At 41.7% G+C, this 70574-nt stretch overlaps 5 protein-coding genes and 1 pseudogene across 12 annotated transcripts in view; 3 read left to right on the top strand and 3 right to left on the bottom strand.

Moving 5' to 3' along the window:
- The window catches only part of LOC123474703, a 2066-nt gene extending 1524 nt beyond the window's left edge, over nucleotides 1-542 (top strand). The window contains exons 6-7 of the mRNA XM_045177174.1: nucleotides 1-190; nucleotides 248-542. The exon at nucleotides 1-190 is cut by the window's left edge and continues 24 nt beyond it. Coding sequence (XP_045033109.1) covers nucleotides 1-190; nucleotides 248-378 — 321 coding nt within the window. The 3' untranslated portion in view covers nucleotides 379-542. The remainder of the gene's footprint in view (nucleotides 191-247) is intronic.
- A 9679-nt stretch (nucleotides 543-10221) lies between these two features.
- On the top strand, nucleotides 10222-11822 carry LOC123474497. The gene is made up of 2 exons (XM_045176710.1): nucleotides 10222-10993; nucleotides 11074-11822. The coding sequence occupies exons 1-2, from the start codon at nucleotides 10222-10224 to the stop codon at nucleotides 11820-11822; spliced, it is 1521 nt and encodes a 506-aa protein (XP_045032645.1).
- A 9230-nt stretch (nucleotides 11823-21052) lies between these two features.
- Nucleotides 21053-23452, bottom strand: LOC123474702. Its single transcript, XM_045177173.1, has 2 exons — nucleotides 23206-23452; nucleotides 21053-23146 (listed from the first exon to the last, which is right to left on the bottom strand). The coding sequence occupies exons 1-2, from the start codon at nucleotides 23300-23302 to the stop codon at nucleotides 22257-22259; spliced, it is 987 nt and encodes a 328-aa protein (XP_045033108.1). The 5' UTR covers nucleotides 23303-23452; the 3' UTR covers nucleotides 21053-22256.
- An 18880-nt stretch (nucleotides 23453-42332) lies between these two features.
- Nucleotides 42333-50576, bottom strand: LOC116926973 (ATP-binding cassette subfamily C member 4). 8 transcript variants are annotated; one of them, XM_045177163.1, is made up of 26 exons: nucleotides 50459-50576; nucleotides 49121-49398; nucleotides 48590-48700; nucleotides 47929-48078; nucleotides 47595-47802; nucleotides 47420-47536; nucleotides 47257-47362; nucleotides 47020-47176; nucleotides 46811-46949; nucleotides 46630-46740; nucleotides 46354-46557; nucleotides 46044-46222; nucleotides 45688-45979; nucleotides 45404-45622; nucleotides 45176-45342; nucleotides 44780-45114; nucleotides 44622-44701; nucleotides 44404-44554; nucleotides 44107-44337; nucleotides 43933-44008; nucleotides 43745-43839; nucleotides 43545-43672; nucleotides 43071-43489; nucleotides 42873-43002; nucleotides 42692-42802; nucleotides 42333-42620 (listed from the first exon to the last, which is right to left on the bottom strand). In XM_045177163.1, the coding sequence occupies exons 2-26, from the start codon at nucleotides 49195-49197 to the stop codon at nucleotides 42432-42434; spliced, it is 4182 nt and encodes a 1393-aa protein (XP_045033098.1). In that variant the 5' UTR covers nucleotides 49198-49398; nucleotides 50459-50576; the 3' UTR covers nucleotides 42333-42431. The 8 variants fall into 8 exon arrangements, with proteins under 8 accessions (XP_045033098.1, XP_045033100.1, XP_045033099.1 ...); XM_045177165.1 differs by having other exon boundaries at nucleotides 49121-49251; nucleotides 50459-50562; XM_045177164.1 differs by having other exon boundaries at nucleotides 49121-49428; nucleotides 50459-50476.
- A 2779-nt stretch (nucleotides 50577-53355) lies between these two features.
- On the top strand, nucleotides 53356-55925 carry LOC123466538. Its single transcript, XM_045177172.1, has 6 exons — nucleotides 53356-53492; nucleotides 53614-54141; nucleotides 54720-54859; nucleotides 54919-55048; nucleotides 55113-55219; nucleotides 55304-55925. Exons 1-6 carry the CDS (start codon nucleotides 53390-53392, stop codon nucleotides 55622-55624), a joined length of 1329 nt encoding a protein of 442 aa, XP_045033107.1. The 5' UTR covers nucleotides 53356-53389; the 3' UTR covers nucleotides 55625-55925.
- A 4723-nt stretch (nucleotides 55926-60648) lies between these two features.
- Nucleotides 60649-68520, bottom strand: LOC116926959 (annotated as a pseudogene).
- Between the last annotated feature and the right edge of the window lie 2054 nt (nucleotides 68521-70574).

Here is a 70574-nt window from a genome sequence, read left to right as displayed (position 1 = left end):
CTCATTTCAATGAAAGTTGTGGAAAAGCTAAGCAAGGATGCCAAGATAAATTTATTTATCACGAGGCTACTGGACTATCTCTATACGGAAGAATTTATGGCTAAGACTACAGCTACGAGCAAACGAAACAAGTCATCCAGCCCATCTGAGAAAGGCCAGTTAGACGAGAAAGAATTACGTGAAATAATAGGTGATGGTTTTTATTTCAATGTTTTGACTTAAATGATTAACAACCTTTTATTTCTAGACGTCACAAACAAGCGGTTCCCGCCAAGCGACGTAGATGCACAGGAAAAACTCATTCGTACAACAGTTAGGGTGAAGTTCAACAATGTTGCAGCCAAGTTAAAGAAGCAGCTGCTTCTCTCTGATGGCTGACCAAATTGTTGAATTGCCGAAAAGGAGCTGCTTCCTGCAATTGCCAGGCTTTCCAAAAATCATTGTTGATTTCAATTGTTTCGTTTTCGTTTTTTCATTAATTGTTGAATGTAGAATTGAATCTGCTAAACCTAGAAAAAAAATACAATTTCTTAATCGACCAATTCTGGTGTATTTATTGGGAAATTAATTGGATGTTGTATAGCAATTAATATCTTGAAATTAATTTATATATAAAATTAATTTGTTGATTCAAATTAATTTAATTGGCTGAAATTACAACTAATAAATTAAAAATTAAATTTGAAATTTATTAAACAATTAATTAAGATAATTTTGACCTGGGTCGTACTGGAAATCATTGTTATTGCGTGTTGTTGCTGTCATCAAATTTCTGTGTGAAAGAGACCTTCCACTTCGTGAAGATAACGAACTAATAGGATCGCCAAAAAACGGCAACTTTCTTGGTATTCTTGAATTGATGAGTCAGTTTGATCCGTTCATTTGTAACCATTTAAAAGAATACGGCAACAAAGGAAAGGGCCGATCTTCTTATATATCTTCGACCATCTACGAAGAGTTAATTACAATTATTGGTGTGAAAGTGCTTTCTCTAATTATTTCTGAAATCCAAGGAACAAAATTTTTTTCTGTGTCCATTGATTCTACACCAGACTTGACACACGTTGACCAGCTCTCCATGATTATCAGATATGTTTCTGTAACGTCTTACGAAGCTACCGAAAGTTTTTTGTCCTTTATTCCTATTGAAAGCCATACTGGTGAATATCTGGCAAACATTATTCTTAAATTTTTCGAGGACCAAAAAATTGACATTAACAATGCACGAGGGCAGTCGTACGATAATGCTGTGAATATGTCAGGAAGGTACAATGGCGTGCAAGCTAAAATAATTGAAAAAAATCCCCTTGCTTTTTACATTCACTGTACTGCCCATTCACTAAACCTTGCTTGGGTTGGTGCAGCTGAAAGCTGTCTTGACGCCACTCGCTTTTTCGGAATTGTCCAACAACTTTTTTCTTTTTTTTTCTGGATCAACTCATCGTTGGTCAGTGCTAATAAAAAACATTGGCCCAAAAAATTTAGTTGTCAAGCGCCTTTCGGACACTAGATGGTCTGCACGAGCTGATGCTGTCAAAGCTCTTTTGTTTGGCTATACCGAAATTAAAGATGCGCTTGAAGAATTGTTGAAGTATTTACAACAAACGCCTGATACAAGGAATCAAGCCAAATCTTTATTTGACCACGTGCTATTTCGTGAGACTGCCATAATGACAAGACTTTAGAATTCAGTCATGGAGAGATTTAATATAGTAAGCAAAACTTTGCAATCCGAAACTTTGGACTTGGGCAGCGCTGTGTTGATGATGAAATCCTTAACAGATTTCGTAGCTAATCAGCGAGAAAGATTTGATGACTTTGAAAACGAAGCCTTAAAGCTGATTCCAAACGGAAAATATAGAGATGCAGATAAAATACCAAGAAGGCGTCGACAGCAAGTTAATGATGGTCCAAGCGAAGATGTCGTTCTGTCAGGTCAAACTCGCTTTCGAGCGGATGGATTTCTTCCGATATTGGACTCTTTGTCGCAAGCTCTAATTTCCCGGACAAACGCTTACAGTAAAATTTCTGGCTTATTCGGATTTCTCAATAATTGTTGGAGATTGGATTTTTATATTTTGATCGAAAAGGCCACTATTTTGCAAACCCAGTACAGGTCTGACTTAGAGAAATCGTTTCCCGATGAGTTGACACATTTCAGCCTATACATTAAGCAGTACCTTGAGACAGAAAGCTCAGATGTCGAAAAGTCATTTACTGTGAATATGATGTATAAAACTCTATTCACACAGAAAGTGCAGTTAACTTTCCGAAATGTTGAAATTGCCCTTCGCATTTATCTATCTCTAATGGTAAGTGTAGCTTCGGGGAAGAGATCTTTTTCGAAGCTTAAGTTGATAAAAAACGAAAAAAGGACAACTATGGGCCAAAAAAGACTAAACTTTCTCTCTCTTATGTTGATTGAAAATGAATTTATAAAATGTCTCTCTTTCGACGATGTCGTAGAGCAATTTGTGAAAGAAAAAATTCGAAAAGTGCAAATTTAAAACAAGTGTCGCGTGTCAAAGTAAGTGTCAAAATGTGTAATTTGTGGAAAGAGCTAGCCTGTTTCTTGTCAATACAAAATTGTAAAGCAAAAATTTGTTTCTTAATCATTTTTAAAAATAAATGGGCGCAAATTAGTCAAAAGCCCAAGGGCGAAAAAAATCTTAATCCGGCACTGGATTTTTAGGAAAAAGCAAACCCGTAAAAAAAATAGTTCTCCCAAAAGTTTGCTTGGCCACCCCTCAATGCAAATCCGAAAGGAAATCTTTTTCCGGATTTGATTGGCCGAGTTATTCGCAATCTAGTAAAGGGCTCATTTGGCCAGTTTCCCACCCAGCCTAGCAGCCATTTTTTTCACCCCTTCGTCGCGCTCCTGTCGGTCGCAGTTATCGATTTCTATCATATTTGAAGCCCGAGGTGCAGAGAGAGCGTAGCTTCGGCAGTCATCCGCCAGGAGCGCGAGAAAGGGGTGAAAAAAAGGGCTGCTAGGCTAGGCTAACAAAATAAATGTTAAAAACAAAAATAAATATAGTTGTGATCCCGGGGAGCGTATGGTAGATTTAAGATTGGGTTTCTACGAAACTCTTAAATTTCTACGTTTACTCCGATAAACTGTTACTGTTATTAGTTTGTTTTGTTTTTTCTCTAGCCAGCTTGGCTAATCGTATATTATGCAACCAAAAGTCAGGAAAAAAAATACAATGAAAACGAAAAATGAGCCGACAAACACAAGCTATTCAACCGTTGAATATTATTGTTCTTCTTAAAATTGCTGATTTGCTTACATCTCTTGGTTAGCTCAAAATATTATGCATTCCTTGGAATAAGGAAAAAAAAGAAGCTTTTTAGGCAAGCGTCTGAACAGGCATCGGCACATCATCACTGCACTAAAATACTACTACTGATGTAGGGTATTTTCAACAGTTATTATCACTAGCCCTCTCCGTAAAGTCACTTCCCGCTACTTTCGCAAAAACAAAACCAAAAAAAGGAGGTATTGAAATAATTTGCTGCCGGAGAAGGTAATCAATTCAAGAGTTACTACGACATGGCGACTGGCCTATATACTGCATACACAAATTAAACGAACCGCCTTTCTGGGATTGATCATTGATCGCAAACTAAATTCTAGAGGGGCTGCTCGATTGTTGCTTGGAAATTCAGTTCGACAATCCCTGTTAGCTATGCACGAGAACACAGAGAAACAAAACACTAGAGAAAGAAAGAAAAAAAAAGCAATTTACGTAGCTTGAAACTGGAGTCTCGTTAATAGCCACTATTTTTATCACGAAAGAGAAGGTTGGCTAATGTTGAAATTCGAACGAATCCCGAAAGAGAAGCCGGACAAGAAAATGCGATAGGAACAAGACAGTAAACGATACAATAAGTTACAAGAAAAATTACGCAATGATTTGTATCATTTTTGTTTTTTTGCGGAAATATCGAGGCACATGCGATTAAGAAGATTTCATTTTAGGTGGAAACTGAATCTATAAGGTCACGGGAATGTTCGTTGTTGTTACCGAAAACTTAAAAGTTATTTTTGCTCATTCAATGTTCTGTATATGTACTACAACCGACTAGGTCAATGTAGGGATGGGAAAAAGAAAATTACGATAAACAATTCTTTACTGGTCGGCCGGAAGCCAATGGTAGAAAACGATGGCTGTCAAAAGTACGAGCAACAACGCGGAATGTGAAAGCCATAACTCAGTCAACGACACTCTAACCTGCTGAACGAATTGTATGTTCATCAATAATTCGGGAGAGATCACTGTCACTGCTGCACCAGTATCAATCACTGCCGTTGCATTCTACTCACCACAAAACACAGGTTCTTTAATCAAGTTGGTTCCATCGAAGTTTAACAGGTGTTTTTCCTCCTGTACGTTAGGAGCTTGGGTTGTCAGATTTACTGCTGCAGTCACCGTTGACGTCGTAGCTGGTGCTGCATCCCGTGTCGGAGCTTTATAATTTGGAGATTCTGGATTTTTGAAACAGTACCGGGCGACGTGTGCGGGTTTCTTGCAATGGAAACAGTATGGTTTACCGTCAGTAGTACGTCCTTTTGGCTTGAAGGGCCCTTTTGTTTTCTCTTGCTCGTTTTTCTCCTTCGCCATTAATTTCTCACAGGTGTCTTGCATTAACTCAAGCATTGACTTCATAAATTCTACTTGTTGGTCTGGATAGACAATGAAAAGATTTGGTGACTGCTCATGAGGTTTCTGCGGTTCCATTGCCGCATCCTTCCTTCTTCTTGCTTCTAACATGAGCGACGCTTCCGCATAAGCTTTTGCCAGTGTCAAAAACTCTTCACATGTTCTAGGTTTCAACGCATAAATTTTTCTAAGAAGAGCTGGTCGAGGGCCTCAAAAAAGATGCTCCAATATGTGTGCTTCCGACATATTCGGGTCGACCAGTCTGCAATGGTTGAGGATTTCATAATAGTACCTGACAGTTGGCTCATCCATTCCTTGTGTTCTACTCCTTAGTTTTGTCTCTTGAAAAAGACCGTAGTTGTCCGGTTGAAACTCTTTTAAAAACATCGAACGTAAACCAGTAACTGCAGGTGTGGCAGCGTTTCCTCCTGCAGCAGGTTGGGCCGTCGTATCTTCCCAGACATTCGGGATTCTTGCACACAGGAACTAGTTTCTTGCAGTATAGTCCAAGTACATATTGAAACGATCTGCCGACTAAATCAAATTCAAACAGTAAAATTTAACATGTTGCTTTTATTGCCCGTATCTCTTAGTCGTTGCCCTATTTTTTACCACAAGTTTGTTTCCCCGGATGACCCACTTTTAACTTTTATTACTCTAACAGTAAAGCCAGCCGTCTTCCGCCTGACCTTATATTTTTTGACACGCTTGACCTCATTTGACTTTCAATTCGTCTCTTTGTTCCGCCGTATAAAAAACGAAAAAACTCCACTAGAAGGCAGTCGGCAGTCAGTGGGAGACCAGTCTGTCAGTCTTCTCCCGAATCTTTTCTCAGTAATTGTTAACGACAGAAGTCGTTAGTAATAAATGTAAATTTAATTGTTGGTTTTGTATGTCTGTATGTACGTGTGTGTGTATGTGTGTGTGTTCGTGTCATTGCCGAAGGGCAGACAAGTCTGAACTTGTCTGACCTTGGCTAAACTAATACCCTTGGGTTTTGCTATAGGTTATCCTCCCTTACACTTCCGCCACCCCATTTACACCTAAAGCTAATTGTTCGCGTTAGCGCCCTTCTTTTGTTTTACCCCTTTTTCGGCATTTCCGCCGTAGTCGAAGACGGAGGGAGATACGGCACCGAGGTCATTCTCATTCGTTTCAGTCTTGGCTGCAGTCGCAACCTGTTGTTCCCGTTTTCGCCGTTGTAACCTCGTGTTCGTGTTAAATACATCGCAGCGTGGCCCTTTTGGCCACTGAGTTAACCACATTTTCGTCACGCTTATTTCGGTGGTTAACATTTTGGTGCATCGACCGGGAAATTCATCGTTCGTGTTTATCTTCGACATCACCTATCCGTTCACGTGGCCATTCATCCCTGGGTATCCCGGCTCATCATTTGAACACTTCAACCAGGACGTAAGCATTGTTAGCTGGCATAGTTTTTCCGACCTATGGTGGTTGGTCAATTCTTGTCAGTATTTGCTTATCTCGTCCTATTTATCATCGTCGATACCTTTTCAGGGCCGTTGATTGGTAATTTTCGGTGTCCAACACACATTTGCAATCGTCGATACCTTTACAGGGCCGTCGATTGTTTATTTCGTTTTCATCTGTGCACATTTCAATCGTCGATACCTTTTCAGGGCCGTCGATTGATCCTTTCGTTTTCGTCTGTGCATATTTCAATCGTCGATACCTTTACAGGGCCGTCGATTGATCTTTTCGTTTTTCGTCTAAACACCTTTACAATCGTCGATACCTTTACAGGGCCGTCGATTGTTCATTTCGTTTTCGCCCGTCTTTAATATTTTCCATCGTCGATACCTTTACAGGGCCGTCGATTGTTAATTCCGTTTTTGCTCGTCCGTCACATTTACAATCGTCGATACCTTTACAGGGCCGTCGATTGTTCGTTCCGTTTTTCGCCCGTTTCTCTAATTTTCAATCGTCGATACCTGTACAGGGCCGTCGATTGTCAATTTATTCTTCGTCCGTCTCTCTCATTTTCAATCGTCGATACCTTTACAGGGCCGTCGATTGTTAATTACCTTTTCGTCCGTCTCGTATCGTCGATACCTTTACAGGGCCGTCGATTGTTACTTATTGACTCTCTATTTGTTTACAATCAGTAATACAGCTTCATCATTCCGCGAAAGAAGAACACTCCGGCAGCTAAGCTGAGGAGAACGCTGATCCGTAAAGGTTTTCGGCAGGAACAATACCGTTTCCAGCATACCAAGGATTTGGAACCTGCATATCGAGAGACTGCAAGCGAGACAACTGCAAGACTCAACGCTCAACGGAGACCAACAGAAGACATGCAAGCTGTTATTCTTCCTGCTCCGCGTAACTAAACTTTAAGGTTTATTTATATACAGTTATCCTGGCAACTTTATTTGTTTAGAGTTGTCCACACCGGAGCTGCTTCCTCGGATTTAAACTGCACAGAAACTAGCGGAATTTATTCCAAACTTACCGTCAGCTTCAGACAGCGAGCCCAGTCAATTACGTCCACCGCTGGAGCCGATCTCACAGCCACAAGCTGCTGATCCTACTCCACGTCGCATACGGCTGGATTATTTTCGTTCCTCAGGTGGAAGAGATACTGACACACCACCACAACCACCGGAGGCTTTGAGAGGTACTTTAGTTAAATCTACTCAGTCACGCCGGAAGACAGGACCACGGCTAGCGAATTTTGTTTCTCCGCCGTCGCCAAGGAAACCTCTTTTCTATCGGCCATACAGTCCGCGACCAGTCGAGCAACTTCCGGATCCACCTACTCCTCCAGGAGTTCCAGAATCTGAGCCGGACGATTTCGTCCCTAATCTTGCCGATTGTGAAGTAAGGAGCGAAGTTGGCGAAACTGAGGTTGAACCTGCGCATGTTGAACCAGAACAACCTGCTAAGAGTTGGAGAATCCAAAACACAAGGACCCAGATCGTACGCATGGTAACCTCAAGTCAGCTTTTCCGGAATTCGGACCAACAGCCTCGAAGGAAATAATTCATTTGAATATTGTATGTTAATTCCCGTGTCGGTTTAACAATATAAAAGTGAAATTGAATTCCATCGCTTCAACTTTTCTTATTATAACGAATAGAGCGAAATCGTCAAGTAGAAAAATCTTGTAAAAGTTTACATTAAGCTTATTTACCTAGCAAAATGTCTCAACCACGGACACGTGACGGCAGCACAACTAGTATGCCAGATATTGGTATTCCGGTTCATCGTAACAGAAATGATACTGGAGTTGGCAGTCAAAGTGGATCATCAGATTCCAGAAGTCAAACGTCCCGTACACCAGAAGAAAGAATTCAAGCAATCGCAGTGGCACGTGTCGAACGAGACACATTAGTCGTTATCCTTGAGCAACAGTGTCGTGAGATAGAGCAGCTGATTAGTAACCATGGTCGCCGTTCCATCTTAAACCATCTTAAGACACAGATCCATATTCGTTTGGATCAAGTGCGAGATGCCCATTTCTTGTACAATCAAAGCTTATGGGAAGCCAAGAAGCCGATGACAGATTTTTATAATTATATTATAGGTATCGAGATTCGAGTCCGAGGAGTATCACAACAGGTAGATCATTACCTTGATGATCGACGTAACTCGCCAGCTTCTAATGCCAGTCGTGCTACACGGAGCCAAGCTGATGAAGAATCTTTCTTCACCATGGATGAATATCGTTACAGTTCACGGCCGCAAACGCCTGATCCGACGTTAAGGCAATCAATGGACAGAACGAACGATCGATATAGATTCGATACCTCTCGACCTGTATCAACGATTGGGAGCCCGCCCACGTCTGAGTACAATCCTAGACCATTACAGCAATCGGGGAGAGGTGGTCCACCACCTCCTTTAATGCCATCGTTCAGCAGCGATGATTGGATTAACAGGCGTACACCTCCACTAAGGGGAGCTTCAGCGGGTTTCAGCCCAAATTGGCTAATGAATGCGTTACCACAGATAAAGATCACGCCATTCAATGGTGATCCAAAGGAATGGCCAACCTTTATCTATTCGTTTAGGGACATGATCCATAATGTGGTACCATCGGACGCTCAACGCCATGCTTTCTTAAAGCAGTTGCTCACAACAGAAGTTCGTTCCTACATAGCCGAATACTTGGACAATCCGTCCACTTATTATGATGCCTTAGTAGAACTGAAAAAGCTATATGGTCAACCACAAGTGGTTGCTCGAGCCATTTGATGGCTCTTATGAATCTTCCATCGATCCGAGATGATGATTCAGAGGCACTAGCCAAGCTCAATCGAACTCTTCATGGAGCCATGCATGCCCTGAGGACCAGCGGATATGAGCAAGACTTGGAATCGGGAATGACTCTGGAACACGTCGTCTCCCGTTTACCTCCGCGAATCAGAAGTAGCTGGGGCGTGAAAGTGTATCGGATGACTCCAACACGAGCTATTCTCAAGGATCTAGCAAAGTGGATAGACGAGATAGTGATGGGTGAATTGATGACCAGGCCGTCTACTCATAGATAACCAGCTCCACAGAAGGAAAAGAAAGCGGGAAGTGCGAAGCCTTCCACCAAACCAACTCCTCTCTTTGGTAAAGGTCCTGTTGTTTTTCACACCTCCACATCTCCACCAGTCAAGAAACCGCAGCAATGTCCTTCCTCTGGGAGTAATTCGTCATCGCTAAAGAAAGGCGTTATTAAGAAGTGCATTTATTGTGATAATGCCCATTCGATAAAAACCTGTTCCACATTCAAAGATCTAGATGTTGCAGCGAGAGTGGAGTGGGTAAAAGAGAAACGATTATGTTTTAGGTGTCTGGTAGGAACACATCGGGGAACTGAGTGTCCCACTGAAATCGTCTGTAACATTGAGAACTGTGGTCAACGGCACCACCCTCTATTGCACGGAGTGCCTCGATTTTATCTCCCGAATGTTTCAACAACTAAAAATGCAGGTCAGCCATCAGCAAAATCGTCTGATGGTCGCACAATGACCATTAAAAACAGGGATACGGCTATCAACACTTTCCTAGCTATCGTTCCTGTGTTACTTCAAGCTAACGGGGTGGAAATAGAAACTTTCGCTTTTCTATATCCAGGAGCGACCGTTAACTTAATTCGAGAAGATGTAGCTAAACAGCTCAAATGCAAAAGGAATGCAAGGAATGTATCCTTTGAATCGTTTCACGGCCAAGACCCACAGTTTCAATCAACTACGGTAAGTCTGACTGTGAAGGATCGTGATAGATCTTTCGAATCGGATTTAAAGCAGGTTCTACTGTGCCGACTCAGTACCTAAAGTTACCATGCCCACCGAAGGAGTTAATGGAGATTAGAAGTCGTTACCCTCATCTCAAAGACGTAAAATTGGTTGATGTTGGAGAACCAACCATCCTTATTGGAGCGGGAAACCAATGGCTGCACTAACGTCTCGATGAAAGACTACCTCCTGTTGGAACCGACGCTCCCTTTGGTTTATTGACGCCATTTGGTTGGATTTGCGTTGGCGATCTAACATTAGGGACGCAGCAGCATGATTCAACGGTTTGTCGTTCAAACAAACCACTGATGACGGTGCAAAAACTCTGCTACCTTGTACAAGAATCACCGACGGAAGCACTACTTTTACGTCAAGTCGAGAAATTGTGGGAAACGGAAAGCTTTCCAATTGTAATTCCGGCTCAACCGCTAGAATCAACCGAGGATAAACTAGCGAGGAAGAAACTCGATGCAACTATTCAATTCGACGGAACCAGGTATGAAGTAGGTCTACCATGGGTTTCAGATGCTATCGCATTACCCGACAATTACAATAGTGCATTGCGTCGACTTTTCTCTATCGAAAACAAATTCATTCACAATTCTAATTTTGCTGAGAGATACAAAGCCGTAATCGATGACTATGTGGCAAAGGGATTCGCGCGGCCTCTCAAAGAAAGTGAATTGAAGGGCACCTTTGGGAGAAATTGGTACCTTCCCCATCATGGAGTCGTAAATCCTCGAAAACCCGAAAAAGTTAGGGTGGTCTTCTACGCTTCGGCAAACTTTCAAGGACTTGCACTCAACGAAGTATTGTTAAAGGGTCCCAATCTCATCAATGACATAGGTGCTACCCTTCTACTCTTCAGAGAAAAGTCTGTTTCCCTATCTGGGGATATTCAACAAATGTTTCTTCAAGTTGGCGTGAAGAAAGATGACCATCCCGCCCTACGATTTCTATGGCGTCCACCTGGTTCTCGAAAAAAACCCACCGTATATGAGATGCAGCGACAAATCTTTGGATCGGTCTCATCCCCTTTCATCTGCTCTCAAGTGCTCCGACATATTGCTGACATACATCGTGAAGAATTTCCTGAAGCTGCTGAACGAGTCTACAAGAACTTCTATGCAGATAACCTTCTGGATTTTTTTACACCGAAGAGGAGGCTAGTCGAGCGGTCAAAGATTCTACAGCATTGCTAAAAAAGGGAGGATTCCATCTGAACCAATGGTTCTCTTCATCTCGACGGGTATTGTCACGTGTAGAAGGTGATTGTAATCAGCCTCGCCTGAATTTGGATCAAGAGGATTTGCCCACGAAGAGAACCTTAGGTGTTTTATATGACAGCGAAAGTGACAGCTTCATCTTTGATGTTAAAACCGACGTCGAAGCGAGTACTAAGCGTCGGATCTTGAGTGCTGTGTCCACCTTGTATGACCCACTGGGGTTTTTATCACCAGTGATCCTTAGCGCCAAAAGAATTCTACAAGAATTGTGGCTTGTTGGTGTTGACTGGGATTACCAAGTTCCCGAAGAAATTCAACACCAGTGGAACAAGTGGACTACTAATCTTAGCCAGCTCGAGGCGTTCAAGATCCCGCGAGCTCTAACTTCGTCTAGTGACATCCAAGACATTCAGCTGCATGCCTTTTGCGATGCATCCACCGTTTGGATAGGCTCTGTGGTATATCTACGAGTAACCTATCGCAACAATATCGTCGCCGTAAATTTCGTTACGTCAAAGCCCCGCGTGGCACCCCTTCGTCCGCTGACCGTTCCAAAATTAGAACTCCAAGGAGCAGTTGTGGCACTACGCCTTGTGAAGTTCGTCCAATCGACCCTTCGTATTCCCATCACTCAAATCATCTATTGGTCTGACTCTAAAACTGTTCTTCAGTGGATAGCCTAAAAGACATATCGCTTTCAGACGTTCGTCGCAAATCGAATATCCGATATCTGAGAGCATTCCCAACCAACTGAATGGAGACATGTCCCAGGTATCAAAAATCCAGCTGATGAGTGCAGCAGAGGACTTTTCCCTGATGAGATGATGGAGAATTACCGTTGGGTTAATGGCCCAGACTTCTTGCAGCAAGAAGAAAATGCCTGGCCGATAACCATTAAACTTCCCGAACCTTCTGTCGAAGATCCAGAGGTATCAACCACCAACAGGATTGGGCTTGTTTACGGCCCCGCTGAAGAAAATAGGCTCCGCTCACTTTTGGAACGAAATTCCAACTATGACGTGGTGATACGAATTGTTGCATGGATCCTTTGTTTCATTTCCAACTCGAAATTGAAATTGTTGGATCGTGACAAATCACGCATTGGTGTCAAATGCATTCAGCACGCTGCTAATCATTGCATCAAATCTGTGCAATTGGAGAAATATTCCGAAGAAATAGAGGCTTTAAAGAATAAAAGGCCTTTAAAATTGAGTTCGACATCAAGCATCCCAAAATCCTGCCTCACGATCATCCACTTACGCGTTTAATCGTCATGAGAGAGCATGATCTCCTGTTTCATCCATCTCCAGAAAGACTGCTCAGCTCAAAAAGGTCTCAGTATTTGATCATTAAAGGACGAGTGGCTATCAAAAGGTATCTGCACAAGTGGTTTACTTGCAAACGCCATAGAGCTACTCCCTGCATTCTTTTAATGGCCCCGCTTCCGCGTCATCGTCTTATTCCGTTCCAACGTCAATTCACTCATGTGGGTTTGGACTATTTCGGCCCTTGCAACATCACCATTTATCGTCGCAAAGTAAAATGATATGTTTTACTGATAACTTGTCTCAACACTAGAGCGGTACACTTGGAAGTTGCAGCCTCACTCGACTTTTCGTCTTTTTTTATCGCCTTTGCTTCCTTCACTCCCGAAGAGGTCGTCCGTCAGTCGTGTAAAGCGACAATGGAACTCAAATTGTTGCTGGGGACAAGGCAATCCAACAAGGCATCGAGCGTCTCAAGGAGCAAAACATCTTTGGTCAAATGGTGAAACAAGAAATCGAATGGCATTTTTCACCACCATTAGCACCACATTTCGGAGGCGTTTGGGAAAGTCTCGTAAAATCAGCAAAGGTGGCTCTGGAAGCCATTGTGGAATCACGTCCGCTTACCGAAGAGCTTTTACGTGGTTTCGTGATTCAGGCCGAATCGTTGTTGAATGGACGTCCACTGACCTATGTCAGTGTGGACCCTCGAGATCCCGAACCACTTACCCCTAATCATTTTTTGTTAGTCCAGAGCTCGCCCAACACCGAAGACGACGTCATCGAGGACGAGAAATTGTATTCTCGAAAACATTGGGAAGCTATGCAAGTCATGACGACACACTTTGGGCGCCGATGGCTTCAAGAATATCTCCCCACACTCACTGACCGTCGAAAATGACTTTTCGATAAGAAGAATTTGGCTGTGGACGATACCGTGCTTGTGGTGGCCCCAAACTCTCCTAGAGGACATTGGCCTATTGGTCGAGTAACTCGGATCATCCCCAGTCCAGATGGAATCGTCAGGTCGGTGTTCGTCAAGACCTCTACTGGAAAATACCACCGCCCGGTGTCCAAATTATGCCTATTAGAATCTGAATGTATCTGATGTTACTGATGTATAATTGTGTCTCTCTTTAATCAGTAACAGGCTCCGCTGTTAACGACAGAAGTCGTTAGTAATAAATGTAAATTTAATTGTTGGTTTTGTATGTCTGTATGTACGCGTGTGTGTGTGTGTGTTCGTGTCATTGCCGAGGGGCAGACAAGTCTGAACTTGTCTGACCTTGGCTAAACTAATACCCTTTGGATTTGCTATAGGTTACCCTCCCTTACACTTCCGCCACCCCATTTACACCTCAAGCTAATTGTTCGTGTTAGCGCCCTTCTTTTGTTTTACCCCTTTTTCGGCATTTCCGCCGTAGTCGAAGACGGAGGGAGATGCGGCAACGAGGTCATTCTCATTCATTTTAGTCTTGGCTGCAGTCGCAACCTGTTGTTCCCGTTTTCGCCGTTGTAACCTCGTGTTCGTGTTAAATACGAAAAAGCGTGGCCCTTTTGGCCACTGAGTTAACCACATTTTCGTCACGCTTATTTCGGTGGTTAAAAGTATTTTACCTTTTTCTCTTTTTGCAACTGTTTTTTAACGTGTTGATGCCAAATTTAAATAAACCCGAAACGATAAACAATTTTTCCCCAATTGTTTCATCTTGGGGCAGCAAGGACGAACCCGCCGACCGAAGCCTTGGCCGTTACAAACGCGTTACCAAAAGCCCTACCGCAGCAGCTCTCCGCCGAAGATGGCACACATCGAAGAAAAATATTCTGTCGCTAACATAAAACAAAAACCATTAAAGAAGAAAATAAAAGCATTGTGGTTGGAAAAATTCAAGAAACTGAAAAAATATGTAAGTGAAACATTGAAAATTAAAATATCTTGACCTGTTTTTTCGGCTGCTATTGTCGCAAGCGAAGTTACCATGGACAAACCCTCTTCCCACCCGGAAACACCCAAAGAAAAGAAAAATCACCGATGTGAAAACAGCATATTTACGGATGAATCTGTCACATCAGCATCAGTGTCGGAAAATCAAACGACCGTAAGTTGGATTTTTGACAACCCTCGTCCTGAACAAATTAACCAAAAAGCGGCTGTTACCACGTAGACAAGTAAGGAAACAAAGGAACAAAAAATCGAAGTGACTTCCGACCACATCGGTGACCGCGACGACCATCCCGGTCAAAACATCTGGACTAAGTGGAACCCTTATACTCAATTCTATACGAGAGAGTGAACGAGACCCACATTAAGCCAGGCGACGATCAACGCGCTTCAAACGCTGTACACCAAGCCGAAAAATTCAGAGACTCCGATCGCCCGCGGCCGACGGCCAAAAATTAAGAAACGAAGCAGTCTACGCTGCACGAAAGGGTCGTTGCTTTTTGCGCAAAAACGGTTCGGGCTTGTCTGTCCAGCCGCCTAAGGCCCCATCACCTAGACCACGTGAATACCTGATAAAACCGACATTGGAAATTCAAAATTACAATTTGAAACCGATCCAACTTATTTCACAACTATCATAGTCCCCCGTAATCTTATATAACTTTTCCACCTAAAACTAATTCCCCTTTGAACTTGACACCTCCAGATTTATGTAGACCACGGCAAAAAATCAACTTCACTTCTATTCCCCCCTCTATCCCTCCACTTAACCAAATAGGACATTCTAATGCAAACCATTCTTCATCTTTATTATTTTGGAACAGCTGAAGTTTTATTGAGGTTATAATCTCGCTTCTTCTCTTTTTGACATATCTGTTCCCGAAGCTGTGTTCTATGTTTAGGTACATCTCTTTCAGAGGCAATTGTATATGTACTGAGCTCCGGGCTCGAGGGCGTCATGCATTTCCTTCGACGGAACACGTCACGTTGAGCTCCGCGCTCTCAGACGTCCTCGTCACTACAAATTTTTTTCCATATTCATTATTTTGCTGTTTTGAATCTGATTCGTAAAGATCGTCTAGGTTTAGACACTTTTGCTTCAGATTTGTTTTATCGAGCTCCACGATCGAAGGCGTAAAAATTCCTTCGATGGAATGCGCCACACCGAGCTCCGCGCTCTTAGACGTCTGCGTAACCACCCTTTTTTCCTATTCTTTGTATTGCTGTTTTAAATCTGATTGGAAAAGACCATCTAGGCTCAGACACTTTATTTCAGATTTGTTTATCAAGCTCCCTGCTCGAAGGCGTACGTATTTCTTTTAACGGAACACGCCACACTAAGCTCTGCGCTTCTAGACGTCCTCGTCACTACTCGTTTAATCTTGTATCTTTTCTCCTTCACCGTATTTCGTTCCAAGTAAAAAGAAAAAATTCCCGATTCCATCGGAGAAAGTGCCCAACGCGATGAAGCTCCTCGAATATTCCTGTTTTTTTTTCTTCTCTTTAACTGCAGGTTTTACTGTCTTGAGAAAAGAGATAGCGAGACGCAATCTATTTTGACGGGTAGCCATGTAACGATCCACCGTCTAAATCAAATTCAAACGGTAAAATTTAACATGTTGCTTTTATTGTCCGTATCTCTTAGCCGTTGTCCTGTTTTTGACCCCAAGTTTGTTGCCCAGAATGACCCACTTTCAACTTGTATTATTCTATCGGTAAAGCCAGCCGTCTTCCGCCTGACTTTATATTTTTGGACACGCCTGACCTCATTTGACTTTAAATGACGAATCGACTCTTTGTTTCGCCGTATAAAAAACGAAAAAACTTCACTAGAAGGCGGTCTGCATTCGGCAGTCAGTGGGAGACCAGTCTGTCAGTCCCAAATCTTTTCTCAGTCTTTGACCTTTTTCCCTTTTTGCCGCTGTTTTTGTAACGAGCTTGTACCAAAGTTAAATAAACCCGAAACAATAAATTTTTTTCCTCCAATTGTTTCAATATTGAAATTATTACGTTTTTCGGCGTTACCCTATCCATTATGGGAAGCAATTCTCTCATGACGCTCCATTCATTGCACGCATCTTTATCCGGACTACCTCGAAAGATAGGCGGGCTAAAATATTTTTCGACAGCTGCCATAGCTTGTCTTTGTGGCTGCACAATATGCCCTGATGGCACAACAAATTCACAGCAGCGACTGAATACTTAATTAAGGGTCTTTCAGTAGGAAAAAGCTACTGAAAAAATTAAGTATCCTTAAATGATACCTGATTTTGAAAAAAGATACTTAAAATTTTGATTCCCCTACTGAAACCCAATTTCATACCTATCCTATCAATTTTAAGCATTGAAAAATTTTTTTAAGTATGACAAAATGCTTTTTAAGTATTTAAAATATTAAAGTATCCTGGGTAGCATACTGAATTACTGATGTATATATGCTTATTAGGATTAACTAACAATCTTTAAATTAGGATTAATAAATATTTTAAAATGATATTATACAATAATATTAGGACTTTGGCTATTAATACTTATTATTACAATAATTTGGCAAACTGATGTCACCTTGGTTTAACAACTGGCAAATCTTTGAAAGTGCCCAATCGGTCAAGTTTTGATATCAAGTCAACATATACATTATACAATCAGTCATTTTAATCATATGAAATGCATCGACTGCACTGTTAAATAATGGTCTCTATTGTTAGGTAGACTAGGTCTAATATGCAATGAAAATTTTACAAAAACCCTATATTTGGTAACATCACCTTTTCACAAGTATCGGTGACTAAAACTTCTTCGTTCTCAAAACCATGTGTTAATCTTAAGGAACCAAACTTAAATTTAGCAATAAGGCTAACAATTTTTTGGCAAACACAAGCCCATCTCATGACAGGTTGCCTGAACTAAGTTACTAGTTATAACTACAAATCAGTTATTTAATCTAAGGGATTTCTGGGTTTTTGAACCACGCTTAAAATTTATTTATGTTAATTTTCTTTAATTTCTGAAATATATGCCACTTAAATTTTATGAAATACATTTTGTATGATCATTACTTTTCAATGTATTAAAAACTTTAGCTGGTTAGCTGCAAAATCACATGTTTGTAAATGTATCAAAAAATTTTCCGAAAATTTTCAATCACTTCTTCAATCTTATGACGATTTTTTGCTAAATTAGTAGTATAATTAATAACTGATGTGGCGCAGCGGTAGAGTATAAGACAGCGAATCCAAAGGTCAATGGTTCAAATCCTGGCACAGCTAACTCTTTTTTCCAAAAATTTAACTCAAGTTACTGAATTTTTCAGTAGCCTATTAGAATTAAGTATCTTATAGAAATTAAGTACGAAAAAAAATCTAGTAGGCTGGCCTTTTTTAAGTATCAAAAATTAAGTATTTTGTCGCCGCTGTGTTGTTGTCCGCCGACTGAACAACTGGACTTGCAGCTCTCAAAACGACCTCGGTTTCTGGATCCATGTCTGAATCTCTTGCAGTCTCGACTGATTCAACCTCACTGTCAGCTTCCTCGACCAAGCGGTCTCTTGAAATAGGACCTTCAAAATTTTGGGCTTCACCAACAACGGAAGTTCCACTATCCAACGATGAGTTTTGGGGTAGGCGTTGTTTCTACTGGAACGCTTGACAGATGTCACAGCGGATGTAATCGTAAGCTGAGATCTCTTGGGCAACTAGGTAGCCGTGGTTTTTTTCTCTTCTGGATCGGCTAACAACGACTGCAGCACGACCTAGTTTACTCTCAGGCAACGAGCTGCGTCTTCAAAAATCGCCACACTGCAGAACAAATTCGTTACTTATGGGTAACGAGCTGTCTCTCAAAAATTAAAACTCTGCAGCACTAATTCGTCACTTACGGGTAACGAGCTGCGTCTCCACCAATTGTCAATCGAGTTTTATTTGATCAAACACTAATGAATACAACAAGTGAGGACTTAAATCTAAACAATCCCCTTTTACTTAAACAAAAAAGAGATAACCATTTACCAAAAGTTGGAGAAGCGTCTGAAGACCTCTAGGGAAACCAGGGAACTCATCTTTAACTAAATTTTACACTCGTATTTTTACTGCTATACTAATTACGCCCCTTCCGGAGCGCATGTCTCCGTATCTACTTCTACTCTGATTATTTGCGATGATTCATTCCCACGGTCGCAGCGTAGTTCAATGAGCGGGTTTCATCTCTGTGAAGAGATAAACATTTCCCCTTTTTCACCCACGACAATATTTGCCTGCTTCTTGGAACAAGGAACATAGGATGTCTTTATGTCAACCAAGGGCCATTGGAAAGATTATAAAAAGATGTTTAAGGTATTTGACAAATGTGTAATCATGTTAATAACGTGACTTTTTGGTATTCTTAAATTAGAACGAAAAACATAAAGTTTGAGGAAGATACATTTGTTTCTCGTTACTAGTTTTGTAAAACAAATGGTAAATTGGTAAAATGAAACAAAATGTTACCTATTACTTTAAGTAAATGATTTTCAAAAGTGGAGGTTGATTTCAAATCTTCAGCTTCCCAGGCAGACACCCATCCACAAAGCCATGGGTGATAGATGATATTCACAGCGGGCACGACTGTGTTGTAAATTGGTTTCACTTTTACAAAGCCAAAAAGGTATAACAAAAATTGCATTTTTAAAATGTTTTATACAGAATTATGTGGCTTCTTTGCTTCATTGGACAGCAGATTAAGATCACGTGTCTACTGTGAAAGAGATCATGTGTCTCAACGAAAATGGTTCTCTCTGTTTATGACATCAGACCTCCCCAGTGTGTCATTCTGATGCAGAGCTCTTGAAATCAAGTTGAACATTTTTAAACATCTTAGGCCAAAGCTGAAGTTCTTGGTCTGTCTGTTTTTCTGCTTGTAAATCCATGATTTAAACTAATTGAACTTCAATTTATTGTCTGGTTTGCAGAGGTATTAAAAAAGTCGTCGCTTTTTGGTTAGAGTTTCTTCGCCGTCCGATGCATCAGTTAGAGTTATGTTCACTTCCTCGACATCATTGCTAACGTAATTTAATAACTTTGTGCTTCGAAAAAAGTTGTATTAATCTTCAATTTTTAAAAGAAAACTTAGATGCATTATTCTTATCTCGACGTTATATCGAAGGGGCACTTTTAATCATTGAAGTGGAAACCCAACATTTAAAGGAGTTGTTTTGAAAACTGCCATCTGGAAGCACAAGAAACCCAATTCAGTTGGGTGTTGTGTGTTGTAGTCACATTTAACAATGGCAAAGAGATGTGTGCATACATTTATGTCACAATTTTCAATTACATAATTTTACTGTTTTCAATTAAATTAACACCGTGTTTCACATTCAAGAAAGATAATATTTTGTTGGTGTGCATCAGCCATATCCTAGACTTTCCTGGTTTTAAACTCAAGTGAAAAAATGAGGTAAATATGATCTTGCCTGTCTAATTAAGAAAAGGTGATTGAACGTTGCAATCAAATAGCACGCAAGCATTAGAGTAAATTTGCAATGAGGCAGTTAAATGGTAAAAGACATACAATTCCATTACACAATTTAGTACTCTGCAAGCTTTTGCATCCATATCGATAATTGTTCCCTGCCCAAAAATGAATCCGAGCAGGTTGTCCCTAGTTCACAACAACTCGGGCTCAATCTTCGGGTGATTTGAGATATTATTAGAATCTTAGGATTGGCCATAATTTGATACGAGATTAATTGATTCGTCGTCCTGTCACATCTCAAATTATTTTGTTTATAATTCTTGTTCTATGACCGAGTTCTTTTACAGACAGTGGCTCCTCGTGTCTTCTTCATACCAGCGATCAAATTTGATGTTTTGAATTGTTTTAGGTTGTTAAAAAGCAAGTTGAACTTTCTACGATGCTTCCACCAACGTGCATGGTCGCCAAACTTTGTCGTTGTGTCGGACTGTTAATCCGGTAGAAAATCGTTGAATTATTGGCGATACATTTGTCAAAGTGACAGATAGATCGGCTAACAATTTAAACGACTTTTTTTTCATGTATTATTGCCTAATATTCAATGTCATATATGAAATATTGCAGGTGCTTTCTGCTTTGATACCGGATTTCATTGAGTCCGCTTCACATAGGGCTTCTTTGCGAAGAAACGAAAAACGTCCTTTCCACTTTCCACACGGCGGCTCACCGCACCCCGAAGAATCTCTCCCTCACATCCATCGTCTATCATATGGATGTCTTCATGTCAAAATCGAATCCTATCTAGCTACAACCTAAATTGGATATCACATGGATACTCAATTTACTACGGCCTTATGCTATCTTCGTATAGATGTACTATAGATCTACGTTTCTCATACGATCACGGACATCCATTTGTGACTAGAAATCAGACGCTTAACAGACAGACGTAACATGACGTCTGTGAGATGTCCAAATTATCTTTCCACAGGATAGATGAGGGCGACAAGGACTTTAACTTTTCATCATTTTAACTGCTAATCTTGTTATATTGTAAAAATTGAATTTAGAAAAAATTAGACAATATGCTGATTAAAATAAAATTGATTGAATTGCTGATTGAAATAAAAAAATTTATTAAACGCTTAATTGACTTCATTATTTCAATAATGGATTGCATTTTGTCTACGACATGAACAAGGGTGATGCAAAATATTTTCCGTTTTTGGGTTTTGCCATAGGAAATTGGATCGCTTTGCACACTACATAATCGACATTTATTATAACAAGCTCGGTCGATAATTCAGATACAACCAATCCTTGGAATGTACGAGAAGGCAAAGGACTAGTATAAAGATCATCATTTTTTAAATATTTTTTTACATACAGTGAAATTTGCCCGTCTGTGCCTTTAAGAATATTTTTTACTAATGCTACACTGCCGTCATTCAAAAACACGCAGTTATTAGGGCGTTTTGTACATATTGTCACTTTTCTTGGCTGAATTTTCCCGAACTGGTAACCTTTAAAATTAATAGAAGTTGTCCCATTGGAATGTTCACATGAATAACTCAAAGTCTCTGTTGACGAGGGTGAGGCGTAGTCATCGTTGGTATAAATTACTTCTATTTCCTTCAGACGCCTTATCACTTGGGCTAGTGGATTTGCACTTGTTCTCATTAAATTCTTGATTGTTTGAAGTTTATTTTCCAATGGGAATGCACTGTAGCTATCAAGGGAGCCATGTTCTTGTACGTCGACTGGAAGGTGGATTAAGTTGTGTACGTTATAGCTGATGAACTTTACTCCATAAATTGAAACACAATCCTTAACAAATTTCATGAGAAGGCTCTCAGCATAGGTGGCGTATGTTTGACAGTGTTTCGAGTTCGTCAGGATCTTGATGGCCACATGAAATAACATGTAATGGTCGTACATCTTTTTGGATATGACGCCTTTAAGAGCAACAGGAAGGAAGTAGAGCAAGTGATTCCTGTGCTCGGTAGCCTTCAAGTGTGGAAAATCGTCCAAAGTTCTTGTTTTTCTCGGGAATTCAACTGGACAGTATTCTTTAATGAACACTAAAAAATCAGAAACCGACTTTTTTTGCGCATTTGTCAATCTTGTTCGATCCATTTTTCAGAATAACCAAATGGGTAGCAACTTTTTTTGAACACCTATGCATACATTGTGCATGTAATCGATAGGAACTGCTTTTACTAGATCAATCGGCAATTTTTTAATTATTGATTTCTCTTTTTTTATATTGTGGTGGCCTGGCTGGCTGCGCGCACGGACAGATGCATCCCTCCTTAGAGGTGCGTTCACTTCAGGATATGCCACCCTGCCACCGCACGCGGAAAGTACGGTCCGGGCCCAGACTCCTTTCGTTTCAAATTTGTGACAACTAAAATATCCATTGTGTGAAACAACACTTGTAACCATACATCTTGCATATACCATTATAACCATACATCGCCAACGAGAGCTGCTATTTGAACTTCAAGTACTCTTCCATCATATTTAAGACCTTCTTGTAGCACTTTGATTGCTTCACATACGAAGTCGGAGAGAAAATCATTGACGTTAGCGGGTTTCTTAAGCCCATGGTATATACCGATGATGACCACCTTACTTTCTTTATAGCCATGTATCGAACAAAGGATAGGCCAGAACTGGCTCCCGCTGCTTTTTGAAATTGGTATTCCATCTACATGAATGATAATTTGAATTTTGGTGACGGCGCTGTCGATTTTGTGGTACGAAAACAATGTAAGCAGTCCTTTTGCCAAACCAAAATGCGCATACTGTCCTGGCATTACGGATCTCAAATTTGGCTTACTCCTCATAGTTTTTAGCAAAGTTCTGCTATCTATTGGTAAATTTAGCCCACAGTCAGACTTAAGTCGTCGAAGAAGGTTGTTGACGTGAGATCTTGGTATGTTGCATTGAATCGCCCATTCTGCTAGGGAACTTTTCATTCTTGCATTTTCTTCAACTTTTTCCTTATCAATTTGTTCTTCGTCGGAACTGAGCAGAGTTTGCATGTCACTTAATAATTCACACGCCTGCTCACCATCATCGTCATCGAATGCTTGGTAAGAATCTGCATCACTGAAACAGTTATCCTCTTCAATTTTCTCGGCAGATGAATAATGTTCACTAGCATAAGGGCATGCTCCATCAACTAAATTGATTACATTCTCTCCAATACTATTAATATCTGGTGTGTGCTGTTGAACTGGATCATCTACCAATTCAGGTATAGCTATGACTGGTTGAGGATCGTTGATGGTGTTGGGATCACTGGTAGCAGCTTCACTCTTGTCTCGACAATCCAGCAACAATTCCTCTGTAAGATTTTATAAATATGTTAGTTTATTTAAACTAATTGATAAAGACAAATTATACCAAGCATTTGTTCTGCAGCCAATTTCATTCGTCTTTGTTGCTGGCGAACACCAACAACCAGCTTCTTCTTTCGGATATTGTCACTTGCCTCGTTCATCTAGAACAAATAAATGTTATGACCTCGTGGTTTATGCAAAATTCTATATAACAGCCATCAAGATTGCATAATGCTACAGTTTTTTTATTTAAAAATTACCTTTATTGTTCATTCTTATCAGTTGTATCGTGAGTGACAAAAACACCATCAAAGCAATCATAGCAGAAAAAGACTTCTGCTAGTTGAGACAAATAAGCCGGCGTTGTCAAGTAGTGTTAAAAATTTTGATCTGGCAACATGCTCATGACACACCAGTTTTTGAAAGAGGCAAAGAGCTCATCTCTGCAGTCTCCATTGTTCGACTTCAACGACTAACCACGCTGCTCACGCAAACAAGCAATCGTGTTCAGTGTATTTTAAAGAATTGGTGTCCTGTTTTTTCCAAATCATGGCATCAAACATTGTAGTAAGTTTAAAGTTAACGCTTTGTTTGCATTTGATAGATGGATTTAAGAGTTTTGTATTTTTTTTTCATTTTTAGAATGATGGTAAATTCTACATCGTTGATCTAAAGACCCAAGGTCGGCTTTGTGTTGCAGTTATACCTGACTTCTGGTTGCACGACACCAACTTTTGCTATTATCCCGACAAACGTGGAGATATAGCTTGTGCGAAGAGAGAGCAGCCTAACTCGACTTGGTTAAACTACAGATGTGTTTACAGAGGACTATTCGGTATGTTACATTTGTTGTTTGGCGACTGGTCATTGAATTAATTTGTGCATACCAATTTCAATTCTACATTCAGACACATATAGCCAAGCACGAGACAAGGTGTCTAAGGCAGTACATAATTCAGACAACAACACCACTTCTGAATCTGAGGGAAACCGCTTAGGAAGAGGGAAAAGGATCAAGAAAACTCGTGCTGTATACTCCCCCACACCTAATTAAGAATCCAGTACAGAGAATATGGAGAGTGACATGGAGAGTCCTTCAAGTGTCCCACCTATACCAAATGGACTGGCTGAAACTTTTAATCGCTCAAGTAGGAGAACACTTTTAATTTTGCTGTTACAAATGTCTATATTTTCTTATATTTTTACAGTGGTCCAATCTAGTTTGACACAATCAACACAAAGTCAAGTTTAAAGTCCTGGCTTTTACTCGTCAGTCAACATTATGGAAAATCATTATGAGAAAACTTCATACAGCGGGGAACCTATCCAACTGCATGCCAGCTTAAGCCAGTAATCAACAATGGTAGTCCTCCTGCTCCACATGTCCAGCAACTTCCTTCATCCACACATTTGTTACCACTGCCTTCTTACCCAGTCACGCAAACACAACGCAGTACAAGTATTCAAGGCAGTGGGCCCCCTGCCCAACTTCATGGCAACAGCTTAAGCCAGCAACTAGCACCAATGAGTACTACTCCTGCTCCCCATGTCCAGCAAGTGCCGCCATTTACACCGTTGCTGCCAGTTCCTTCTCAGGCAATCGTCACAACACAGCAATCAAGATCGGCATCATCCTTTGCTATGCCCAAAACAACTGGAAACGAACCGCCGTTCGAAGTAAAAGTTCTGAGCTTCTTATCCAAAATTGTAGGCAATCTCGATCAAGTGAAAATTGAGGTGAATGTGCTAAAAGGAAAGGTTGGTAATTTATCGACTTCAACTCAAGAAAATGAGCCTCTTGCGACTGTGGAAATTCCTCTTCTACCCGTCAAAATCATTGATGAACTGAAGCTGTACGAAGAAGTGCTAACCAAGGATCTTGATCAATTCTTCAAACTGGTACTTAAAAACACTATTTCAAATTATTTCCTTTGCTCATGGCTCATCGTAATGATTTTATTTCAGGTACGGTTCGTAAAACAAATTGGTGGCCTAACGCTTTCTGATTGTGTCAAACGGGCTTGGGAAAGTGTCCTCACTCTTGAAGTTAGAGTTTTTGTAAACTGGAATGGTAAACCACGCACAGGTCAGCCACAGAAATATGAATTGAAGAAATCGAAAGTGACAGAGGCAGTTTTTAGTAGGCTTTTTTACATGAAAATTTTTTCATTTTTATCTCATGTACTAATTACTTTCATAGAGGGAATTGCGTTCAAATATGCGTCCTTGTCCGCGCTGGAGTTCGAGACTAAAAAGGCTGTAAAAACCTGTGCGACCGTTTTGAAAAAGAAACAACTTGGAATTGAAATGGAGTCATCAGAAAGCGACGAGTGATCTGACCAAAGTAAGCATAATTAAACTAAAATTGGATGTATACCTAATAATTATATTGTAGCGTTCACGCATCATTGTAAGAGAACTCTCGCCATCCGTTATAACTGTAACGGATAGACAAACGACCGACGGAAGTGTCATTCGAGTGTCATCCGATTGCTGATGCATCGGATTCGCCGACTGACCCTTTCCCACGCCTGAAAGACTATAAATGGGACTGTAGTGTAGACCTTCGACGCCAGTAGTTAGATAGAACAGTTATGTTTACTTTGTGTAGTGTTTGAGTGTTGAAGAGATTGAATACACCGATATTAATTCACCGAACCCATCGACGATAACTCGTTACATTGTGGAGATGCAGGGTAGACCTTCCTGGTAAAATAAGGTAAGATCATTGTGCTTGATTCTGAGTTGTTAGGGGACGAAGTGAGAGAGTAAGAAACTAGGAGGCAGGTGCTGTTGAGAGGTCCTTGGAAGGTGTGACCAGCGGGTATTGGTACCTTAAATTGCTTGGGCATAGGACCACAGGCCTGGCCGAGTTTCTTATTCGTTTGAACGTCCACAACTCAAGTAAGAGAGCAGATCTTGTCTTATTTTATGCGGGTTAAAATAGGTCTAACGGGGGGTTCGTCGTTCCTGAATGATCGGGTGTAGATGAGTACTGGTCCACTGCGGCAAAGTAAACGGTTAAGGGGGATTGAAGCGTCACCCGAGGGCGAAGTAAGGGAACGTAGGGGAGCCAAAGTAACGGAAGCTCAAACGGAAGTTACGACCAAAGTTTGTGTTAGTACTGGGACGCAAACCTCTCTAGCGATTAGTCACCCCGCCCCGAGCCTCGGAGCTGAATCAGGGAATCTGGTTGGGAGTTCTGGAGAGAGGGCGAATCGGGGGTGCAATTATCGGAAGTTCTTGCTACAGCGGAGGCCGAGAGACAGCGGTCTAGGAGAACGGACGGTCGTAGATCCAGACGACTCAGGAGAAGAGGCGGGTGCAAGAGAGCGATCCGCTACCTATCCACCCCTGCGAGGTAGTAGGGCCGAGAGTAGGCTTAACTTGGTGGAAGCGGGGATAGAAGGGGCCTACTAAACGGAGTCACTTCAGTGGGATTCCGGCGACCTACGAGAGGACGTGGTAGGGCTCAGAGCGACTTCCGAGCCGGAAGAGGGCGCCAGCCAGGAGGACTCGGATTGGCACGGTTGGAGAAGCCGACCCATATCCTCGAGAGAGTCATCACTTGCAGAGTCGGTAGACGAAGAGGAGCTTGTGAGTGAGTCGTCAAGCAGTTCAGCGGGTTCTCGGGCCACGTCACCAGTAGTCGTGGCCCAACGACCACCTGCTCCCCAATTGAAGTACCGGGCTCCTCCGATCTTCTACGGGAGGAAGGATAAGGATGCAGTGGATTGGCTAGAGCGTTATGAGAGTACGGCTCTCTATAACCGCTGGGGAGCAGCTGAAATGGCCGAGAATTTTGGGATGCAGCTGGATGGAGCAGCTAGGAAAGGGTTTCTCTGCTCGGGAGCGCCGGCGGTGTGGCGGGATACACCGGCAGTGGCAGCAGCACCGGGGCTGGTGGCTGTGCCTGGGGCGGATGGACTACGAACGAGATTTCTACGCGCCTTTCAGCCACAACATTATGGCCGCTATCAAGAGGCAAAGTTACGACAGCGGAAGCAGGGGTTAGACGAATCAGGGGTGGAATACTTCTACGACGTCATCGATTTGTGTCGGAGGGTAGACCCAGGGATGTTGGAAGAGGCAAAAGTGGATTATCTGTTTCGTGGTTTGAAGCCTACCCTTGTCGAGAAGATCTGGGTGACTAGCCCGAGAACTACGGCGGAATTCTTGACTGCGGTGCAGCTGCACACGGAAGCGTCGGAGTTAGCTATTCGACCAGAATGGGCTGTGAGCGTGTTGGGACCAATGAAGGGGTTACCTCCTCCAAAGGAGGAAGCGGGGACCGAGTTGAGAGACCTGGTGTTGGAATTGAAAGCTGAGATCGCCGAGTTAAAACGCGTGTCAAAATCTCCCAGGCCGGAGGGTGGACGGGGAAACTCGGGGCGACCTCAAGGAATGAAGGCCAGTGGAAAAGTAATTCTATTGGAAATGAGAGGGATCGAGTTACTGCTGGGCAACGATTTTTTGAGCCAGTTCAAGCGGCTCCAAATAAATTACGTCCCAAATGGCGCTGAATTATTGCTCGGAGAGTTACCCGTGAACGTAATCGAAGAACTGGAGGCCGTGAAAGCACCTAGATTGGTCACGAAGACGGGTAGAATGCTTCCGCCCAGAGCCATTGTTCCGTTGGAGATAGAAACCACGACTCTCAATGAAACAACGTGGATGATTGAACCTTCGGAACATCTGGCTCAAACCAAGGGGCTGACGGCGGGTAAAGTGCTGGTGTCTTCGGATCAACCGTTAGGACAAGTGTTGATGGTTAACTTAACCAATCGGCGCGCCTATCTAAGGGAGGGAAACGTTTTGGGGCAGATGGAGGCTGTGGAACCCTCCATTGTCGCAGTGGATGAAGGGGAAACGCCAGATTCACTGGGCGACGATGTTGGGGAGGACTCAGCAGAGTCAATAAGCGACTCAGATTCTACGCCGAGAGTGACCCCTATTCCTCGTCAAGCTTTTCGGGCTCAAGTAGCATCGACGCTTCCCCCTGCTGATGTGGAGAAGATGGTTGAGCTACTCGAGGATTTTGACACTAGTTTTGTGTTGAAGGAGGGAGAACTGGGGGTGTGCAAGGTTGCAGAGCATCGCATAATTACTGGTACAGCCACGCCGGTACATCAGTCTCCCTACAAGAGTGCTTGGAAAGAGAGGGCTATTGTGCAGAAACAAGTGGACGAAATGCTGAGCCGAAGTGTAATTGAACGTTCAACATCACCTGTGGTCTTAGTAAAGAAAAAGGATGGAAGTTGGCGTTTTTGTGTGGACTATCGCCACCTCAACGCCATATCCGTAAAGGATGTTTACCCGTTGCCGAGGATCGAAGAGACGCTGTCTCGGATGGGGAACGTTAGCATCTTCTCGACGCTGGATCTGGAGAGTTGGTACTGGCAAGTACCACTAAACGAAGAGGATAAAGTCAAGACGGCGTTTGTCACCCCCGACGGGCTTTATCAGTTTCTGGTTATGCCCTTCGGGTTGGCCTCCACACCGGGGACGTTCCCACGCATGATGGATTTGGTTTTAACCGGTCTGAGATGGACGATTTGTCTCGTTTCCTGGACGACATCATCATCTACGCGGCTGATGCGGAGGAACACTTGGTGCGAGTGCGACAAGTGTTGACCGCCCTGCGGAAGGCCTTGTTGAAAATTAAGCTGGTGAAGTGTCAGTTTGGGGCCAGCGAAGTCAAGGCTTTGGGCCACGTCATTAGTGGGGATGGAGTTAGGCCTGACCCAGAAAAAATTAATGCGGTCGCAAACTTTCCTTCTCCGTCGACCCTATGTAAGCCAAGTGAACAGTTGAAGTGCGTACGTAGCTTTGTGGGGCTTTGCTCGTATTATCGCCGGTTCATTCCTCAGTTTGCACACACCGCCAAACCCCTGACGGACATGTTTAAAAAGGGTGGTTGCTTCGTGTGGGAAGAGTCGCAAGAAGTCAGCTTTGAGCTGATGAAGCAGGCTCTAGTGAGTGCGGCCACTTTGGCCTATCCCGATTTTACAAGGCCGTTCGAGATACACCCTGACGCCTGTGACTACGGTTTGGGAGCGGTGTTACTACAACACGTAAATAACATTGAGAGGCCCCTGGCCTACGCGAGTCGCCTCTTGTCCCCAAGTGAGTCGAATTACTCGATCACGGAGAAAGAGTGTCTCGCTTTGGTTTGGGCTGTGAAGAAATTCCGCACTTACATATGGGGAATGGATACTTTGGTGGTGACCGATCACCACGCTCTGTGTTGGTTACTCACCAAGAAGGATCTAGTCGGACGTTTAGCTCGCTGGAGCCTACAGCTTCAGGAATTTCTACTACGGATCATACACCGTAATGGAAGATTTCATACGGATGCAGATGTGTTTTCCCGCTATCCGGTCGACGCACCGCAGGAGCTCGACGAACAGCTGTATTGTACTCTAGCTGCCTTCAGTAGTGACACTGAAAGTAAGAGTGAGTTTCAGCAAGCGCAGCAAGTGGAGTGGGACCAAGTCTTCGCGGGTCTGGAGAAAGGAAGAAAATACAGCCAGTATCGCCTTAAGGACGGTCTGCTGTTCCAGACGAAGGTCGTTGACGACGGCCTCCTACTAAGACTATGTGTGCCTCAATCCTTTAAAAACGAGATAATGCGCTCTTGCCATCATGACATTACCGCCGGCCACCTAGGTGTCACTCGTACTCTTGACAAAGTGAGGGGTAGATACTACTGGTGGGCCTTGGCCGAGGACGTGCGTAATTTTGTGCGGGCGTGTCGGGAGTGCCAGTCCCGAAAACCAGTCTACCAGCGACCAGCGGGGTTTATGGAAATTCAAAGAAGTGAACGTCCATTCGAGAGACTGGGAATGGATATTCTGGGACCTTTTCCACTGTCCAAGAGTGGGAATAAAAGTATTGTGGTAGCCGTGGATTACGTCACCAAGTGGGTGGACACTCGAGCTCTACCTTCAGCAGATGCGTCGGAGGTAGCCGATTTTTTGGTGAAATTTGTGCTGTTAAGACATGGAGCTCCACGCCAGTTGACGACCGACCAGGGGCGTTGCTTCACTGCTGAGGTAACTCAAAAGGTGTTGCAGGCCCTGGAGACGAACCAGCGTACGACAACGGCTTATCGTCCCCAGGCAAATGGTTTGGTGGAAAGGTTGAACCACACCCTAGCTGACATGCTGTCCATGTATGTTAGCTCCGAACATAAGGATTGGGACGAGTCGTTACCTTTCGTAACGTTCGCTTACAACACCAGCCGTCATGAAAGTACGGGACGAACTCCATTCTACCTGGTGTACGGAGGAGAAGCTGTTCTCCCCATCGATGGCGATCTGAACGCGGATCCGAATTTGGTACCTCCACCTGACCGGGATCCGTCCGAGTGGGCGGTGGAACGTCTTCAACAGGCCCGATTGGAAGTACAGGCTCGCGCTGCTGCTGTGCAGCGGAAGCAAAAAAAAGTTTACGACGAGGGCCGGAGGAAGGCGACGACATATCTGCCTGGAAAAGAGGTACTCATCTACAAGCCTATCAGAAAGGTAGGAAAATCTGAAAAGCTTTTACATCGTTGGTTGGGACCGTACACGGTCGTACGACAGACCACTCCTAGTAACTACGAGCTGCGGCTGGGAAGAACGGTTAAAATCGAAATCGTTCATGTGGAACGTATGAAACCGTTCGTCGATTGCGTTAGCATTCCGACGCCGGAACGAGAAGCTGCCGTTGGGAGCTCATCAGGAGTCCATGAACCTGAACCGAGAGGAGTGAACCGGAACTCTCCGGCTGACACTCCCGCTGCACGTGATGGGCCGTCACATGCTACAGCCATCGCACCCGAAGGCGTCGGCCTTCGACGCTCTACGAGAATACGGGCACCGAGGAAAACATTCTTACTGGCTTTCCCGTTGATGTTTTTACTTACCGTAATGTCAGGTCCGGGTCCGGTAGCTGCCAGCGAGATCGTCGCCTATCAAGGGGTGATCTTCAAGTCGGAAGGAGACTTAGCCTTCTCCGACTCGGAGTGGGTTGTAGTGACAGATTTTACGTTTGATACAGTGGACCAAGTGGTGAAATCGTTATACAAGTGGTTAGACATTCGAGTGAATGCCATGTCCGATCACTACGACGGAGTTAAGTTCATCAGCGCTGGAATGAACTAAAAACAGCCGTCGGTGTGCAAGACTCGAGAGTGAAACGTGGCCTAGTGGATGGAGGAGGTCGACTTCTTAACTGGCTTTTTGGGGTCTCTACCCAAGAAGATCTCGAACACGTAAACGACCGGATATATAAGCTTTCGACGGAGCCTCAAATACAGGCTTTCGACATCCATTGTGCATGCCCTGGAAGTTCATGCTTCTCTCATTAACGAGACGCTGTGGGAGACTAAGGCAAGTGGCGACGCCGTAGCCGAGCTACAGATGGCTTTTGCAAAAATTGAACGAGAGGCCTGGAAAATGGACAACAAAATTGACGGGGTTGGTGAAAGAGATCGAAAGGCAATGGAATGCTACCACAAAAGTTGGAGATGCGTTCCGTCAAATTGGGTCCGCCGTGGGATGGATCGAAGAGGTGATGGATAACTTTGCCGTTGGATTGGCTGCTATGGCTATGGAACGTCTACCAGCTACCCTTTTCCCCCCGCTGCTAGTTCAAGCCGCCCTGAAAGAAATTAAATCTGTGCTGCCGTCAGGATGGTCCTTGAGTCCATCCATTCAGAAGGGCGATGTCTGGAGGGTGTACACTGAAGCTAAAGTTGTCGTAGCTGCGGTTAATAATGGTCTTAGAATTTTTATTCATTTACCTGTTTTTGAGTTTCCTTTTCGATTTCCACTCTATAAAGTAATCAGTTTGCCGCGCCCTATAGACAATGCCACACAAGGTGCACAATTTTATCCTCTTCCACCATTTCTTGCCGTAGCGACTGATAGACAAGCCTTTGTAGAGTTATCAGCAGACGATGCATCTCGTTGTTTAATGTCACCGGCTTTATTTTGTCCGATAAGTAGCGCTATTAATCGGAAACACAGGGAACCCGGGTGTGCAATGTCTTTGTTTGTAAAGGACGAGGCCCGTAGTCGCACCCAGTGCACGACTCATGTTTCACCTTGGCTTGGCCAACAAACTGTATATCTAGGCCATAGGAGGTGGGGTTATTCAACTACTGAAGATACAAGAATAACAATAACTTGCCCGCAAAGTCGTGAAAAGGTTAACACTTTAATTAGAAGAAAACCTTTTGATGTCTTTGAAGTTCCAATGTCGTGTACCGCACACCTGGATAATTGGATTTTTCAAGCAAGCTTCAGGAAGAATGTCAAGTATGCACTGAACAACGCGTCACTGCCGTCGCTCACTGAGCTTGAAAAAGTAGGGCAAGTTTTGAAAGCGCCCGAGGCTAGTGAGACTATACTAGAAAGGGAGGGGGGGACAAGAACCCAGAAAAGCCAGCCGATACTGACGCGCCGTGCGATGATTCAAGGTCGCGTAGCCCTCATGGAGGAACATCTGCGTATCATTGAGGAAGAAGAGAAAGCTAGACGGGGCGCGGGGCAACCCGAAACAGTTCGGTACCCGTTCGAATTAGTAGCAGTTATAGCGATTTTATTCTTTGGTTTGGGAGCAAGTCTGTTCGTTTATTTGCGTCAAACCGGGGCAACCATAAAAGCCATGACTCAACGCATAGTCGAATTGGAAGGTCGGTTGACTATTCATGAGGCCGAGGTGGAAGAGCGTTTATAACTGTTACCCGACCCGTTGTATTTGTTTTGTTTTTATCTCTCTCTCTCCCCTATTCTATTAGGAATGTTTCGAATTGCTGAAATTATTTTGGTGTTTCTTGTGTATCTTTTCTTTTTCTTCTCAATAGCTATTTGTAGCTGTTATTTTGTTTCATGCTTGTTTTATTGGTAATTTGTTTTTTTTTTGTTGTTTTGCATAAGTGTCTATTGGTTCGACCAGTAACCCTTCTAGCATTTGCTGTGAAATTTGTTGACATTGAATTTTGCATTCATTGGTTTTCATTTACTTTTGGCTAAAAATTGTTTCTTTGCACTGATTTTTTTTTGGCCGAAAATTGCTCGTTTTGGGGTTTATGTTTATTTTTTCTCCTTGTTCTTCGTCGTCATAGTGCGATCGGGACGAGTCGCAGGCTGAACCCCCTTCAGGATGTAGCGTTCACGCATCATTGTAAGAGAACTCTCGCCATCCGTTATAACTGTAACGGATAGACAAACGACCGACGGAAGTGTCATTCGAGTGTCATCCGATTGCTGATGCATCGGATTCGCCGACTGACCCTTTCCCACGCCTGAAAGACTATAAATGGGACTGTAGTGTAGACCTTCGACGCCAGTAATTAGATAGAACAGTTTTGTTTACTTTGTGTAGTGTTTGAGTGTTGAAGAGATTGAATACACCGATATTAATTCACCGAACCCATCGGCGATAACTCGTTACAATATGTGTTTCCCAACTAGTTATCATGGTGTACAAGAGAATCGGCTTCTACACCAATCCAAATTCATGATTGATCCAAAGATTTATCAATCCAACTAACGAAAGTTCATTGAACCAAGCATTTTTTTAAATCATTTAATTGAGACCAGGTGTTTTAAAAATCACCAACTCGATCAGGATTGTTTATTGCCTTTCTATAGTTAAACCCAGAATAATACTTTGTGCAGTCTAATAGTTGAAAGACCGTTCATACGATTGGCGTTTGGCCCATATTTAGCTGCTGATGTGCCCAATCCTCTGAGTGGCTCGTCCGACGTCGGCCCACGATGGAAGTATTTTAATTATACTCTAGTCACTGTTGTGCCATTGTCCCGTTGCTACGTTTTAATTTATGATCTCTTTTTCATTACTGTGAGTGCAGCGGAGATCGAATTGAATTAAGAATTAAAATTTCGTTAACTAGCTCTTCGGAAAATTTACCTCAAACCTGAGCGACTATTGTCCTGATTCTGAGCAAATGAGTTTGTTCTACATGTTTTCTCTCGTCAATTTCCAGATAGACAGGTGATAAAATTATTCGTGTTCCATAATTGAAAACCTAGACATCTGTCCTAATCCTTTTGGTTTTTCAGACCTTTGCCTCGATCCAGATACATCTGGCAACATAGAATAATTGTCACCAAGTCAATTTGCACAGTTGTATGATGCGCAGCCATCTTAATAATTATGTAACACTACATCACTCGACCCGTCCCTAAGCTATATGCTGTCTCTAATGAATTTAGATTTTAGAGATGATGTATTTGTGTCAATCCATTTAATAAACAAGTTTCTTGAATTCAGTTTGCTTCGTTATTCGTTACTTTCATTGGGGAGGCGAATAATGGTTCGGAATAAGTCCAAAACAAGTCCATTTTCAGTCTAAAGAAAACGGGATGTAGATGTATTCTGGACACAAAAAGTATGTCTACGAATTTACTCATGTGATATCCATGAGCTGTCCACAACAGATCTCCTATAGAGCGACATTTGAAGACGGCTGTAAGCCGTACCCATTTGGATGTCTTACAGTCTTACAGCGCGACATTAGTATAGACATATACAATCCTATGGACGTCGGTTAAGATATCTCACTCGGCTGACTTAGATGAACGACGTACATCCTATGGATAGAGGCGTGCTACCAGGGTAGTTCTCTTGTAGCTGTGTAACTGACTTGTTAGTGTCGAGGACGAGTTGAATAAACGATTCACACCCTGCCATCGTTACGTCCTTTTCTTCGTCCAACGTTACGATACCCACCATGAAGCCGTCTTCAAACCGTACCACCTAGCATCAGAATGGAGTCAACGCAAGCGTAAGTACTACAATTATTTGTCCGTTGTTTTTAGCAGTTAAATCCGTCACCCCCGTGACGGATTAATTATTGCATCTGGTGGCACCGAAGTCGAACCGTGACCTCGTTCCTTTTGTTTGTCTTTTTGTTTTTTTTTACCGCCTCGCGTCGCTACAAACAGATGATTCACTCGTTCAGGCTCCGTGGTGCGGACACTATGCGTCGCATGCTCATTCAATGAACGGACATGCGTCGGGTAGTTTTCTGCGTAGCGTGATTGAACGTGTGGGTCGTCCAAGCTTATTTATGTCCCATTTGGTTGACGGACGCCATCTTTCTTTTTTGTCGAGTTCGTCCAGCGACGGATTTAGGATTCAGAAACCCCCGATTTTTTGTTTAAACACCACTCCCTTATGCTGCCGTACAGTGAACCGCGATTCCTCACGCGGGAGTAGGAATTCACGAAGAGGGATTTTTGGTATTTTCAAGCCAGAAGATATTTGAGCCGATAATACTGTTCCACAATGCCCTCACGCTAAGTCACGCTAACTCACGCCGACTCCCGAAACCATAAAATTAAAAAAAAAAACGTTCTTTCTGATCCTTGTTACGTCACTCATGCTTGTGCATAGACTACCCAGGGAAGGTTGGGAACCGTGATTGCTCACGCGGGAGTAGAAATTCACGAAGAGGGATTTTTTGCGTGCTCTCAAGCCAGGAGACCTTTAAGCCCCTTACTACTGTTCCACAACGCATTCACGCTAAGTCACGCCGACTCCCGTCGACTCCCGCAGACTCCCGCAGAGCCAAAATTGGGAGAAAAGACCGCCTCACCCACTTAGCTTTGTTACCGCGTGCATAACATCCTTGTAAAATAGTAATGGTTAAGGACGAGAGCAGCGCGGGAAAGAAGATTCCGCTTCTTAAGCGTTGGGGGAGGTCCTTCCGTCAATCCTTCCCATCATTCAGGACGGGCCCAGGACCAAACCAAGCCGCAACAAACCCAAAATACATCGACGAACAATTGGAGAAGTTTGTAGACAGCTGTAAGGGTAGCCAAGGGTCAGGAGAAGGATAAATCACGCCACAAGAAGTACGGGAACACGCAAACGAAGACGAGTGGGCACATCTGGGCACCCGACCAAAAAACCTATACCCCCAACCAGCCCCCATAGTAAATTTCGATATCCCCAACAACACAGACCGAAGGGAAACACAATTCGCCCAGCAAAAGAACGTACTCCGGAACCACGCACAGTCCTTATTTAAAGACAGTGACACAGAGGAGGAGAGAAGAGAGCTGTTACGCCAGGCAAACACTCTCCTACACGAAGCAGACCCCTTCCTCACACCTAGTAACCAAAAAAGAACCTCCTTCCACAGCCAATACTGGCACTCCCGCATCCACGATATTCCGGAAGACGAACTTATCTTCGAGCTCCAGCATCATCTGGAAGCTAACGGCTGATTCCGCCTAAGTGACGAGCACACCGACTCCAAAACGTAAATACCTTCATCATCCGCATGCGTGGAGAAGAGCGAGGATAGTGACGTCAAGCTATCTCTCGACACTGCCTGTTTTCTAGTAAAAAACCCACGGTTACCCGTCGGTCTTCGACTGGACCCCTTCGTCTCTACAAAACGTGACAATGGGATGTTCAGAATTGTGATAGTCAACGAAACAAACCACACTATCTCCCTGTCTCGCTACACCATCTTAGGACATGTGGTTTTCGAGCCACCTACACTCATAGCATCTTGTTCCACCAATCTTACCACCATCGACCCCGCTATCTTCGAAGCCTCCCTCCCAGATGTTACGGAAACCAAGAAGAAGACTCCTTATCATCAGGCACCTCCACCCTCCCATTAGATCCGGTCGCACTACTCGAAGACAGGCCATCACCATACTGTATGTCACCGGCCAGTGACGTCCAGGAAAGGGGCATATACATTGCAGCGCTAAACGACAGCATCGCGAGGCTTCGTGGCGGAACCTCCTACTAGAGTTAAGACTTTAAGCAAAATTAAGTTAAACTGCATTTAGTTAAGTGTTTGTACAATCTTATACTCTTTTTCCCACCATTGACCTCCTTTCCTTCGCTATCTCTATGACTGTCTTCTGCTTGACCGAGGTGTCGATGACACCCAGTCTTATCATTGACCTTGTTCTTTCTTTCACACCAGTTCGCATGGCCTGCGAACTGGTGTCACATCCCTTCATCTTTATTGCCCACGCTAACCTTATAGCGTCCGCATCTTGGGTGTGGTATAAAACCCACCGTTCCTTAGATGTTCGAGTTAGTTCCCCTTTTAGCAGTCGTGTGTAGTTGTTGCACTTTGTGTTCCCTACTATCGTGTAGAACCCTAATAACAAGTGTTGGAGAAATAAACGATTCATGCCAAGAATCACCGTACGCAGTGGGTCATCTTATACATCGCCGCTCCCCACTGCCAGTCCGACCCGTGCTTCCAAACCCGACGTCGCGGCACTCACCGTCACCAACAAGGCGTCAACATGTCATCAACTCCAGCGTAAGTAACCTTCAATCTAACCTTGCTAGCTGTCTACCTTTTGTTCTTTTCATATCCGGGCAGCCGACGTGACTGGCTGACGGATCTTAACAAACATGACCGTAAACCACCCACACAATCCGAAATACTACTTTTAATTGTACTAACACTATTTTATGCATTTATCACTCTGTTTGCGTGCAATCGAATCAGTCACGACAGACTAATGGCTGATTAATTATTGCAACATTTCCCCTATTTCACCCGCGACAATATTTTCCTGCTTCTTGGAACAAGGAACATAGGATGTTTTTATGTCAACCAAGGGTCATTGGAAAGATTATAAAAAGATGTTTAAGGTATTTGACAAATGTGTAATCATGTTAATAAAGTGACTTTTTGGTATTCTTAAATTAGCAGGAGAAACCTGAAGTTTGAGGAAGATACATTTGTTTCTCGTTACTAGTTTTGTAAAACAAATGGTAAATTGGTAAAATGAAACAAAATATGACCTATTACTTTAAATAAATTGTTTTTAAAAGTGGAGATTGATTCCAAATCTTCAGCTTCCCAGGCAGACACCCATCCACAAAGCCATGGGTGATAGATGATATTCACAGCGGGCACGACTGTGTTGTAAATTGGTTTCACTTTTACAAAGCCAAACAAGTATGACAAAAATGGCATTTTAAAAATTTTTTATACAGACTTTTGTTGCTTCTTTGCTTGATTGGACAGCAGTTTAAGATCACGTGTCTACTGTGAAAGAGATAAAGTGTCTCAACGAAAATGGTTCTCTCTGTTTGCGACGTCAAACCTCCCTAGTGTGTCATTCTGATGCAGAGCTTTTCAAATCAAGTTGAACATTTTTAAACATCTTAGGCCAAAGCTGAAGTTCTTGGTCTGTCGGTTTTTCTGCTTGTAAATCCATGATTAAAACTAATTGAAGTGCAATTTATTGTTTTGTTTGCAGAGGTATTAGAAAAGTCGTCGCTTTTTGGTTAGAGTTTCTTCGTCGTCCGATGCATCAGTTGGAATGATGTTCACTTCCTCGACACCATTGCTCACGTAATTTAATAACTTTGTACTTCGAAAAAAATTGTACTAATCTTCAATTTTTAAAAGAAAACTTCGATGCATTATTGTTATCTCGAGGTTATATCGAAGGGGCACTTTTAATCATTGAAGTGGAAACCCACCATTTAAAGGAGTTGTTTTGAGAACTGCCATCTGGAAGCACAAGAAACCCAATTCAGCTAATCAAACGTGTGTTGTGGTCACATTTAACAATGGCAAAGAGATCTGTGCATACATTAATGTTACAATTTTCAATTATATAATTTTACTGTTTTCAATTAAATTAACACCATGTTTCACATTCAAGGAAGATAATATTGTGTTGGTGTGCATCAGCCATATCCTAGACTTTCCTGGTTTCAAACTCAAGTGAAAAAATGAGGTAAATATGATCTTGCCCGTGTAATAGAGCAAGTGATTGACGCGTACCCCCTCCCTATTTGTGAACGCACTCTTGCGGATTTTGCCATGTTTGTTACGAGTCCGTTTTTCCTCTGAGGAATCCTTATAGGGAAAAAAGGGGATCGCAAAAAAAAATTTGTGAAACCTTCCCAATTTACCAAAGGATACTAGCAATAATTTTGTGTTAAAGGTAAATGAACTAGCTACATTTTAATATTAAATTAGGGGTATTTAATTCTAGAAAACAGCTAAATTTTAATGTTTAACGGTATTGTTTACAATTTGCATTGTCTTAGGCCCTGGGTATGATGACACCCTTTTACAACGTAGCTCATTTTTCCTTACACATAATGTAAATAATACCGTTAAACATTAAAATTTAGCTGTTTTCTAGAATTAAATACCCTTAACTAGACTCGTAACAAAAATGGCGAAATCCGCAAGAGTGCGTTCACAAATAGGGAGGGAGTACGCGTCAATCACTTGCTCTATTAAGAAAAAGTAATTGAACGTTGCAATCAAATAGCACGCAAGCAATAGAGTAAATTTGCAATGAGGCAGTTAAATGGTAAAAGGCATACAATTCCATTAGACAATTTCTTACTCTGTAAACTTTTGCATCCATGTCGATAACGGTTTCTTGCATAAAAATGAATCCGAGCAGGTTGTCCCTAGTTCACAACAACTCGGGCCCAATCTTTGGGTGATTTGAGATATTTTTCTTGACCGTTCAGAATCTTAGGATTGGCCCTAATTTGATACGAGATTAATTGATTCGTCGTCCTGTCACATCTCAAATTCTAAGGTTTATAATTCACAACAACTCGGGCTCGATCTTCGGGTGATTTGAGATATTTTTCTTAACCGTTCAGAATCTTAGGATTTGCCATAATTTGATACGAGATTAATTGATTCGTCGTCCTGTCACATCTCAAATTCTAAGGTATAGAATTCTTGTTCTATGACCGAGTTATTTTACAGACAGTGGCTTCTCATGTCTTCTTCATACCAGCGATCAGATTTGATGTTTTAAATTGTTTTAAGTTGTTAAAGCAAGTTTGACTTTCTACGAGGCTTCCTCCAACGTGTATGGTCACCAAACTTCGTCGCTGTATCGGACTGTTAATCCGGTAGAAAATCGTTGAATTATTGGCGATACATTTGTCAAAGTGGCAGATAGAACGGCTACCGATTTAAATCTCACTTGGGATAATCCAACTACTTCTCGAACAAGGTATCAACCTTCTCTTTTTTTGCATGTATTATTGCCTAATATGCAATGTGATATATGAAATATAACAGGTGCTTTCTGCTTTGATACCGGATTTAATTGAGTCCGCTTCGTATAAGCCTTCTTCGCGAAGAAACGAAAACGTCCTTTCCACTTTTTTGGACTGGACGTTTTCGTTGCTAGAGCCGTAGCTAGGGAAAAAGAGCCAGAGGCGGCTGTGGGTCGGTGGGAGGATGCCAAACTTGAGTTCCACAGAGGAGATAGCCAGCTTCCTGACCGTTTCTATAGAAGGCTATGAGCCAGATACTAGTAGAACCCGAAACATTGTTTTGAGAAGAACTGTCATATTTCGGTTGCAGGTTTAACTAAATACCAAGGAAGTAAGGGGTTTAATCGTGTTAGATGTTTGATTTTTCGATTCAAGTCTATTTAGGTATCAGAACTGAAATTAAACTTTTAGAACTTTTAAAACACCACATAACTTTTTAAAACAATAGTTTACTTTTACAACTATCAAAATATTGTTAACCATTTAGAGGAGAACAAAGCTCATTTTTTTAGATTTCCTGAATTTCAATTTTTGGTTTTACTTCCGGTTTTAAAATGTAAAATAACTCCTTGTTTATTGGTCTGTCAGAAAAGATTCACATTTTCGTGATCCTCGTCAAATTTGGGGTCGACTCCATGTAGCAGCTCAAAATACCCGAAAACCGTCAAAAATAAATATTTTTGTTTCTAGCAACACAAAAAAAAATGTTTTCATAAATTTTTCCCCATCGTGCCAGCATATTCCATTATTGAGCTCGTCAAGGTCAACCCATGTTTACACCGGGGTCGAGTCCTTCCACCGAGTAGCGATCGGCCCCGATTAGCCATAATCGGGTAAACCGCCCCGCCCCGGGAAAATACAATCGGGGATGAATCGGGGTGCCATTTCGTCAGCCGGGGCGGGGCGGGAAAAAATCGAGATAAACCCGCTTGTCTCGAAACCATTTATGAAAATGGCGCCTTAATTCAAACTACGAATTTGGGTCGGGTTTTTATCGGGGCAACCGGGTGAACTCCCCGATTTTCATTATAATAATCGATTTCGATTCGATCGATTGATTGCAATCGGGATTGCATCCCCGATTAGGCACCCCGATTAAGATCAGGGTTTAAAAATTTCACCCTGAGCCCCGAATTTCAAAACCCGATTGGCCAAATGCTCCCCAATTAGGGTCGGGGCCGATCCCTACCACCGAGTTCGTATACAATGAGAAATTTTTACTTTAATATAATTGACAACCCTGGATGTTTACAAGCTCTATTAATGTTGATCTTTTATTTTGTTTTGAGTGAAATGAAAGGGCGCTCTCTTTCACTCAAAACAAAACAAATTCAACTTTAACAAGGGGAAATTTTTTGCCCCGAACGTAATCAGGGTTCAATCTGGGGACAGAATCAGGGATACAACCCTGATTGCATAAATGATATAGTTTTCGACCCGATTGCCCCAATCACAGTTCCGATTATACCTCATTCTACCCGACTACCCCGATTTTTAGCCTAAAACCGTAACAGCCGCCATCTTTTAAAACGGTGTCGTGGCAATTGGGATAAATTTCCCCCCGCACTACCCTGTTTGACGAAATGACACACCGATTGAGCCCCGAATGCCATTTTTAGGGCGGTTACTCTGATTAGAGCTTTTCGGGGGCCAATCGCTAGAAATTACACAGGGAAATGAAAACACGGAATAAAGATGGCCGATTTCGGCGTTGCCTCATGGAAAATTCCATACTTTTTGCATTGCAAAAAAGGTCTACTGCTCAGGACTGGCGGTAAGAGAACCGACATTTCAACTATTCGGAACGACTAGACGACGAAAACTGCTCCGAGCAACTGACTGGAAAAGACTGACAATGTTGAAAAGCACCAACATTTATACCAAGAAGCGAGGTCATTTAGGATTAGGTGTCGCACTGGGAATTTATATTTTGGTTGAAAATGCATACCTCTGTGAAAAAGAAACAAGTTTGAAGGCCAAGTAATTTGGGAGGTTGAAGGCCAGAGCCATCGGCAAAAGAACTTTAAGCTGAAAAGAAGAAAAAGGGTGATAGGTGTGGGAGACAAGAGATGTGTGCAAGAAATGCGGCTTGCCATTTCTTACACGAGAAAAGGAGAAAAACCATGATCAAGCACGCAATTTCAAAACCGAGCTTAATTGTATTTAGATCTATTTTCCATTATGCATTCACAATTAAGAATTAACAACAGAATGGCAGTTTTCAACGAAAAAATTTTTCTAGGAAGACACCGATAACGAGTGTACGTTATAATTTTGAATTTTCAACTTTTCCGTTTCAAACTCTGATTCATCTAACCCTTGTTCTTGAGAAGCTTTCGGACATAACTGGTGACGGATGGTATTCCCATTAGTTTCCATAGTTAAATCCGCTGCGTTTGTACCCTTTCTGCGCCTTTGTTCAGCAGCCTGTAGGGGGAAACGAAATCGCCAAGGTATTTTTGCTTCAGTTCAGAATTTAAGAGCTTAAATAGTTTTACCTGTTTAGCCAATTCAGTTAAGTGAGTAGCAACGATAGGACCAGTTTGTTCTACTAAGCTATAAAACATGCTTTTGGGATTTTCCAAAAGAATAGCAGGCTCACCAAATTCCTTAAGTTATCAATTTAACAGTTAAATATTTAGAGAGTGAGGTAGTAGCGATTCTTAAATTTGTCTTTACCTTTAGATAGCCAGCATCAAGTAACATGATTCTGTCAGAATCCATGATTGTATTTAAACGATGGGCAATCGTCAAGACAGTACAATCTCGGAACCTCTCTCGGATCGTTAGCTGGATAAGGGAATCCGTTCTACGCAAACATAAAAAGATCAACATAGATGAGTTAAAACTTCCGCTTGTAATTTGTCAAAGATTTACTTTTGATCGACGTTAGCTGTGGCTTCGTCCAAAACAAGGATACGATTTTGTCTAAGAATAGCTCGTGCCAAACAGATGAGCTGTCTTTGACCAACGGAAAAGTTAGCTCCTCCTTCAGTCATATTTGCTTCTAGTCCGGCGGATAGATCCTTAACCATCTCCTTCAGTTTAGCCCCTTCCAGAGCGTTCCAGAGGGCATCGTCACTGTGAAGACCGAAGGGATCCAAATTTTTCCTAAGTGAACCCGAAAACAAAACGGGATCTTGTGGAATGATGGCTATCTTCGATCGTAAGTCATGAAGACCGATCGATTTGCTGTCGATGCCATCAATTATAATGTGGCCGTCTGGCTCTGTCAATCGAAACAAAGCTGCAATAAGGGATGATTTACCAGCTCCCGTTCGACCGACAATGCCAATCTAAGAAATTTGGTAATAAGAACTGCGTTCGGTTGTTTAAGTTTCAATATAAAACCTTCTCATTTGCTCGAATTAAACAAGTGATGCTTTTCAAAACAGGTTGGTCAGCTTCAATATAACGAAGAGACATCCCATCAAATTGGATAGTCCCACTCAGTGGCCACGTGTCTGGAGGTTTCTTTCCTGAAGAGACAAAAATGAGAGGGAAAAAAAATGCATATTTATGAGTAAGAGCAGAATGAAGTTTGAATCCACCTGAGGCCGAATCTAGGGGAGCCTCTGAGGGCAATTTGCTATAGTCAATAACACGTTCAACGGACGTCATTTGGTTTTCCACTTCTGCTGATTGTCTGTAATTCATTTACAATAGACATCATCATGTAACATTTTATTTTTATTTTATTTATTTTTTCTTTTTTTGAACGAGAAAAATTTGATTTTACTTTACACCCCACTGGAACATACCCGTCAAGGCCATTGCTGAGGATATCGCAAGCCCGGCTTCACTTCCGGTCATAGCTGGAAGGATAAATAACAAGAATAAATTAATCAAACTGCTAAGTTGTTCTGTCGATAACTGAAAATAAGCCACAAGTTAAGTTAATTGTTTTTTATACAATCACGTAGTGCCAAGCAGGCGTAGGTAACACAGCCAACATAGATGACGCAAATCCAATCCAGCCAAATGCCAAACCATCGAGTGGTCGACAAAAACATGTACCAAGCAGAGGTGTGAACATCTTGGCATTCATCGAAGATTGTTTGGAAGATCACTTCACATCGATGGGCTCTCAAGGTGGTTAGACCAACCAATGATGAGGACAAGTGGGTAAAAACGGGACTCCGAGCTGTAATTAATCATAGGGTTTATCATAAATCAAGAGCAAAAAGCATATCACAGGATAGTAACTCACTGGTAGCTTCGAGACGCTTCACATCGCGAGCTGTTTTCAAGTAGAATTGCCGAAGATTGACAAAAACGATGGAAAGAAATAGAATTGGTAATAATAACCAAGGGTTGACTAGGCCAACCAGGAACAGAATACCAACAGCAGTCAGAGCAATCTGAAAGAGAAATTTTCAAAAGTATAGATTATTGATTTACATTCATTTCGCATTAAAAAGGTTTTACAGTAATAACGTCGAAGAAGGCGGAAGGTAACATCTCGTCCACGGATCCAATATCTTTGGCAAAACGATTCAAAACACGTCCTAAAAATAAAATAAAATAATAATTATTATTGTAGCATGAAATTGTATGGAAAAAAAAGGATGGATGTTGATTCATACCGACTGGATTTTGATCGAAGAAAAGAAGAGGTGTGCGGATAACCGACTGGAACATGCGATTGTGCAAGTTGATCGACGAGATCATGCACATCATGAAGTAATGGATAGTGCGAATAAACGAGAAGATGAAAACACAAATAATGAGGATGGTAAAAACGTATACGCCCGTGTACGTGTCGGGATTCTTCCACCATGCACCAGAAAAAACAGCAGTTTCTTCCGTGCCGGATGTGACGTTAAAGAAACCGTTTTCAGTAACAGGTATGTATGTCGAATTTTCCGTTACATTGCTGTGCGTAGCACGAAGTTCTTCAGCATTCGTCCACAAGGTCAGCCTAGCAATCATAAAAATCGCTACACATAATCCAATAGTGAAATACGATTTACTAGACTAACCAATAATCGGATCCACTGAAAAGGACTTGAGTGATGATGCAAGTGACGGTCATTGTGAAGAGTGACATGCAGCTGCCACCCGACCGAAAGTATTCCCAATAGATTTTAGGAGACACACTACCAGAGGAGCGAGATTCTTCCGCAAACGTTGGTTTCTCCTCTTTTTTCTAAGTCGAATCGAAAATTGAATTGCTTGTTACAACGCAGTGAATCAAGTAAAAGCCAGACCTCTTTCACTGAAGACCTTGATGTGACAGATCCCACACGTTGCCGTATTGTGCTCGAGATAGACCCACACCTTGAAATCGAACCGTCAATGTCACATTCAGAGAAAGACCGCGTCAAGTTATCTGCCTCTAGTTCTGGCTCTTCGTATTCTATTGTTTTCGCAATATCCAACACACTATTACTAATTTCCTTGTAGGATCCCATCGCTTCAACACGACCCTACATCACAAGAAAAACAAAATTAAACAACAGAGAAAATAAATTCGCTTTAGATATGAGCTTACCGCTTTGAGAATGAGAATCTGGTCTACATCTTTCAAGTACTGAAGTTGGTGAGTGACTAACACTCGTATTTTGTCACTCAGGTATCCATTAATGGCTTTGTCGAACAGGTGGCGTCCTACATGAGTGTCTACAGCACTAAGAGGGTCGTCCATTAGGTAAATATCGGCATCGACGTAAAGGGATCGGGCAAGATTAACTCGCGCCTTCTGACCACCACTAAGCGAGACACCCCGCTCGCCCACTGCGGTCTGGTCACCGTTAGGGAAGAGGCTAAAATCCTTATCCAATGCACTGTTCAGTGTAAAAACATACTATTATAATTGAAATAAGGTGGGGTGACACAAGAGTACAATACCAGGCTTTGATCACTTTTTTGTATCGTTTGAGATCGTACTCCAATCCACACAAAATATTCTGACGCACCGTTCCAGAGAAGATCCAAGATTCTTGAGAAGCGTAAGCGATCTTCCCCGCAACTCGACAGGTTCCCGTTGACGGAGAAAGCTCGCCGAGAAGGACATTCAACAGCGAGCTCTATTATTTAGAAAAAAACAGTATCAAGTAAATAAAAGGAAAAATCGGGTAATAATATGAATGAATCAATTCCAAAAATACAGCATGGCGTATAGGGAACGAGTTTTAATGATTTTACTTTAATGACTGACCTTGCCAGACCCAACTTGACCAACGATGGCAAACACCTGGCCAGGACGGATGGTGAAAGAAATATTCGTCAACGTATTGTCTTCTTTCTCTCCAGCAGCTGGCCACTTGACTGTCAATTGATTCAATTCAACCAGACAATCGGATAATGCTGGGTGCACTTTTGCCTGAGCATTTTTTTCAATCTCATCCAACAATAAGAAATTCTGCATTGAGGTGGGCGATACGATTATCTGTTAGAAAGCAATTTACTCAGATGAAAAGCAAATGAAAAATACTTCGATACGCTTAGTAGAGACTCTAGCTTCTGCCGCCATAGTTATCGCACCGGGGAAAAACGATATCATAATAATGCGAATATTATTGAACAGGGAAACAGTCACAAAAACCTGTTTAAAATATTTGATAAATTAAAAACCTAAAAATTGAGAAGAAAAAATAATGAAAGCTATTGTATACCTTTTCAGCAGTTAAATGGTTGCCGGTAAAGATAAATACCAAGAAAGTTAAAAATATAATGAGTTTCGAGGACGTAAAGAAGAGACTCATGTTGAGTGCGCGGAAGTGATTCGTCCGCTTAATAACATTTATCTCCTTTCTAAAGATAAAAAAAAAAAAATGAAAATCAGAAAAAGTGCTAACACCTTCTAAATGTCTTCATCAAATACCGACGGCACTTGGAAATCAGTTTGGCAAAAGGCTTCTCCCAGGTGTACATTTTAATCACCCTCATCGCGGAAATAATTTCGTTCATCGTTCTTATCCTTTCGTCTGTACGTTTCGCAGTTTCCAGTCGGAGCTTTGAAAACACTTTACCCATCCAACCTGATAAGATAAAGCGGAATATAGTTTTCTGGCAAATATCGTTGTATGCAGTATATTTTTGATTTTTTTCAAATTTATACTTTGCAAAGGGACGAAGAGAATCAATACTGCAAGCCCGACCAAGCAAGAAGGTCCGATGACGTGAAGCAGAATAACCATACTAATTATTGTGTGCAGCGGCCCGACCTAATGAAATGCAAAAGTTTTAACATACATCGTTCAAGCTGATACGATCGCCCTTACCCAAAGATAATGAAGAAAGATGACTGAAAAATCGTAGCGATTGACGTCATTGGACATAATGTTGACCATTTGCCCAATGGTTGTTTGTCCCAGAGCCTTTTGGCTGAGCAGCAGGCACTTTAAAGGAATTGAATAATAGATTTTCATGGGCGATTGAAATGAAAAGCGAAAATACCTTTTTATAAACAAGAGAACACGCTGCAACTCTGATTCGCATTCCGGTATGTTGGCATAAAAAAAAATACGGGTGAAGAGTCATGGTATACAGAACGGAACCCAACACCACCCCAGCCGCATAAAGATAAGCTTGCGTGGTGGATATTGTTTTGTTTTCACTGCCAAAGTAGTGAACCAGTTGGCCCAGACAAAGGGGTTGACCAATCCTAGGTTGTTTAGGGTTTTAATTTGTTTACAATTAGTTTAACATTGATGCACATCCTAGTATTTGCCGATTTCAAATGAATAGGTTTAAAAAAAAGAGAGGAAAAAAGTTCATCGAAGGTGCCTACTTAAATACACATTCTTCCAAAAACGCTAGAAAGCCCACCAGTAGAAATTTGAGTCCAAATGTTCGGACCAAAGCTTTCGTAAGGCTAGGCTTGATCTTTTTTCTTTTGTTTCCATCTTTCTTACATTTTTCTATTTGGTTGTGCCACTCCCTGCAGAGACAAAAGAGACGAAAATAGGACAATTAACGCTATATCAGGTATTATTAATCCACTTAAGTTAAGGGAGTCAAGTCGGTGAGAAAATGCTGCGACCGTTAAATTTTAATTATTTTCATTTCAGCATTGACAGTCATGATGGAAACGTAAAAGCACAATTCAAACTACTGCTTACGGCAAACTAGTATGTGCATGCATAACTAAAATATGTAACTAACACTAAACGTATGTTAGTTTTTAAGTCCTGGAGCAAAGCCGGTTCACATGCAATTTCGAATACAATTCGGGATGCAAACTATGCGACATTTGAATCTAACCTTTATTGTTATTAAAGTAACGCACGAAGGGCGATGTCTGCTCATTGTTATAATAAAAGTAGAAAAAAAAACAAGTTTATAACGGCAAAGTTCCTGTTTTGCGATCGCAATAGATTTAAAATCCCATGCAATCGCGTGACAGAGCGCTTTTTTACGGCAATCCGTTAACTTGCACTATTTTAGCTTACCTTTGCAATTTCAGTCCAAGCTCTTCCGAATTGTCTCCTGGCATAACATCGTACAGGTCGGTAACATCAAGATCTTTCTTTGCCCCAACACCCATAAACGGGTTCACCCACCTTTAAAAGAAAATTAAATTAAATGCTGATTTCTAATGGAATCCTGCAGTTGGAGAATGATTTAAAAGAACTGTTTGTGGAACATTCGTATGGAATACCATTTTCCTTTTCTCTTAATAAAAATGTGTACGTTTTCGGCCTCTGAGAACTAACTATAGGACTTAATCAGTACCAGTTATTGACATGCTTTTCAAAATTAAGGTCTCCAAAGAATCAAGAAAATGATCAAATACATAGTTAATAAGCAACAAAGGCACTGCTGCTGTACTCAAAAAGGCAGCCGCATCGGCGCGCTTTTGCTGTTTCCATGACAGCAGCCGTACACAAAAAGTCACGTGTCTGGCATTATCGATCCAATCACAATCAGCTGATTTCAACAAATTCTTCGAAATACTATGTTCTTGTTCTCTAACTACTTACCAGAATATAAGGGCAGAAAGAAAGTTTGAGTTAAGTCTAGGATTTGGCTTCGGCGTCTTGTTTTTGTTCACCTCCATGGCTCAAAACGGATAGGGTAGCCTTGGCGGTTGCGTAACTGCTGGAGGGCAGGCCTGAACGAAATTGGCCTTAGGACAAATCACGTTTCCATTCTTCACACGCTTTTTAATTTTGGTGTTGAGTCGTGGGCAACTTCCCAAGCCATCGAACGAACTTTGGATGAGCACGGTTTCCTATATACTGTGCACCACAGACCGTAACTGCCCCAGGTAAAACTTTACTTGGCATTACTCAAGTAATACAATAAAAAAACTCGAGTAATGCTAAAGGATTTTTGAACAAGTATTTTTACAATAATAAAATAGAAATACTATACAACTATAGAATTACTTACCGAAGCAGTCATTTTCTAGTGAAACCCTCGTAAATGCATAATGAAATTCAGTGAATTTAGAATATAATATTATGGTAGACTAGTCTACCATTGACTAAAACGGAAAAAAAGGTTTTCGGTGGGGAGTGAACTCGGGTACATATGTAACAGACTTTCACAGTCGAGCGTCCTAACAATTCAGCTATTTTGGTAGATTAACATTTATACATTTTCCTGGCTATATCGAGGATTCAGTTAAGAGATTCTGACAGAAAACTAAAGTATGTTTACATTTAATACATTTGAGTATGTGTTAATAATTAAATCCTACTTTTAATAATTATATTTTAATTTTAAACTATAATTTCTATCTTTTTCATTTTTAATCGCTAATTCAACCCAAATATTTCAAAAAAACAAAGAAAATGTTTACGTTCAATAACAAATTAAAAAAGCCAAAGTGGAAATAGTTGTTTAAAAGCAATTAAAATATGACAAATTTAAAGGGGAAAGTAAAATTTATCTGTAAGTGTAAGTCATCAGAAGAAAGTTAGGAAAAAGGTAGAAACCAAAAATTGAGAGTGAAGCGTATCCACGAAAAATAAATACATAAAATATATAAAGTAGAAGTACAGTGGCAATCAGTAAAAACAATGTGAGTCTCAGTAAGAATAAAGTGGCATTAATGCTCAATATAGTGAAACAGCAATTACTAGTGCCTACTATAGTAAAACAGCAGTTTGTGTCAGTAAATATACAGTGAACACTACTGAAAACAAAGTGTGTCCAAGTAAACGTGTAGTGGTGTTACTAAAACTGATATTGAAACAAAGAAAAAAATACGCCCACTTAGTGTTACTTTTATTTTACTGCGTTCACAACAGTAAAATGATAGTTTACTTGGCTACATTATCATTTTATTGTAGTGCAATCTAGTACTTTTTTACCTGCTGGGGCGTGGCAATCTGAGTCGAAATCTCAGAAACAAACAGACGACCGACCTTCTCTCTTGGCAGCTGCCCTGACTTGACTGAGCTTGTGAGCTGCCTCTGCCTTAGACTACCCCTATTCCTTGATTCCTTCCCCCCTTTTCAGGCTTCAGAATTTGTTGCTCTCTCTTCCTCCTTTTTTCGATGCCGTTAACGGCCGGCGTCGGATCCAAACGTTGAAGTACGACTTGCTGCAGATGTTATGCAATCACACTTGCATTGTTTGAGTAGTAATATGCAATTCGATCTCGCCATAGGATATTACGTTCTTAGGGTTTAAAAAAACCACGTTGTTTAACATTTGCAAAATTGAGCGGTAAGTAACAAGGCGGGCTGTCCACGTTTAACAACGTGAAATAAATAGATTTCTCGGGATACTGATAATTGAAAACAGAAGTTTTCTGGGATGCACTGAGATACGATGAGATAAAATTAGCATAATATTTATTGTGATTCATTTTCTGTTGATCAGACCATTCCACCATAAATTTCATGTTCACATGAAACAGAACAAAAATAATATTTACATAAGCAATTCAAAAACCCGCACGAAGGCCATTCCATGACAATGCATTCGTTTTCCTACCATGACTATACATTTTCGTGATCGCCTTTCGTCTGGTTTCCACCGAAAACGTAAAATCATTTTAATTTCACAACGTGTATCCAAGGGGAGAAATGGAGTGTAAAACACAACTCCATCTCGTTCAGGGGCCTGAACGCTGTCAGGCAAAACATGACGACAACTCCTGTTAGGGTTCAGGTCCCTGGCCTCAATTTGCAGCAAGAGATAGGCAGCTCAATTCGCTATACTAGCGCAATTTGCCTTACGCATTCAGTTGCAACTCCATCTCGTTCAGGGACCTGAACCCTGTCAGGCAAAAACATAAAACCCCCGAGCCGTTATTTTTTTGTTTTGTGTTTATTATTATTTATGTTTATTGTTTATTTTTCTTTCTGTTTCCTTTCCGTAATACAATGCCTTTTAACTTTATAATTTTTTTTCCGTTTATTAGAATATGACTTAATTAAGCAACGGTATAATTTCATTAAAATTACTGAAATAATTGTGAATTTCCACTCATGGGCATTCGGGTAGTGGAACCGGTTCCAAAACCCGATATCATTACTGTGTACCCTATTTGACTTGTGTTTTGCAATACATCATAGTTTTATTTACTTTCCTTCACTTGCACACCCATTTTAAGTTAAGGCTGGGCCATATCTTTTAAAGTGGGTATTTTAAACGAAAGAAAACCGCTTGATAAGCACCTACCAGAGTAATGACCCATCAGCTATTTTTCAGGTAGGTAGGTCGGTGCGGTTTAATCGTCGGTCTCGGGTAATCCCTCTATCCCAGTTCACAAAATTAAAATAGCTTTATAGGTAACAATTTTAGGTCTAAATAAACAAATTTTACAGAAATGGATAGCCGATGATGGGGGCTATCCACTTCCGTAAAATTTTTACTTAAAAAATACCTAACCGAGTAGTAAACCGATTGGATATTTTTGTCGGTGTGGTTTGACAATGTTGGTTGGTAAAACAATGTGTTCAATGGTATCGGACATCGATACTATCTACGACCTCTTTACTTGCGCCCGTGAATTGCATTGGTCGTTTAGCAGACGACGTAGCCTGATTCATTGTGCACGAACGGTCAATTATGTAAGTTTGTCGCAGTTGCGGAACTTTCTGTTACTAGACAAGAATTTCAAGACCAGCACTGCACCAATGATTGCTTATTCATGAATACTCCCAGCGCTAATGGCAAATACTTTTTAGCTAGTCACGATATTTTCAAGACAGAAAATTGTGAAATGAAATGAACCAATCGATTTCAAGGAATTCGGACTTTGCTTTGTGTGCTCTAGAATTGCACCATTTATGCATTTCTGTTCGTCACAAGTGTGAGATGATTTTCTTTAAATCGCTACATGGCTTACGAGTAAAAATCTAGATCGATTGTGCAATGCAAATCAAATGGGAAGATGAACAGACCGAAAATGGACTGGATCATTATTCGCGCGATTCAGGAAGGACTTAGTTACACACTGTCAAGGAAATGCACAAAAATGACGCTATGAATGGCAACTGCGTTACCTCTATTAGATTACTTAAGACACAAATCATCGTTCAATAACAATGATGGCCACATGCATATTATATTCACTAAAAAAATACATGAAAAATGTGTGAATGGAATAAGATAGACGGTGAAAGAAGAAATGTCGGAAAATTGCAACGCGATGAGTGCCATCGGTCTAGTCAGATAGATGTCCATCAAAGCGCAAAGTCTTTGGCACACGCTAGTGTTTCGAAAAATCAAGATATAATGAAAGTACACACGCTGTTTAGAGCTTCAAAGTTAAACAATTGTTTTCTCTCGGGAAACACTCTCAGTTTTCAGGGGATATTCTAATCTTATACGTTGGTTATCCGAGATTCGAATACCTCTTAGCTAGAATAGGTCTGGTAGATGGTCTTACCTATTCTAAATCTTCGACTATCTATAAGACAATCCTTATTCGAAATAGAATACCCTTCGTACTTCCGGGTATTCGAAGATCGAGTTTGAATAAAACGCCCCCTCCGTATTCGAATTCGAATACCAGGTATTCGAATTTTTGCATCAGCGTCAGTAAACGTTGCCATCCAAGAGATATTTATCAATAAAAATCATTTTAAAATACAGAATACTGGATAGAAATCCCACAAATAATTCTTAGACACCGGGATTTGATTTAATATAACAGATTTAGCAATATTGAAACAATAAATATTTTTTGTCAAATCTAATTTGAAATTTGGCAAACATCCAGCATGCAAAAAAGTTAATGACGGTCGTCAGTGCAGACAATTTTGACAGTTATGTGATTGAGGGCTTTAATGGAATCTAAAACTTGTATCTCAACTTTATCTGCAGAAGACCTGCGGTTTCATCTCCTGTCGACTAACAAACTGCCGGCTGGAATTCCAGAAAAATTGCTAGGTAATATCTATGTAGTAGGAATCTATTTTAAGTTGAACATTTTCTGTGCTGTGTGTTTGTTGGTTGGTGAGACCCTTTTCCAAAATGTCCATTGATTCTTTTAAATGCTTTTTATGTTCAGTTATAGTTAAAGGCAATTATTCTCAACTGACAAGTCACTTGAAACTTTTTCATGGCTTCCTTAAAACAACAGGTCATAGTAACAGAACTTTGTATTGTGGGAACGCTGACTGCAAGGCTGGCTTCAACAGTTTTGCTAAATATAGAGACCACGTTATCAATTGTTTAGTTAAAGATCCACAACCAGATGTTAGACAAGTACTTCCTGATGTTTCTTTTCAACATATCGAACCAGGAGTAACTGATTTCGATGTTAGTGATCCTTTACAGCAGGACAGTTTTCACCAAGCGAATGCAACAGCAGATAAAACAACTCAGAGATTAGCTAGATTCTTTCTTGAATTGAGGGCCAAACACAATGTTAGTCATTCTGCCATTGATTTCATTGCTAAAAATATTGATACTATCTTTAAAGATGTTGCTCAGTTTTGTGATTTAGAAACAAATTTGACATTAACCAACATTGAAAAAGCCACTAGCAAATTGAATTCTCACCAGAAAAGGATTCGTTATTTTACCAGTAATATGGGATTTGTAGAACCAGTCGCGAAGTGCGTAGGCCATAACAATCTTAATTTTAAATGCGACCGACGAGGGGAAAGTAATTGTGCAAAACTACCTGGAACGACTTGAGGCTTTCATTACTGAAAAAGAGCGCATCACAATTGTTCAGATCCTAGTGAATCGCTTAGTGACATTGACTGGAAAACTCGACTTATTTCCCCCGACGGAGAAAAGAAAAAATCTTGGTGAAGCCATAGTGGCTGCGTTTCCTTGCCTGGGAATCAACGTGGATGGCAAAGTGTTTTCTTGTCATTTCTATAATCAAACAACTGGATCTGGTTTTATTGAGACAAGGCTGAAAAGACTGAGGGAAGTTCATCGTGAAGAACCACGCCGGAAGAGGCCAACACAGGACTCTTCTCCAATCCAAAAAAAACCGCGTGTCACGAAACGGCCTCATGTAAAGAAAAATGCCGACTACATCTTCAATGAAGCCGAATGCCAGTTTAAGGTTTATTTTTTAAATAACATTCAATCCACAATAAAAGCTTTAACTTTGTTTATATTTACAGGTTGAATGGTTGAAGAGTCATCCGCCTGGAGGAGATAATGACACAGTCATCATTGAGTACAGCAAGGCGACTTTTGGGTATCGCCAAAAAGAAATCAAACAAACTCTGACTGAACCTGGTCTCATCATGAAAGAATATCCCCGCTTCAAGGACTTCCAAAATGGATCTCTGGTAATGTGCTACAGCAATACGTTCGAGATGTTTCAGCTAACTTATTTTTATTCCTAAAGTTTCAGGTAGAATTTCAGTTACTCTATCCCGATGCCAAGAACTTCGAAAAAGTCTTTAAAGAAAAATTCTTATTTAAAATATTGGCTCTGGCTAATAAAAAAAACATTGACATTCCTGACTGCCCTGACGGTAAGTTGATTATAGTCTACTTTTCGAGTTAATTTGTCATTTTTCACGAATTACCTTTTAACAGAATGTCTTAAGGCCGTTTTCGTGTTACTAAAGCTGACTCCAAGCATCGTTAAACTCCGAAAAGTTAATTTTCGTTTGATTACGGAACGACTGATAGTCTTTTTAAAGGCAATTTTCTTTTCAGTTTAAAAGTTTACTCTTTTTCGTCTTTATTTATAACTATAGCAATTTTTTATTGTGTTGGGTTTACAGGATAATGCTGACTTGATTCAATTAAGCGAAACGCGAGACCCTCATTTGAAGCAGCCATTCATCTGCTGCATGGGAACGATGGAAACTCCTACAAACTTCTGGATTGTTATCGATCGTGATATAATACTGTGTGGTAACGACTTTGCAACTGCTTTCGTTAACTTGTTTTGCTCGTTTTATGCATTTAATTTAAATTTCCCTCAGTATTTGGAATCATTTTATGGATTTTTTGAGGAATGCGTTTTCGATATTAAAATTCATTCTCCCTCAGTAACAGCCTTTAGAGCATCCCTAGAATGTTTAAGAGACCTACAAGGCTAAATTGCAATGCTAACACAATCGAGCTTAAAAGTGAATGGCGCCCACTTTTATAAAAGTGGGCGCTTTCAAGCTTATAAGCTTGATTGTGTCATCATGTGCAATGATGTTTATTTTTAAGTTGAGGTGTTCCAAAAATGCAAATACTGTTGTCTTATTTTGTTCTCCTGTTCTTTATAATAACAAACTGGGTTTTTATGATAAAAAATTTGTTGTATTTGTATAAATGTTGTCTTGCACCGTTGTAGTATGCTCCTTCCCATGGCCTAATCTCAGATGAATAAAGACTTCTGAAAGACATTTATATTTTGTAATTTATTCATAGTCGTGAAGCAGTATATTTATAGATTGGTGGGTATGCATGAAGAATCGGGGGAAGGGTAAATTCAGGATGCTAGTAGGAATCGAATATCCCTAGTATAGGGGGTATTCGGGGGATATTCGAACCCCTATTCTAGAACAGGTATGCTACTAATAGAATACCCCCCCTATACTACTAGTAGCAAAAACCAAAACGCTACTAGTTCGAATACCCTCGAATACCCCCAAAAAACTGAGAGTGAAGGGATAATGACATCAGACTGTACAAGAATGATCGTGACAGGGAATATCATTGGTGGATTGGGAGGTCAGATAAATTGAAACAGGGAGACCAAAATAGCCTTTTAAAAAGCAATCCACCACTCAAGCGCACCAATTTCATGGACCCCCCTTTTTTCTATTTCCGCTATGGGATCTAAAATTCTAAAACAAATACATGCCTATCCAGTTTTTGACTCCGGATTTGCCTGTTCTTTCAGAATTCTAATATTCCCTGCCGTTCTGGAGATATTTTATGTTAAAGTTAGGGATTTTTCAAATTTTGGAAATTTGGGGGGTCTTTGGTATCGCTTTTTGCAGTGCCGGATTAACCATAGGGCTTACCGGGGCTGAAGCCCAGGGGCGCAAGGACTGGGAGGGCGCAAATTTTGTTGAAAACTGCCAAAAAAATAGTTTTCGAAAAAAAAAAAAATTTAATATTTTTTTTTTATCTTTGAATTCTCTCATTTTGAAAGCAGAAGGTCAAAACTGGGCCCCTGGGGGTCTTCTGGCAATTCTGCGCGTCCCTTGAGGATTCTGGTACTCGTGGGAAAGGAAATTACATGCGCCTCATGCGGCTCAGTTTTTCTTGAGTCGTCGGTTGAGAAGAAGCTAATTTGCTAATAGACTTCTAAGTCGTACACTCGTACTAAGTTTCGAAAATAATTATGTAAAATTTAGATAATGGCTTGAAAAAGTCAAGTCGCCCAAGTGGGGCAGAAAATCGTAAGGCTAAGGCAACTAAAGATGTAAAAGAGAAACATCTATTAAACTCAATACCCAAACTTAGCAAATTTGGATTTGGAAAAAAAGCTGATTTAAATTCAAACGGCTCTGCCTCAGTTTCAGTTTTAATGGATGTTCATGATGAAGAAAATGATGAAGTCAAAATCGAATCGAATGTATCAAGTCCTTTATCTAATTTTCTTACTGATTCTCCTGTTTCACATGAAAACATTCACGATGATCGTGTCGAAAATCATTTAGGTAATCATAATGTTGTTGACATCGATTTCCATTCGTGTTTGGGAGCTTCAAATTCAACTGAAGCAGTTGTATCAGTTAAGCTTGAGCGTACTAATGACGCTGGACTTTGGGGGAAATTAAGTCAAGACGATATAGACTATTGGATTAAAATCGGCCCAGAAAACTGTCAGCACCTCGACGATAAGTCTAATTTTGAGGCATCCTTGCAAAAATTTGGTGACCAAAATAGAAAATTTTCGAAAGGCCTTCTTTACCGAGTACTTCCAACGGATCAGAAAAACATCAATTAGTTAAAAGTTTTTAGGGATTGGATTCTTTACTCCCGGCAACGGGAAAAATATTTTGTTTTCATTGCATCCTATTTTAATAGCCATCGTTAACAACATTTGGAGATCCTTGTGTGGGATTTAAAAACTGGAAGCATGGTGATTCTTCACTTCGACAGCACGAAGATAGCAAAAGTCATAAAACAAACGCAACTACTTTGGCCATAAGGAGGCGTTCTTTTGGAAAAATTGATCAGCATATAGAGGAAGTGAGAAGCACAAAAGGCTCCCCAAGTCAAAATTTTTATCAATTAATTGACAATTCAGCCAATTTATTCCGAAATATTTCAATTAATTTGCGAAATCACTTCATTAATTTGGAAAATTATTGATTAATTTATAACTAAGCAATTAATATAACATTTTATTCGCAATTAATGGTCTGTTTCAAATTATTCTTAAAAAATCGTAATATTTAGCAAATTAATTGATTGCCAATAAATTAATTGGCAATTAATTGAAAGATAATTATATTATAAGATAATTAATTGAAATTAATAACATTTTATTCGCAATTAATGGTCTGTTGCAAATTATTCTTAAACAAATCGTAATATTTAGCAAATTAATTGATTGCCAATAAATTAATTGGCAATTAATTGAAAGAGAACCAAAATAATTGTTTATCAATATCTAATAAATGAAAAATCAAATAACCTTTAGGAATTAATTGGTTTATTATGCATTACAGTTAATCTTTCTCAAATACAAAGTTGTTTTCTAAGCAATATTCTCGTTCGTTCATATCTTTCATCAACAAACATTTAAATTGAATTAATGCAGAATCAATGTCTACAATTGGGGATACAACATTTCTCTTCACTTCTTGTATAAAGGAAGTTAGATTAATGGAGGAAACAGGATCATAAATGGAGGGCACTTGACTTAAAGCTAACTGTTTGGCTTTAAATACTATCACATTTGAATAATCAGATTGCTGCCCTGTCCGATCTTTTTTTTTAATCAGATAATTTTTATCATTCTGGCAATTACATTTTGTATTTAATAGAATAATCTTAAGAATCTCATAAACTTTCCGCATATTTTCACCGTGCGAAACAGCCGAGTTATCTCTTTTATAATTTTCACTGTAAAACTTTGTTGTAAATTGTTGCCCTTTGATTGCCATTCTCTTGTAAGAAAAGGCAAACATGCAATTTAAATTTGGTGAAACGGTTTTCACAGCTAACCATTCAGATGCTGACAACAACACAATTTCTTTTCCCCCAAGTGGTTGGCAAATAAAATTAGATGATTCGTCTACGTGAAATGACAAAGGTGAATCTAGGAACTCACAAAAAATCACGCACTTCATCAGCTGCAAAAGGAATGAATTTTCTACTAATATTTCTATAATTTCTTCTTGCTAAAAAACGGCCAAATATTTGATGGTTGACGAAGGTTGTACCATGAAATTCATTTTTTAACATGCCTCCGGCATCTTCAAATATAAAGAATGAACTGGACCATGGAGCTCCCCAGCGTTCAACATGTTCGATTACATGTTGAAGAATATGTATGTTGTAGCTAGAATTCTCCTGCCCATATAAACTAGGTACTAATTCAATGAATCTGTGAATAAGCATCCTTGCCGTGGCTAAATATGAAAATGTGAAATTTTTCCCCAACAATAAGTGAAATGCATTTACCAATAATAGCCAATGATTGTAATAAGTACTACTAAGGATCCCTTTGAGAGCAATTGGAGAGTAAAATAAGAGCCAATTTCGGTGCTCACTAGCTTTCAACACATAGAGGAATTTTGCGATCTATCTTGGGGTTCGTCTTATTTCGTTTCGCGGTTTGATTGATAATAAAACTTGATCAATCCATTCGGCAAGATGTATATAATAAGGAGTACCAGTTGATGTTAGCCACAAATTTAGAAATTGAAATGTTGCACCCAACAACGAGCAATGTCACACGAGTTGTATTGGAACAAGAACAAACGAATACAACAAGTGATGACTTAAATTCTAAACAATGGTTTAACGCAAACAAAAGGGATAACCATTACCAAAAGTTGGAGAAGCGTCTGAAGAACTCTAGGGAAACCAGGGAACTCCTCTTACGGAGCCCAGCTCCGGGTGCTCACCCGATGGAGACTCATCTAACGCAGATTCGGGGCAGCGTTTTATACCGTCGCGCGAATTACTCCCCTTCCGGACTGCGTATCTGCGTATCTTTCTTGGAGCGGACTTCTCCCGATAATATCTTCACCACGATCGCAGCGTTGTCCAAGGAGCGGATGACTCATCTCTGTGAAGAGATAACCAATCTCCCTTTTCACCCGCGACAGGTCCCCCTTCTTCAAGACAGGTGACCCGACTGTACTAATCTTCTGCGATCCACGAAGGTTGATGAGACTTAAAAAAATCAGCTTGCGTCCTCTTGGCAAATAAGGGACTTGTACTCCTTCGTTTGTCTTCTTTCCGGTTGCGCTTACTTGTTTAAATGTTTCTTGTATTTCCCGGATAGTCTTAAGGATTTTTCCTTTTTTTTTTTTAATTTTTACCGCCTGCCTTCGGCCACGAAAGAGGCGCTGCAATCGCATATCTTCCGGTCGTTTATGATTTACCATTTACTCGTTCGGGAGCCTTGCACAATTGAACCAGTTTCTTGCAGTATCGTCCAAGTACATATTGAAATTATTACGTTTTTCGGCGTCACCCCATCCATTATGGGAGGAAATTGTCTCGTAACGCTCCATCCATTGGTGCGCATCTTCATCCGGACTAACTCGAAAGATAGGCGGGCTAATAAATTTTCTGACAGCTGCCATAGCTTGTCTTTGTGGCTGCACAATATGCCCGGATGGCACTATAAATTGTTGTCCACTGACTGGAACAACTGGACTTGCAGCTCTCAAAACGATCTCGGTTTCTGAATCCGAGTCTGAATCTCTTGCAGTCTCGATTTATTCACCCTGACTGTCAGCTTCTTTGGTCAAATGGTCCTTTGGAATAGGACCTTCAAAATTTAGGGCTTCACCAACAAAGGAAGTTCCACTCTCCAACGATGAGGCTGGGGTAGGTGAAGTTTCTACCGGAACGCTTGACAGTTCTCGAAGCGGATGTAATCGTCGGCTGGGGTCTCTTGGGCAACTAGGTAGCCGAGGGTTTGTCCTCTTCGGCATCAGGCGTGGACAATGGCCGTCGTCTCGGTGGATAGTTTGGCGACTTGGTTGTTGACTTTGTCTAGATCTTCTGTCGTAGACACAGCGAATAGCCAATTCAAGATCTTGCCTCCTCCATCGACCAGTCCTCATTTGTTTCTACTTTGTCTGATAGATGTTTTTAGGCCTTGGTAATTCCTCTCTATTGTTTCTAGTCTTGTCAACTCGTATACCGCTCGGTCACGGACAATTGTTGTTAACTGTTGTTGAGCTTTCTCGGCGTTGGATTGATTGTAGCTGAGTATGTCCTGAGGTTGTATTTTGGACGGTTGGTCGTTCGTCTTTGCTGATGGTAACATACTCTGGAAATCCTTATTGCTGGAACTGCCTAATACGGGTAATTTGGTTTTTTCAATTAGCCACATCTTGAGTTCATTTGTTACTTTGTTTCCTTGGTTAAACGAGACGTCGTTGACGACAACCCATTCCGAATCGGAGAAGAAACGTTCTCCCATAGATTGGAATATAACGCCATGGGTTGACCGTTTCACCTCGAGTGCGCCATCTATGGGTGTTTGTCTCGTTGCTGCCAGTAGTAATGCAATCGACCACCAGGTGGCTTGTGTTTTTGTTATCCCTTGTGCTCTTGTCTCTGCCGGGGGTGTGTGTACTTTCAGTGATAGTACCATACTATATAGGAGTGTCGTCGCCAATGCAAATCGTTTTTTTGCGTATGCGTAATGGTATCGTCGGTTCTGGTGGGTCTCCTCACGGATAACGGATTCGTCTGCTTCTGCGGTGGGTTGTTGCGGCTCTTCAGGGGGTATTGTGAACCTAACTCTCGTCTCTGTCAGTTGTTTCCTTGGGTGAGCTAGTCCTTCTACTTTGGACATCTTGTTTGTTGTTTCTTCGCTTCCCCCTCTGTCCGTTGACTGTGCTCCGCCATCTGTATTTGTTGCGGGTTGGGTGAGGTCGACGAAGCTTTTGAGGCGTTCTACATGTACCACCTTGGTTTTTTTGCTGTTGTTGAGTTGGACTTCATAGTTAAGTGGGGTTATCTGTCGCAATATACTGTACGGGCCATGCCAACGGTGGAGTAGTTTTTCGGCGAGACCTACTTTCCTTGTAGGACTGTAGACTAGCACCTTTTGTGTCGGGTGGAATTTTTCTCCTTCTCGGCGGTGTGTGTCGTAGTGTTGTTTATACTTCCGTTGTGCCCGTTGGCTCCGGTCGTCCACTTCCGCGAATGCTCTCTGAAGGTTTCCGATCATCTATATCTCGTATTTATCTGGTCCTCCGGCTTCCACTGGAACTAGCTGATGCGGATCTGGGGTCACCCCGTAGATGGTATCCACTGGTAGTACGGGGTGCCGGCCGTGCATTAAAAAGAAAGGGGATTTGCCGGTCGTTTCCTGTCTGCTCGTGTTGTAAGCGAACCGTACAAACGGCAGCGTGGCATCCCAATGTTTGTGATCCTTGCTCACGTACATGGACAACATGTCCGCCAAGGTGTGGTTCAGTCGCTCTACTAGTCCGTTTGCTTGTGGGTGGTAGGCTGTGGTGATCTGGGGATTGGTCTCCATGGCTGCAAGTACTCGTTGCATCATGGTCGCGACAAAACAATTTCCTTGGTCTGTCGTCAGCTTCCTGGGGGCTCCGTGTCGTAGCAGAATCTCCTTCACGAAGAACTCTGGAACTTGTTCTGCTCCTGCGACCGGCAGGGCTACCACTTCCGCCCACTTGGTGACGTAGTCAACCGCTACAATAATGTAGTGATTGCCTAGCGATGAAGTGGGGAAGGGGCCAAGGATATCCATTCCTACGCGATCCCATGGTTTTTCTACTTGTGTCAGCTCTAGGATCCCGGGTGGTTGTCTGTATTTTCCTTTCTTCCGTGACTGACAGTCTGGGCAGGCCTTAATGTAGTTTTCTATATCTCGGGTGATCCGGTGCCAGTAGTAGCGTTGTGTGACTCTGTCGTGGGTGCGTGTCTCTCCGAGATGTCCGGATGTAACGTCTTCGTGGCAGGCTTGTAGGATTGTGGTCTTCAGGTCTTTTGGTATGCAGAGCCGCAGTTCGACGTCCGTCTCCTCTTCTCCCGTTCTTCGCATACGATACAGAAGGTGTTCTCGATCGTATAGTTGACCGTTTCCTTCCTGTTTTCTGTGTTTCTAAACACGTATGCCCATTTAGCTTGCTGGCCTCTGGTCAGTTCTTCTCGGTTGTCTTGCGTCATTACGCCTACCGCGTTGACGTGTCCCGCCCACGTGTTGTCGAGGGTCTCGTCGTCTTCGCTCACGGGGTAGTGGGATAGGGCATCCGCGTCCTGGTGTAGCTGCCGTCTTTGTGAGCTATTACGTACTTGTACTCGGAGATTGTCATGGCCCATCTGGCTAACCTGCCTGAAAGTTTCGTTTTTGATTGGAGCCAGCATAGTGCGTGGTGGTCGGTGAAAATTCTTATTGGGGATCCGAAGATGAACTGTCGGAATTTCTTGATCGCCCAAATGAGAGCCAGGCATTCTTTTTCTGTTATGGAGTAGTTCTGCTCACTGTGTGACATCAAAAGGCTTGCGAATGCCAGGGGTCTCTCCGCACCATCCTGTTTCTGGAGTAGGACTGCTCCGATGCCGTAGGCGCAGGCGTCTGGGCGTATTTCGAATTCGGCCGTCGGATCCGGGTATGCTAGTGTGGCTGAGTCTGCTAGCATCTGTTTCAGCTTGTTGAAACGCTCCTGGTGTGTTGGCGTCCAGATGAACAGCGACTTTTCTCTGGTTAAGTCAAACAGGGGTTTCGCTGCCTCGGCGAATCCTGGTATGTGTCTCCTGTAGTATGAACATAGCCCGAGAAAGCTTTTGATGAACTTGACTTTTTCCGCTCGGCTTGCTATGGTTGGTGGTGTGGGAAAGTTTTGCACGGCTCTCACTTTCCCGGGGTCAGGGCTGATTCCGTCGGCATTGATCTTGTGACCCAGTGATATGATTGCTGATTCCCCGAAACAACATTTCACGAGTTTGAGTTTCAGATTTGCTTTGCGTAGTGCGGCAAGGACTAGTCGGAGTCGTCGAATGTGTTCTTATGTGTCTCCTGCGTATACGATGATGTCGTCAAGGTATACGAGGCACGAGGTCCATCGTAGCCCTCCTAGTACCGTGTCCATGGTCAGCTGGAATGTGCTTTGGGCTTTGCAGAGACCGAACGGCATGACGGTTGGATCCATCTGCGGTGGTAAAGGCTGTCTTTTCTTTGTCCTCTTTCTTCATGGGTATTTGCCAGTACCCGCTTTCTAAGTCCATTACTGAGAATATTTTGGCACCATGTAGCCTGGTCAACGCTCCGTCTATGCTGGGCATGGGGTATACGCTAAATATTGTAACATTGTTCAATGGGCGGAAGTCAAGGCAAAATCTCCAGCTTCCATCCTTTTTTTGAATCAATAGTGTCCTCGCGCTCCATGGCCCGGTGGCTTCTTCAATCACGCCTTTCTTCAGCATGTCCAGTGTCATTTCTCTGTGGATGGCTTGTTTCTTCCACGACGCCGGGCGTTGGGTCTGGTAGATGGGTCTGGCGTTGGGTGTTAGCTGGATTTCGTGCTCTGCGACGTTGCAACGTCCTAGTCGCTCGCCTTCCCTCGCGAAACAGTCGGTGTTGTCTCGTAGTGTTTCCTCGAACTCCTTCCTCTCCTCTGCCGGAAGCTCCTGGTTTATGCTGGGTGTGAAGTCAAGGATATTTGTGGTGCCTTTTTCCAGCTCGGTGTTTAATGTTCTGGGTCCGTTGGCTCTGCCTGTGGCATCTATTTCTGTGCCTATTCCCGCCACTTCGGTTCTGTGTCCTAGTACCATTTTCTTGTGGATGTAAACTGATTTGTTTTCCAGGTTTGTCATCATGACCCATACCGTTGTTCGGTCGCCAGGCATGAGGGCTCTTCCTGGTGTCGGTCCTGATGTGTGGTTGGTTGCTGGTTCTATCATCCAGGGGCGGCCGTCCAATGTTGGTTTTGTCGCTTCAGTTTGTTCTATCTCCACGGCCACCATGGATCTTGCTGGGATTCTTGCCCCGCTTTTTGCTACTATCTTTGCGGCCGGTGTTGGTGTTTGGTCTTCGATTTCCATCCGTACTGTTAGATTGCCGAATCGCATCTTTAGTTTCCCCTTGCCATATTCGATCTCCAGTTTTTTAAAACGTCTCAGCACGTCGTTGCCTAAGAGTAGGTTGATCCCTCGCATCTCCAGTACTAGCACCTTCGCTTGGACTGTTGTCCCAATGGTTATTGTCAGCACCACTCTTCCTAAGGGGGGTGTTCGCTGTCCGTTTACTATTACGATTTTTTTGCCCGCCCCAGGTCTTGAGTTCTATGGCCATTTCTTCTGTTAGTTTGGGGGATATGATCGATACCGCTGCTCCTGTATCGGTTACCGCTTCGGTCTTTTTTTTCGTTTCGTTTGTTCCAATTATCACTTCTTCTGTCAGCAGTTGTCCCGCGTCGATTTGTAGCAGGGGTATCTCCTTGTCATTTTCTTCGTCAGATGTGCTAATCATTGCTACGGTCGTGTTGTTACGTCTGTCATCGTCTTCTTTTTTTCCGGGCAGTATCTCTTAATGTGCCCCTTGGCTTTGCAGTAGAAACAGATCGGCCGTCCGTCTGCTGTCCTTCGTGGGGGTGTTGCTTCCTTCTGGCTTTGTGTTGTCCCGTTGTCTGCTCGGCTCCTCTCCTTCCTTCCCCCGCGTTTCTTCATAGCGACTATTTCTCCTTGTAGTTGTTGCACGACTTCTAGAAGTTGCTTGAGTGAGGGTTCCTCGTTATCCCTGCTGGTTGCTGCTGCGACTCTTGTTTCCTCTTCTCTCTCCCTTTCTTCTTCTAGCATGTGGACGGCCCATCCTTTGTTGCATGCTAGTTCGGCTGCTTCGGTGTGTCTCCTTACCGCTGCTAGGAAGTCGATGCAAGTTTTGGGTTGTAGGACCTAGATTTTCTCCACCAATGTAGGTTTTAGTCCTTCGTAGAGGTGGTGTAGTTTTACTTCTTCGGACATGTTAGGGTCCATCAATCGGCATAAGTTTATTATCTCGTAGTAGGGGAGACCAGGGTTATGTTGGACGTTTCCAAGGTTGGACAAATCAATTTGTCGTTAAACTAGTAGGAGTTAATGATTCAAAACAATATAAGTATGTTTAGAATTGAAATCCATATTTAGGGATGTAATTTAGAAATTCTACGTTATTTAAGCCTCGGATCTTTCGCATCACCGGCTAACCGGCTAACCATTACACCACCGTTAACATGCGAGGCAAAGGGAAAACATGGGTCCGTATGGTGTGGCTCAGGTAAACCCCCCTTCACTGTCCCCTCTCCCATGGGTACGCGCAATCCCCCCCGCCCGACCCCCCTTCTGGCCGGCTTGGGCAGCGCGTCAGTTCCGTAAAACTTGAAACTTTGTACGCGTTTTACGGACACTCCCGCTCATTTGCACACCCTAAACCCTATATTAAAAATGATCTGCGTAAAAAGATCTACAACCCTGTATTAATCGTTTTTGGATTAGAGAAAACTTGTCTTGCTAGGGAAGAGCCGGAAATTCAAGGTGACTGGAATGATTATCTATTAGCAGTAATACTGGATTCTTCTTTGTGGCCTTCACGTGGTATTGAAAATGAATTAAGCTGTCGAGAAAATTTCCCCTAGTCATCCAACCAGATTCGTTATGTAATCCTAACGATCCAACGGGAGAGCTAAGTAACAGATTGGGATTTGGTTTCTTGCGAGGAAAAACGAATATTGGTGGAATCGTAGAACCACTAGCACTAACAAAGGCTAGCATAGTTACATTTTCCCCTCTCTCCGCAGAAACTGTTTGCTGGACCTAATAAAGAATTAACGTTAAAGTAACTTTTCTACAATCAATTATCTTCTTATTCATTACCTGTTTCATTCCTTTTGGTGCTATGACTTCTATCGGTGGCAGAACTGTAGGGTTTCCGGATCATCTCCATTCCAAACCCTGTGTGCTGGAAATTTGTGCTTGACGTATACTTCGTTTAATTTATCGTAAAATAGTTGCACAACAGGCTCATTAAATCCAGCAGCACGGGCTTGACTGGTGGCTTCTGGTTTCCTTATTGACAACGACTGATTACGTTTTAAAAAACCTCCCAGCCACTCTGATGACGCCTCTTCTTTTTCTTTACAACTTTCAGGAATATTAAGATTATTTGCAATTGCAAATGACAACGCTAGCTTCTTCGTCTCTTTTGTAGAGAGGCCATGATTGAAAAGGCAGCATTCTTTTAAATACGAAACAAGCTGGCCTTCTTGTTTGGAAGTGAATATTTTAAGGTGATGATCTTGTCTCTTGATAGATGTGGCTGCCATGACACTCGCATAAGTATGCTGTGATTTGTAAAAAGCCTCAGTAGATTTCTTGACATTGTAAAGTTCAGAAGCTTTTCTAATTGTACAACGTCCACTAAGAACATCAGTGACAGCACATCGGAGTGATTCTTCAGATGGTTTTGGATTAATAGATTTTCTCAAATAATTTCTTGGTATTTTGCTAAAAAACAGAGAAAGAACTTTAGTAAGTTATCGTTAAATAAAAATTGTTTATCAGACATAGCCAGTTTTGGTTTGTATAGCAATATGATTAACACAACTTATCGCATAAGATTGGTAGGCTACATTCTAGACATCAACATATGTTATACAAATCAAAACCTGGGGAAAAATAAAAACATACTTATGATCGTTATTCTAAACGTTGCTGACCATAAATAATGGAGTTATCGGAATAGGTGTTAGTCTCACACACGAAAAACTCAGCTGTGGCAGAATTGAAATACTTTCCAGAACAATCGTCAAATAACCAATATGTTAATTCTCCTAATTTAGAGAAAGATATAATTTAGAAACTATCAATAACTTTATTGGAATTAATATTATTACCTGTGACAAAATCAATTGTGTAAAAAGGAATTTCACCAAGGAACAAATTTTGATCAATGACATGTGAAGCCATTTGCCCATTTGACTAAACTGCAAAAACTTTAGGAAGGAAGGAACAATCGATTATATATCGATACTTAATACACCAATAATTCCCTCATCTAAGTATGGCTCCTCTTAAATTTGTCCAACTTTCCCCCTTCATTTAAATCGATAAAATGTCATAACTATTAAATTGAAATTAAAAATTATTTGTACAAAGTCGAATAGTGTATTGGATGAAGTAATTCATTTACTTGTCAAAATTATTAGAAATTAATCGTATCGATATCTATTTAACTTTGTCCAGCTTTCAACCCTGCTTGTACAGTTTTACCCCCGCTTTTCTACTTTTTTTTATTGGTGTGTTTTTTTTTAAATTCAGCTGTTCATAAAGTTACAGTCTTAGAGCTTTGAAAAAAATTAAAAATGACTACAGTATAATGAACTTCAAGAAAATATATATGAAATTATTTCATGTTCATAACTTTTACCGTTAATGGGAAAAAATTAAAAAATGTCCAACATAACCCCGGTCTCCCCTAGTATTTTGCGGCGGGTTCGTTTATGCCTTGTTTGCGGTTCCGAAGTTTCTTTTCTTGATATCCGGCATAGCTATCTTGTAGGAATTCTTTTATGAAGATGGAACGCATTCCGCTTATCGCCGGTGTCCTGGTCTGTTGTTGGGTGGCTGCTACTCCCGCAGTGTCTCCCCACCCGTTGGGTGATGTCAGGCGTTGGAACCACTGTCTTGCTGGTCCTTCGAGGTAAATGCCAAAGTTTGCTCGTTTGTCTGCGTCGGTCCACCAGTTGTAGTCTGCTAGTACCTCGTATCGATCCATCCAGTCGGCGGCGTCTTCTCCTCCTTTGCCCGAGAAGACAGGGGGAGCCTTGAACTTGAGAAGTCCGGTGGCCATGTTTGTCGTCGGGAGTTCCGAACTGTTGGTAGGGTCGAGTATCGTGTGTGTTGAGTGGGGTGTTGGGGTGACGGTCTTCCTGTTGTTGGTGTGTTCGCTAGTGTCGGGTTATTTTCCGGCTGCGTTGGTGTCAGAGTTCGGTTTCCTGTTGCTGTTCTGGTGGTTGGTGTTGTATAGTTGAAGCTTGTGAGTAGGCCAACTGTACCCTCGGTGCCGTCTGATTCCTCGTCGGACTCTGACGAAAGCTGTCTGTAGGTTAGTTCGGTGTCGCCTGCCGCTGGTTGGTATTCGGCCCTCCTTTCGTTCCAGAGTCTTCGTGGTGTATATAGCTCGTCTTCGTCTCTTTCGTCTTCCGGTTGAAACTCCGCGTTCTGTACTGGGGAAAAAAGGTCTTGATCTGCGAATACTTCGTTTTCTCGAGATACTGTTGGGCTATGGGGCAGGGTTTCTTCTTGCGGGTGTCCTGTGAGGTCCGAGGTGTCTTACGTCAACGATAGTCGGGATCCTTGGCTTGAGCGGTCTCCTTCTTCGTCTGCGGGCCTTCTCTGTGTTGGTTGTCTGGTGGATGTCTGTGGTGACTCCCACGTACTAGAACTTACGTGGGAGTCACCACAGACACACAGAGGTTGGCTCCGATCTGCGAATCCGCTGTCTCGTCCTTTGTGGTCGTCGACTTTGCTGCTGTGCCTCTGTGCTGCTCTTGCGTCGGTTTGTGCAACAAGCTATCAAGGCAAGACTTTGACAACTTAAAGCGGATGTAGAAAGCTAGAATGAGAGATAGTGTAACAGTATGTTGTATTGACGGTTCACAAGACTAAGACTGCCTCCTGATACACGACCACGGGGGACTATATATGGGGGGGGAAACACTGACGTCACACGTCAGGTAGCATTGCATACCGGATCACATAACGTGGTCATTGACCACGTGACAATAGTAATTCTCCTTTACCCAAAACAAGTGAAGGGTGGATAGGTTCATCATCAGTTACTGTTGGAGAAGGCGTCGATTGCTGAGGGCTGTGCGCTTTTCCGTCACCTGCAACCACCACACACTGTCTTGTTGTATCCAACTCGTCATCTGAATTCCTAAAAAAAATTAAAGATGTGTTACTAATACTGAAAAGAGAATTTCAAACGTTATGCCACATAATTCCTGAAAAAAGGTAATACATGATGTATGGATGGTGTAGTGGTAAATGATCACGGTTGTCTTCATCTATATTTCTGTTGTTGTCTGCATTTGTTTCTGCTGCTCGTGCTGAAGAGGGCGTTTTGACGATTTGTGACTGTTCTCCAGTTGTCCTCAGCCACCCATTAAATGTGCTTCGAGGGATGTTGCAGGCTTTGCCACCTGGCTCTGCGCCGTATCTTCCGTAACGCTTTGGCCGTTTAATTGGTGCCATGATCTAAGAGGAACAAACACAAATTAAATTTTTCTTGAAAACTGAATTTTCATTAAATGGAAGTAAGTAAGAGAATCGTATAACTGATAAAAAAACTGTAACCTTTCAAATGGTTTAAATGTACGATGAATTATCACTGCACCATAATCTTAATGCTGCTACAAGCAGCTTAAGCTGCTACTGATGCGATGACACACAAACCTTGTTAATTCATTTGTGGTATACTGACTCAAAACAACAAATATACCTATTGATGAATGAAAATGAGCCAGAAAAATGTATTTCAAAACGAATGATGGCGAAAAATTTCCAATTCTATTTTAAAACACACACTCCTTGAGCCTTGACAATTTGACAGTCTGTAGTATTAAGCAGATAAGACGACGCTGTGAGGCGTTGCCGTCCGGACTGCTATTGCTGCAATTCTTACTGATGTCAAAAACTCAAAACATGGCATAGTCTAATATTTGCATTTTTATATTACATATTTTCAGTGCCCCGTTCTTTATAAATTTTTTATGATTATTCTTGGATAATATTTGTAATTTAGAATGAATAAGAAATAAATATGTAATTTCATCATTTAGAAAATATGACAACGTTGAACAAACAATAGCGTCAGTGCGTCCCAGGCAACGCCATTCCTTG

The sequence above is a fragment of the Daphnia magna genome, linkage group LG7 (assembly GCF_020631705.1).
Source record: "Daphnia magna isolate NIES linkage group LG7, ASM2063170v1.1, whole genome shotgun sequence".
In the NCBI taxonomy this organism is placed as follows: Eukaryota; Metazoa; Arthropoda; class Branchiopoda; order Diplostraca; family Daphniidae; genus Daphnia; species Daphnia magna.
The sequence above is the reverse complement of the archived record's forward strand: the minus strand, read 5'-3'. Positions and strand labels throughout refer to the sequence as shown.

Bases quoted from the DNA above. Each gene is read 5' to 3' on its own strand.
- LOC123474497 (XM_045176710.1), top strand. From the start codon at position 10,222: ATGACGGTGCAAAAACTCTGCTACCTTGTACAAGAATCACCGACGGAA. The intron at 10,994-11,073 runs GTGAAGAATTTC...TTTACACCGAAG, and splicing joins ACATATTGCTGACATACATC to AGGAGGCTAGTCGAGCGGTC.
- LOC123474702 (XM_045177173.1), bottom strand. From the start codon at position 23,302: ATGAACGAGGCAAGTGACAATATCCGAAAGAAGAAGCTGGTTGTTGGT. The intron at 23,147-23,205 runs GTATAATTTGTC...AAAATCTTACAG, and splicing joins GGCTGCAGAACAAATGCTTG to AGGAATTGTTGCTGGATTGT.
- LOC116926973 (XM_045177163.1), bottom strand. From the start codon at position 49,197: ATGGAGGTGAACAAAAACAAGACGCCGAAGCCAAATCCTAGACTTAAC. The intron at 48,079-48,589 runs GTAAGCTAAAAT...TTGTCTCTGCAG, and splicing joins CTTGGACTGAAATTGCAAAG to GGAGTGGCACAACCAAATAG. The intron at 46,558-46,629 runs GTATTTTTCATT...ACCTCAATGCAG, and splicing joins TCTCTACTAAGCGTATCGAA to AATTTCTTATTGTTGGATGA.
- LOC123466538 (XM_045177172.1), top strand. From the start codon at position 53,390: ATGGAATCTAAAACTTGTATCTCAACTTTATCTGCAGAAGACCTGCGG. The intron at 54,860-54,918 runs GTAATGTGCTAC...TTATTCCTAAAG, and splicing joins ACTTCCAAAATGGATCTCTG to TTTCAGGTAGAATTTCAGTT. The intron at 55,220-55,303 runs GCAATTTTCTTT...TTGGGTTTACAG, and splicing joins GACTGATAGTCTTTTTAAAG to GATAATGCTGACTTGATTCA.